Here is a 65,646-nt window from a genome sequence, read left to right as displayed (position 1 = left end):
AGTTGCCCACAGGGGTAGCTGGTCTGACAATACACTTTATCGGCCACCTTCCTTTCTTTGTCTCATTTTCCCACCTTTCCCTACTCCTGTTTGCTTCCACTTCCCCAGTAAACTTGCACTAAAAACTCTGTCTCAGGATTTACTCCTGTGGAAAGGTAAGGACTGAAATATGTCATCTCATCTTTCAGAGAGAAAGTTTCAGGCCCCCGGCACAAATGCCCACAAGGTGGGCACGGTGAACAAGAAACCACCATGAAGGCATGAGTGCTCCAGACTAGTGTGCCGTCCAGAGCACCAAGCAAAGTGCTTCGATAACAGAGCTCAGAAGGCACTGCCTACCTTGGGTTTCTTTCTCTGTGCTCGATGCTGACTAGCCCTCTTCTGCCCATACCTCTTCCTCAATGCTGAGATTAATTCAATTAATCAGGGTTCCATTTTCTAAGCCATCATCACGTTCGAGCCTTGCCTCCCTGTGATACTGGCAAGTCATCTTGAGATACTGGCAAGCATTCAGTCCACCTGGGCTCTTGAGTTGCGTGTTCACAGGCAGTCTCTTGGTTTTTTCTCCTGATATTTAGATATTTAGATTCCCAAGCATCTATTATCTCATCAATCTGGTACCCCTGTCCCTTCTCCTAGGATCAGTCACATAATCCCCTATTCCAACCACATGACTCCACGAGACCCACCAGGTCCATCAGCAGAATCGAAGGACATCTGTGTGTCACCTTCTGCTCCCAGACATAGCTATTTACCAACGGAATGTGAGGTGATGAATTGGAAATAAGAGTGAACCTCTTTGAACTTCTGATAAAATAATGGAGAAAGTTAGGCTAAAAGCTCTGGGAGGGGGCTAAGGTCCAAGGAGGATCTTTTGTGTTTCTTGTATTTGGCCAGGAACTTAGCAATCATCCTTGCTTCCTCTCTCGAGTCTCTGTCAACCCTGATCCCTACCTTGCTGCCACCAGGATCCAGGTCTCCAGTCTGCTCCTGAATCACTTGAACAGCCTTCCCTCTCTATTTTCCAGTTGCCAGAGGGTTCTTTCTAAAATGCAAATCTGATCTTATCAGTCTCTACTTGCAGCCATTCTGTGAATTCCTGTTGCTCTCTGGAAATCATTCAGATCTTTATGAGGATTTCAAAACTGATGGGACCCTTCTTGTCTGGCCCCCTGCCTACCTCTCTAGTCCTCTCTCTCCACTCAACTCTTCAGACAAAAAAGAAAAAAAAATGTTGCCTGCCATTTCAGCAAACAAAGACTGCTGCCTGCCATGAAGCCATCAGCCACTAAGGAGGATTCAGAATGAAGAAGAGGATGCTGTCCCTAGATAGTGAAGATGTGTGTCAAAGGAATGATTTCAATGAACCCAGACTCTTGCATCTTCCCATACATGGAAGAGCTCGAAACTCATTAACTTGAGATATCTGTTTTCTTGATTAGCAGTCATCTTTTGATATTTGACAACTTGCTTCAGTTCAATTCAGTTCAGTCGCTCAGTCGTGTCTGACTCTTTGCGACCCCATGAACCGCAGCATGCCAGGCCTCCCTGTCCATCACCAGCTCCCGGAGTTTACTCAAACTCATGCCTGTTGAGTCGGTGATGCCATCCAGCCATCTCATCCTCTGTCATCTCCTTCTCCTCCCGCCTTCAATCTCTCCCAGCATCAGGGTCTTTTCAAATGAGTCAGCTCTCTTCATCAGGTGGACAAAGTATTGGAGTTTCAGCTTCAACATCAGTCCTTACAATGAACACCCAGGACTGATCTCCTTTAGGATGGCCTGGTTGGATCTCCTTGCAGTCCAAGGGACTCTCAAGAGTCGTCTCCAACACCACAGTTCAAAAGCATCAATTCTTCGGTGCTCAGCTTTCTTCACCGTCCAACTCTCACATCCATACATGACCACTGGAAAAACCATAGCCTTGACTAGACGGACCTTTGTTGACAAAGTAATGTCTCTGCTTTTTAATATGCTGTCTAGGTTGGTCATAACTTTTCTTCCAAGGAATAAGTGTCTTTTAATTTCATGGCTGCAATCACCATCAGCAGTGATTTTTGAGCCCCAGAAAATAAAGCCTGATACTGTTTCCACTGTTTCCCCATCTATTGGCCATGAACTGATGGGACCGGATGCCATGATCTTAGTTTTCTGAATGCTGAGCTTTAAGCCAACTTTTTCACTCTCCTCTTTCACTTTCATCATGAGGCTTTTTAGTTCCTCTTCACTTTCTGCCATAAGGGTCGTGTCATCTGCATATCTGAGGTTATTGATTTTTCTCCCAGCAATCTTGATTCCAGCTTGTGCTTCCTCCAGCCCAGCATTTCTCATGATGTACTCTGTGTATAAGTTAAATAAGCAGGGTGACAATATACAGATTTGACGTACTCCTTTTCCTATTTGGAACCAGTCTGTTGTTCCATATCCAGTTCTAACTGTTGCTTCCTGACCTGCATACAGGTTTCTCAAGAGGCGGGTCAGGTGGTCTGGTATTCCCATCTCTTTCAGAATTTTCCACAGTTGATTGTGATCCACACAGTCAAAGGCTTTGGCATAGTCAATAAAGCAGAAATGGATGTTTTTCTGGAACTCTCTTGCTTTGTCGATGACCCAGCAGATGTTGGCAATTTGATCTCTGGTTCCTCTGCCTTTTCTAAAACCAGCTTCAACATCTGAAAGTTCACGGTTCATGTATTGCTGAAGCCTGGCTTGGATAATTTTAAGCATTACTTTACTAATGTGTGAGATGAGTGCAACTGTGCGGTAGTTTGAGCATTCTTTGGCATTGCCTTTCTTTGGGACCGGAATGAAAACTGGCCTTTTCCAGTCCTGTGGCCACAGCTGAGTTTTCCAAATTTGCTGGCGTATTGAGTGCAGCACTTTCACAACTTGCGTGTTTGTTTTTATTTAAACAAAAACTCCTATGTATCCTGGGCTTCCCAGGTGGCTCAGTGGTAAACAATCCACCTGCAATGCAGGAGATTCAGGATATGCAGTTTCAATCCCTAGGTTGGGAAGATCCCCTGGAGAAGGGAATGGCAACCCACTCCAATATTCTTGCCTGGAGAATCCCATGGACATTGAAGTCTGGAGGGCTGCAGTTCATGGGTCACAAAGAGTCGGATACGACTGAGCATGCACCACTACCACTACCTATATATCCTGACTCTTCCCTTACCTCTTTGGAACAGCTCCTCAGAGCTATCTGAGAGGCTGTATCCCAGGTTATAGTCTTCAATAAGGTCCTTGAATAAAATGTAAGTGGCATTTTCTATGTTGTACAATATTCTTTAGTACACATCTCTTTGCATAACACTCTAGCGCTTCCTGCTCCTGCATGTGAATAAGTCAGACTCAAACTCATCTCCGTGTCTCCACAGGTGCCATGCAAAGACTCCCTCCTTATGGAATTCTCCATCTTCTTCCCTCTGCCTCCTCTGTGACCTAATGTCTCTTGCTGGTCCCTTGGGACTGAGTTGAAGTGTCACTTTCTCTGAGAAGACTTCCCTGATTTCCTCTCATGTAGATCAGGGCACCTCGTACTTTACTCTGGTGACATTTATCAAACTATTTTCAAATTCCTTATTGACCTGTGTCCCCAGAGCTCAAGGGAGTACAGAAGCCCATCTCTAACATTCCTGGAAAATTTCCAAAGTGAGAGGTGGCTAGGCTTTCCCTCTGTGAGAAAAGAGGACTTGGGTGAGAGGGGTCTGTTCTCCAGGGGCTGGGTGAGACAACAGGATTTCTCCTGAAGGGAAAGGGCAGCTCAGAAGGGACCTGGGCTTGAGTCATTTGATGGAGACCTAAGGGCACTGCTCAGCAGGGCGCCATTACAAAAACGTCTGCTTGGGCTTTTCCAATAGAACAAGCAAGGGGGCAGTTACAAGTAGTCAACCAATTTCTGCATACAGGGCCCAGAACAATGTGGCAGGAGAGAGAGCCCTATGGGACTGAAAACTCCACAAACAGGAAAAGGAAAGCTTTCCACCAAGGCCAGAAAAGTGAGACAACTTGCTTAGGATTTCAGAGCTAGGACGTGACAAAGCTGGGATTTGACTCTGATTCAACAGGATTGGATGGAATGGATGGCAGGGCAGGAGTGACTGGGAGAGACTTGGGGTGGGTGTTTGTGTGTGTGTGTGTGTGTGTGTGTGTGTGTGTGTGTGTGTGTGTGTGTGTGAAAGACCAGGTGAGCAAAATACCAAGATTTCGTGGAGAAGTAGGTGGGAACAGAAAACAGCATGGATAACATCCCTTGCAGATACAGCTTTAGAAACGCCCATGGCAGCAAACTCAGTTACCCAAGAAGCGGGCACAGAGCTATTTACCTCCTTTGATTCTTGGATCACACCAGGAGAAATGCTTTGAAGTGTTTCCCTGAAAAACAAGCCCGCACCCCCCATTAAGTCTTAGTGAAGGGAAAGAAGCAAAGCCTGGCCAGCCTCCCAGGACGTCTAAAGTCTGGTCACTGAAGACGCTTGGAGAAAGTCTACATCGATTTCATTGTTCACGTTGTGCCGGAACCGCCAAGGCTCAGGGACCCACCTCAACCTGAAACCTGCCAAGACTGACCCTCAGACAAGATCGGAGCAGCCCCGGCGCGGAGCCAGGCGTCGCTTGGAGCGGGCTCCCTCAGTCGCTGCCGCGCGCCCTCCGCAACCCTAACTGCCCCTGCGCGCGTTCCGCCCGCTCCCTTTCGGACGACTAGGCTTAAGCAGAAGGCAGGCGGATACGAGTCTTCAGCGAAACAGCCCTGAAGCCCAACTGGGGTTTTATTTCTAGAGCGAGAGCGGGCTGGGGCCGGGGGTGGAGAGGAGCTCGCGGAGCCGGAGCGCGTCACCGTCGCCCGGAGAGACGCCGCGCTGCGCGATCTGCAGAGGCGCTCGCTCTCCCGCAGCCGGAGGGCGCAGCGGAGACACAAAAGGGGCGCGGGCGGCCCGGAGCGCGCCGATCGCGGGCGGGAGGCAGGCGGGGAGCGGCCGCCCGCCGGGCGCGGCGAGGCCCGGGGTCCCGGGCGCACGGCCCGCGCGCTCCTCTCCCCGCGCCCGAGCGCACGTGTGCGGCCCGCGGAACTGCCGGCCCGGCCGGCCCCAGGCGCGGGGCTCCCGCAAAGATGACCCCTGGCTGGGTGCTGCTCTGTCTGCTCCCGGTGGTGCGGGCCGCGGACGAGCGGAGCCCCGGGGCGGCCCTAGCGGGCCCCAATGCCTCGCACTTCTTCTGGAGCAACTACACCTTCTCCGACTGGCAGAACTTCGTGGGCCGGAGGCGCTACGGTGCCGAGTCCCAGAACCCCACGGTGAAAGCCCTGCTTATCGTGGCTTACTCTTTCATCATCGTCTTCTCGCTCTTTGGCAACGTTCTGGTCTGTCATGTCATCTTCAAGAACCAGCGGATGCACTCGGCCACCAGCCTCTTCATCGTCAACTTGGCCGTAGCTGACATCATGATCACGCTCCTCAACACCCCCTTCACTTTGGTGAGACCGCGGGCTGGGCTCTGTTGTCCCCTCTCTGTGCCTCCCTGGGTCCCCTCCCTCTCGCCGCCCGATTTCTCCCTTTTCCCCGGCTGTTCCCCTCTCAGCCTGTCTTCCTGCTTCATCTTTCTTAGTCTCTGGTCGACTCGTCTCTCATCGCTCTGCCCTGCGGTGTCGTCTCTTGGTGTGTCTGTTTCTGACGCTGTCATTCCGTGTTTGTCTTTCCGCCTGTCTGTCTCTCCAGCGTCTGTCTCTTTCCTCTGTCTCCGGTTCTCTGTGTCTTCATCTATTTGTTTCTTGTCTGTGACTCTCTCTACCTCTGTTTGTCTGTCTCTCTCTCTCTCCTCATGCTTATCCTTGATGCTTCTTGTCTGTCTCTCTGTAGTTTTGTCTTTCTGTGCTCTGTCTCTCTCTCATCGCCTTCTAAGCCAGACCTTCTGCAGCTCATGGCACTGGGGTCAATGACTCGAGCGTCGGCAGCCAGCTGTGAATCAATGACCATTTCCTGTGTAATGTCACTGAGTGAGAGTCTGCATGATGATGGAGCAGTAAATCAAAGCCCCTTGAAATGCCAGCGTAGATTGTTAGGTCACCCCACCCCCATTAAATATAGCCCATTAGATGCCGCCCCGCACCCCCCCCACCCCTCCCACCGTGGGATGCTGCTTGAAGCCAAGCTGAAATATGAAACAGTAGCTAATGGAACCTTGGGTGCATTTCCTAGACCACTTAGTTAAATTGCATTTCCCTTCTGTGGTTTGACAGTGAGGTTGTGTATGAAGTCTGTGCGGTGGAGGACATGCAGGTGAGGTGGGCTTGGACCCCAGGGCAGGGGCGGCCTGAGGGCAGTTGTACACGGGTAGGGGGAGAGCCCCCGGCCCTGCCTCTCTTCCCCATTACACCGAGCCCCGACTGCTGAGTGGCAGCGGTGTCACTTCTCTCCTTCCGTGTCTCGGGACTGTCGTGCTCGTGGATGATCGAAACTGGAAGAGCTATGACCAAGCAGTCATCATGACAGTAACACCTTCTATTTCTTCAGCATGAGTTATGCTTTTTTCCAATTTATGAACAACCTTATTGATACTTGAGTTATTACCAAACCCTATCTGTTCTTTCTCTCTCTTTCTTACACAGACCTCACACACTCAACCAGAAATAACAGACGAGCAAAGAGAAGGTGAATTCCCACAAGCCTATACACATGTGTGAACATCCTTTCAAACCTTACATTTAAAAACTGTCCTCTCTCTTGTCTTTGCTTATGAGAACATCACTTCCACTTGGCAGACGAGAAAACTGTGGCACAGAGCGGTTCAGTCCCTTGTCCAGGTCGCCCAGCTGGTAACTGGCAGAGGTAGCATGAGAATTTGGTCCTCTGGCTCAAGTACGGCCGGAGGTCTGTCCATGAAGCCACTTAACTAGGGGTAGGGGAGTGGGACCTCTTGGACCACTGCTCTCAACCACGGACTTTCCCTGCTCTCTTTTCTGCCTACATCTCAGGATGCCTCAGGATGCCGTGGGCAGTAGCCAGGGCAAAGAGACTTCCAGATACCTCCCCCCCACAACATACACACACACATCCACTCCCCACCGAGTGCCTTAAAGCACAAGAAGTGCATCTCTGGCTCCTCTTGGCACCCCCTTGGCCTCTGACTTGACCATCTGCAGTCCTGGGGGTTGGGCTAGGCCGCCCAGGATAGGAGCCCCAGGGCACAGCCCTCTGCTGCTGCCCAGAGCAGGGTGCGTGGCTGAATCTGCTCACAGGGCGGGTGGGGAGGGGAGAGGAGACCAGGCTGCAGCTCAGAGCTGAGAGCCCCTACCTGGAGGATCTCCTGCAAAAGAAGGGGTGTCAAGGCTCTGAGGACCCAGCCCCTGCTCCAGGTTGATCCAAAGTAGCTTGGCCTTCAACCTGGCCCGTGCAACCGCTCCAGTCCAATTTCCTGTCAGAGCTGCCAAGGAGCTGGCGACCAGGGTGAGTGAAAGGGTTGAGGGGACGGTCTTCTAAACCTCAGCCGGGCTCCTCGATGGGTAAGACGTTCTGTCCTTGGGCTAGTTGATGTCAATATCCCTCCTCCATGGTCTCCCTTCCTGTCCACTTTACATACTATGTCAGCATGAAATCCAGCGCTAGTCGATGAGAGAAAAACAAAAAATTACTCACAATTACTGTGGCAGAGGTGGGCACAGAGTGTGGTGGAGCCAGGAGGCAGTCCTTTATTTTGATCTGCCAGAGTCCCATGGGAGGGTCAAAGGAGACTTTTCAAAGAACACGACATTTCAAAGGGGCTAGGATGAGTAGGAATTTCTCAGGCTGAGATGAGAGTTCAGCACAGGCAGAGAGACTGGAGAGGACAAAGGCAGGGGTGTCCAGGTTCGTGGTGTGTTGAACGCTCACTGCAGCTGCAGCGTCGGGGCAGGAAGCACCGTGGAGGAGCCGTGGGGCGGGAAGAAGCAGAGGCAGCCGGGGGAGAAAGGCGGGCGAGGCTGTGAGCGGCCTGGATGCTCGGAGGGTATTTGGCTCCGTCTTGAAGGCCGTCAATGATTCTAAGCAAGAAGTGACAGTAATCTGACTTTTGGTTAAGAAAGCGCTGTCAGCAGTGTGAAGGCTGAATTACAGGGGGGCAGACTGGAGGACTAGAAAGCTGACTGGAGGCTGTGATGGTCCAGGTGAGAGAAGAGGGGGCTCCAAGCAGACCGTGGCTTTGGGACTGAAGAAGTGGGAGTGAATTGGGAAACCCTTCAGGCAGCACTGCTTGGCTTTGGTTGTGTATTGACTGTGGGAGGTGAGAAGCAGGGGTACCCAAGGGTTTCCTGCTGGGTAGTATTACTGGGCTGCCCACATCCCCGTGGAGCTCCTACCTGCCTATTCCAGAGAGAATAGTGTCCATGGTTTGTGTCCCAGGTTCATGATCGGGTCAGACTTGTCCCCCACGTCTCTCTGGCACGTGCTCTAGTCAAATCATTCTAACCCTTATTCCCCAAACAGCTCCTGACTTTCCTGAGTTTGTGCCAAGCTCTTTGTTCTTACCTGCACACGGGCAAATCCTACCTATTCTGTAGTTTTAGTCACTCAGTCATGTCCAGTCTCCACTCTTTGAGAACCCATGAACTATAGCCCTCCAGGCTCCTCTGTCCATGGGAGTTTCTAGGCAAGAATACTGGAGTGATTTGCCATTCCCTTCTCCAGGGGATCTTCCTGACCCAGGGATCGAACCTGGGTCTCCTGCACTGCAGGTAGATTCTTTACCATCTGAGCCACCAGGTAAGCCCATTCTGTAAAGTTCATCTCAAATATCTTGTATCTTATAATAATGGCAGCTAGTAGTTAAGTACTTGCTACGTACCAGGCACTGTTGTACCTGGTTTACTCATATTATCTGCTTTACATGTACTTGATTTTTATAACAATCATGTGAACAAGGGTTAGCCCAGGAAAGTGAGGCTCACTGGGCCTAAGTTCCTTGCTCAAGGTGACAGCTATCAGTAGCAAATACTCTGCTGTAAATCAATGCTCGACATTCTTCCTGTCGAGCTGACTTGCTCTGTTTCTTTGAGTCACCTCTCTCTCTCTCAGCCTCAGCCCACTCCCACCCATGCTAGTGGCCCTTTGTCTGGCCCTTCTATGGGACAAGAGTCCCAACCCCTGGGCCACGGACCAGTACCTAACAGGACCCGGGCCCCACAGCAGAAGATGAGCGGTGGGCAAGTGAGCGAAGCTCTGTCTGTGTTTACCTGTACCCTTCACTTGCGTTACTGCCTGAGCACCTCCTCCTGTCCATCAAGGCAGCATTAGATTCTCCTTGGAGCACGTGTCTTGCTGCACTTGAATCATCCCAAAACCCTCACCCCCCCGTGGATTATCTCCCATGAAACTGGCCCCTGGTGCCAAAACGGTTGGGGATCCCTGCTGTAGGGCATTGTATATTTTCTATCGTGCATCTGAGATACCTGAGACCTCCTCTTCCCAAGTTGGGAGCACCTTGGTCAGAATCAATGCCTGATCCCTTTTGGGTGTGGAGCATCACTCAAGAACTCAGGTGCTGAGTGAGCAAAGAGCTGTGGAAGATGTGGGTTGAGGCCTCTGCCTGCTCCCCTCAACACACCTTGAGAGCTGGTCTCCTCTCTCCGCCTAGACCTTGGCCCCTGCTCCCACCTCTGCAGATCCCTGGGTCTCCTTCCCAGATGACATGTCTCGAGGCCTGCTTAGCCAACATTCCGGGGCACAGCCCACATGCTATGTTGTGACTCTGCAGACGTGTCTCCTCTAAGAGTCTGAACTCATAGGAGCCAAAAATGAATCTGGTTATTATCATAAAAATAGCTCCTATTTATTTCTAATCATATCTTTCTAGCAATCTGCAAGATATTGTATTCCATGTGCTGTAGTCTTTCTCTAAAAATAAAAAAAAAAGCTAATGCTTACAATAACATACAGATAGACTCATTAGAAAAGACCCTGATGCTGGGAAAGATTGAGGGCAGGAGGAGAAGGGGACGACAGAGGATGAGATGGTTGGATGGCATCACTGACTCAATGGACATGAGTTTGAGCAAGCTCCAGGAGACAGTGAAGGACAGGGAAGCCTGGTGTGCTGCAGTTCGTGGGGTCACAAAGAGTCGGACATGACTGAGCAATAGAACAACAAAAGAGATTTTTAAGCCCCCCTTTTTTTTCTTTTTTGCAAATGAGGAGACTGAGGTTCAGACAGATTACCTACCTTGCCCAAGGTCACACAGCTAGAAAACATTAGAGGCGGGAAATCTGACTCCAGAACCCATGTCCTGTGTACCCCAATGTTCATCGCAGCACTGTTTACAATAGCCAGGACATGGAAGCAACCTAGATGTCCATCAGCAGACAAATGGATAAGGAAGCTGTGGTACATATACACGATGAATATTATTCAGCCATTAAAAAGAATACATTTGAATCAGTTCTATTGAGATGGATGAAACTGGAGCCCATTATACAGAGTGAAGTAAGCCAGAAAGAAAAACACCAATACAGTATACTAATGCATATATATGGAATTTGAAAGATGGTAACGATAACCCTATATGCGAGACAGAATAAGAGACACAGATGCATAGAACAGTCTTATGGACTCTGAGGGAGAAGGTGAGGGTGGGACGTTCTGAGAGAATAGCATTGAAACATGTATATTATCATATGTGAAACAGAACACCATTCCAGGTTCGATGCATGAGACAAATGCTCAGGGCTGGGGCAATGGGATGACCCAGAGGGATGGGATGGGGAGGGAGGTGGGAGGGGGGTTCAGGATGGGAAACACATGTAAACCCATGGCTGATTCATGTCAAAGTAATGGCAAAAACCACTACAATATTGTAAAGTAATTAGCCCCCAACTAAAATAAATAAATTAAAAAAAAACAACAAAACAAAAAACCCCGTGTCCTTCCCACTCTGTCCTGGCACCTAGCAGGGCCCGGCCCCAGTAGCAGGATCGGAGTCTGTTGAATTGGGTGATGGAGAATGAGTTGTGCTGGAGAAAAGCATGTGAGACCCACAGTCTGGCAGTGCAGAGTGGAGCGAGGCGGGGAGAGGCCTCCTGTGGGACGCTGCTCGGAGACCCAGGGAGAGGACGTCAGGGGCCAGAACCATCTGCCTCCTGACGCCTGCGGGTTCGTCTGCAGGTGCGCTTTGTGAACAGCACGTGGGTGTTCGGGAAAGGCATGTGCCACGTCAGCCGCTTCGCGCAGTACTGCTCCCTGCACGTCTCCGCCCTGACGCTGACGGCCATCGCCGTGGACCGCCACCAGGTGAGGGCACCCCCCGCGCCCTGCCCTGCCCTCCCTGGCTTTGCTTACCAGGGCGCTCAGGACAGTGCTCCAGCCCGTTTATTTTTAGACTGTTTCTGACGTGGACTGTCTTTAAAGTCTTTATTGAATCTGTTACAATATCGCTTCTGTTTTATGATTTGGCTTTTTGGCTGCGAGGCATGTGGGACCGTAGCTTTGTGACCAGGGATTGAACCCCCACCCCCTGCATTGGAAAGCAAAGTCTTAACCACTGGACCGCCAGTGAAGTCCCCTAGTCCATTTTTCAAAGACCCTATTTGTCTTCTTACTGACCAATATGAGCACTGCTGCTGGTGCTGCTAAGTCGCTTCAGTCGTGTCCGACTCTGTGCGACCCCATAAGCGGAAGCCCACTAGGTTACCCCGTCCCTGGGATTCTCCAGGCAAGAACACTGGAGTGGGTTGCCATTTCCTTCTCCAATGCATGAAGGTGAAAAGTGAAAGTGAAGTCGTTCAGTCATGTCTGACTCTTATCGACTCCATGGACTGCAGCCTATCAGGCTCCTCCGTCCATAAGATTTTTCGGCAAGAGTACTGCAGTGGGGTGCCATTGCCTTCTCCATATAAGCACTAAATTAGGCATATTAAGTCCTTTGTGCTGGGGCTGCAAAACATTATTCCCCATTTGTTATTCCAGTGAAGACTCCCTGCTGGCATTCTGTGCATCAGAAATGACTGAGCTTGTTTTCGGGGGTAGGAAGGCAAATCTGGAAAATGACAGATGAGAAGAGAGTGGCAGATAATTGCAGGTTAGAGGCAAGGCTGCTGGCTGGGAGATGAGGTGGATATTCCTGGGCCAGGTTGTACAGGAGGAACACCTGGGGGTGCAGACAGCGGGGGTTGCAGACAGGGAGGCGTGCAGGTGCAGGTGTCCAGCAGGGTGTTGAGGCCCTGCTTGCTGTCCTGCCCCTTCAGACACACATGGGTGGGTATGGTGAAGGGAGCCGAAAAGGACCTGGCAGTGCCTGTCACGGAGGAGGGTGGTTCCATGCATATGCCTGGCGTGTGCTGATTCAGTGAGCGTGGTCACACACTGGGGTCTGCGCACAGTCGCTGGTCGCTGATTCAGTGAACGCGGTCATACACTTGGGTCTGTGCAGAGTCACTGGTCGCTGATACAGTGAACGTGGTCATACACTGGGGTCTGTGCAGAGTCACTGGTTGCTGACTCAGTGAAAGTGGTTATACACTCGAGTCTGTGCAGAGTCGCTGGTCGCTGATTCAGTGAATGTGGTTATACACTTGGGTCTGTGCAGAGTCACTGGTCCAGTGAACGTGGTTATACACTCGGGTCTGTGCAGAGTCGGTGGTCACTGATTCAGTGAGCCGTGGTCACACACTCAGGTCTGTGCAGAGTCGCTGGTCGCTGATTCAGTTAGCGTGGTCATACACTGGGGTCTGTGCAGAGTCACTGGTCACTGATTCAGTGAGTGTGGTCATACACTGTGGTCTGCGCAGTCACTGGTTGCTGATACAGTGAACGTGGTCATACACTGGGGTCTGTGCAGAGTCACTGGTCGCTGATACCGTGAACGTGGTTATAGACTTGGGTCTGTGCAGAGTCACCGGTCGCTGATTCAGTTAGCGTGGTCACACATTCGGGTCTGTGCAGAGTCGCTGGTCGCTGATTCAGTGAGCCGTGGTCATACACTCAAGTCTGTGCAGAGTCACTGGTCACTGATTCGGTGAGCCGTGGTCACACAGTCAGGTCTGTGCAGAGTCGCTGGTCGCTGATTCAGTTAGTGTGGTCATACACTCGGGTCTGTGCAGAGTCACTGGTCACTGATAGAGTGAATGTGGTCATACACTCGGGTCTGTGCAGAGTCACTGGTCACTGATTCAGTTAGCATGGTCATATACTCGGGTCTGCGCAGAGTCACTGGTTGCTGATAAGAGTGAATGTGGTCATACACTCGGGTCTGTGCAGAGTCACTGGTCGCTGATTCAGTGAGCTGTGGTCACACACTCAGGTCTGTGCAGAGTCACTGGTCGCTGATTCAGTTAGCGTGGTCATACACTGGGGTCTGTGCAGAGTCGCTGGTCGCTGATACAGTGAATGTGGTCATACACTGGGGTCTGTGCAGAGTCATTTGTTGCAGGCTCAGGGAAGGGCATTACCACTAGCACAGCACTGTACGCCTGGCTACTGATGAAGGGAGGAACAGCTTTGAGGCATGAGGCTGGCTGCGGGCTCATGCTCAGATCTCTAGAAGATCATTAGTCTGCTCTGAGAAGACACAGGGGCACCTGCAGGCCAGTATCATAAGGACAATCAGGACAAAAAGAGAGAGAAATTTAATTCTAAGGAGCTCCAAGAGTTACAACAGCCAAGGGATAAGAAGCTTCTAAGGTACAGACTCATCAGAAAGAATCCTCAATGGCTCAGCATGTAAAGAATCTGTGTGCAATACAGGATACCTAGGAGACTTGGGTTCCATCCCTGGTTTGGGAAGATCCCCTGGAGGAAGGCATGGCAACTCACTCCAGTATTCTTGCCTAAAATCCCATGGACAGAGGAGCCTGGCGGGCTGCAGTCCATAGAGTCACAAAGACTTGGACATGACTAAAGTGACTTAGCACACATGTACACTGTCCCTTTGGCATTTATGTTAAGATGTTCTGGTGCAAAGTATCAAAATGTTGCATACAAATATTTCCTGCCTTTTCTTAACCTTCTCCCCTAATTCAGCAAGAAGGACTCTGGATCACCTCCCCTTTACTTGGGCTATACCTACTTCACTTAACACAGCTGAGGGTCCACCCTTGGACCAAAGGTGTGTCTGAGGAACGGGGGGAGGTCTTGCACACACTAGACACACTACTGTGACATATACCCACACATGGGAACCTGTCCCAGAGCCTACAGATTCTTGGAACGTCCAGGGCCTCTGACCCAGGCTTCCACTCCCTTTATTGACCTGAGGCATGAAGGAGTGTGAGAGGCAAGGATGGCAGAGTCCAGAATGGATGTGCTGGGCAGCTTCTGAAGCCTATTCCTCCGATAAACCTTAAGAGCCTGGGAGAAGACTGTGGAAGAGCATGGTAGAAGGCCCCGTGTGTCCTGGGCTGGCATCCTGAGGTGGTGGCAGCTCTTTATGACCTCTCCTCCTGACCCTACTCACCCCAGACATCTTTTTCAGGAAATAATGATTCTAACCTAGCCAGCTGGGTGTCCATCAACAGACGGTTGGATAAAGAAGATGTGGTGTATATATATACTGGAATACTACTTAGCCATAAAAAGAATGAGATTTTGCCATTTGCAAAAACATGGATGGATTTGGAGGGTATTATGCTAAGTGAAATAAGCCAGATGGAGAAAGACAAATACTGTATGATATTACTTATATTGGAATCTAAAGTAATACAGCAAACTAGTGAATATTACAAAAAAAGAAGCAGACCTCCAGACATAGAGAACAAACTAGTGGTTATCAGTGGGAAGAGGGAAGGAGAAAGAGGCAATGTCTGGGTAGAGGATTAAGAGGTACGCACTACAGGTATCAAATAAGCTACAAGGATATATTGTACAACACAGGGAATATGGCACATATTTTACAATAACTATCAGCGGAGTATAACCTTTAAAATTGTGAATCACTATATTGCATACTTACAATTTTATATAATATTTACATCAAGTATATTTTGATTTAATAAAAAGAAATAATGATTCTAACCTTAAAATGAGGCTGCTGTGAAATTCCCAAGTCTTTATTTAAACCTTTTAGGAGAGTTGATTGTCATATAGTAGCAATCGGTTCTAAGATGCTTTTCAGCCCAAAGCTTCTAGTGCTGGTTTTATTTGGGGCTTGGGAAAGCTGAGCCCCACTGCCGTTTTATTGGATCGGCCAAATAGTTCGTTCAGTTAGTGAGTACGTTGTTCAACACAGTTCTTGGTGAAAATGAAAAATGTGTCTTTTATTAGTACTTAATGCTGAATGATTTTTTTGGCCAGCCCAGTAGAAATGACTTTCAGAAACAGTGGTGACCCCCAAATAAAGGTCAATGCAGCTTCCCACAGTAAGTGCTGAGGGTCTCTCCCCATATGTGTCACCTTCTGACACCTCAGAGCCCTTTGTAACCTAAAGAATCTGGGCAGATGGGATGAGGTCCTGAGATGGAGGCTGATCGTGGCTGCCCCTCTGCCCACCCCGCTGTGGGTGTCGTGGGGACAGATCTCCCCCTTCACTCCTTCCTGACCTTCTCACTGCACTGCGCTTCAGCCAGGCATGACCTACCTGCAAGACCCATTTGAACTGCCTGGAGTCTCTGAGTCCAGATGGCACCCTCTTTCTACCCCCAGAGCTGGGCGGTGGGGTGGTGTAACCCAAGGGCTCTACAATGAATTAAGGAGTACTTGATTTTGTAAGTAGGACCTACCTGCCCCTTTGTGACAAGTGAGCCGCATCATCTGGATTTCTCATTTGCTTTAAGCTGTCTTCTGCCGGTAAGGCCCAGTTTTGCGTGTTTTCCAGGTCATCATGCATCCGTTTAAACCCCGGATCTCAATCACAAAAGGTGTCATCTACATCGCAGTCATCTGGACAATGGCAACGTTCTTTTCACTCCCACACGCTATCTGCCAGAAATTATTTACCTTCAAGTACAGGTGAGATGGACTAGTAGGGAGCAGCCTGGGGGCCTGGAGGACCTTGACAGATGGAAACTTGAGCCTCCACTGTATCTCAGAGTTACCAGTACCTGCTGTGCCAAGCTGGTCTCTCTGCTTCCTTCCCATCCTGTTGCTTCCAGGCCTGTGCCTATCCTCTGCATTTTTTTTTCTGCTTTTTTTCCTCATCCTTTCTTCTAAACACTTTACAGCTCTTCCTTGTTATTCTTTGTCCCTTTGTTTGCAAGGTCAAGGCAATAGCAATCAGCTTCTGCCACTGGGGACACATACTCACCCAGACTGAAATTCAGAATCACCTGCTGCTGCTGCTAAGTCGTTTCAGTTGTGTCCGACTCTGTGCGACCCCAGAGACGGCCGCCCACCAGGCTCCCCCTTCCCTGGGATTCTCCAGGCAAGAGTACTGGAGTGGGTTGCCATTTCCTTCTCCAGTGCATGAAAGTGAAAAGTGAAAGTGAAATCGCTCAGTCAGTCGTGTCTGACTCCTAGCGACCCCATGGAGTGCAGCCTACCAGGCTCCTCCATCCATGGGATTTTCCAGGCAAGAGGACTGGAGTGGGTTGCCATTGCCTTCTCCGTCAGAATCACCTAGTCCCTGTTTAAAATGATGTGGTTTAAGTTCTCTTGCACCACCTGCAAACAAACCTGTATACGTCTAAGTGTCTCAGGCAGGATGCTGTCCCCACACCCACCTCTCATTTATCATATGCTTTGTCTTGTGCTCTGATAGAAAGGAAAGCACTCAGTGTCTTGAAATTTAAATACTCATGCGTGCTGCTGGCTCGTTAAAGCATCCTCCCCTGTTAGACTGTGAGGTTGGGGGGTGCTGGCTCCATTTCTGATTTTGTCATCTTGCTGTCCCTAGCATCTAAATGACTGTCTCCACATCACAAGCTCTCAGTACATATTTGCTGAATGAATGAATGAACGTAGAGTGATCTTTATCAGTTCATAGTTGTTTTAGCTGAAGTTCTATAGAAACAGATCCTGAGATAAAGGAAGATGCGTGTGCCCATGATTTTTAAGAAAGTGCTCCCAGGGGACTTCCCTGGTGGTCCAGTGGTTAAAGAATTCTCCTTCCAATGCAGGGGACGTGGATTCGATCCCTGGTTGGGGAACTAAGATCCCATGTGCCGAGGCGTAACTAAGCTCATACTGCAACTACTGAGCCTGCACTCCACTACCAGACAGCCTGCATGCTGCAGCTAAGACCTGACACAGCTGAATAAATAAACGAAGTGCTGGACTTCCCTGGTGGTACAGTGGATAAAAATCCACCCACCAGTGCAGGGGTCATGAGTTCGATCCCAGGTCTGGGAAGATTCCACATGCTGTAGAGCAACTAAGCCCGTGTGCCACAACTGCTAAAGCCTGCGTGCCCAGAGCCCAGGCTCTGCAGCAAGAGAGGCCCCCACCATGAGAAACCTGCAGATCGGAGCAAGAGTGGTCCCTGCTCCCTGCATCTAGAGAGAGCCCGTGTGCAGCAACAAAGACCCAGGGCAGCAACAACAGAATAACTAACTTAAAAAATACCAATAGATTTCTATGTGCTTAAAATTAAAAAAAAAAAAAAATCACCCTTAAAAAAATAAATAAGTGAAGTGCTTCCAGGGGTGGTAGATACTCCTGGAGTGGAGAAGCAGGACGGCAAATGGGGAGAGACCGAGGGAGGGCGTGGCCTGCAGGGGGCGCTCCGGGGCAGCTGTAACGGCGTCTACCAGCTTGGAGGCGAGGGAGCTGCGCTCTCATATCCTAGGAAACTCCTGGCCACTTCTGGCTCTTAGTGAATCTGGGGAAAGTGTCTTCAGTGGCCTTTGGGTGGTCCTGGGCTCCTAGAAGTCTTGGGTACCAGCTGTGTCTTGTGAGGTGGGCAGGAGCTGGGGCCCAGTGCCTCAGACCAGCGAGGGGTGCCCTGCGGGTGGGTCTTCCCATGTGCTGCCTCACCTGAAACATACCTTACACACTCTCCTGGGATGTAGGCAGGCTCCAGAGAACACGCTCTGAAGGGCAACTTGAACTAATTTATGAAGAATCCGTGCCTGAATTATAGGTTACCGAATGAATCATGTACCCACCCCTCCTGAGCACTCAGCTTACCCATCTGCCTCAGATGTGGAGGGCTGTTTCTTTTTTCTGATAACAAAAGCAAAGAGAGTTTCTTTGTTTCACTAGTGACAGCCACCGGTATGTACTGATATTACAAGATCAACAAGCTACATGGTATGATGAGAAAGTAGCAATTTCGAGTCGCTGCTTAGAGATTTTACAGGATGAAAACCCTGCTGGCATCAAAAGTCTGGACATTTAAATAAAGACCCGAGCTTAGGTTTCCTGCCACAAGCTCCTGCCTTTCTTTCTCCAGAGCATCTTTTAAAATGTTCATTCAGAGTTGAGCTTGTGAAAAATTGGTGGCCTCCACCCAACCAGCTCGTGAGTGACAGGTGTGTGCTGCCTGCTCTCTCTCCTGCCCGTCGGGGACCTGGGAGTAAGGACGGTGCTTTTCCCTGCTCACAGCGCCCCCAACTGGGGTGTCAGTGATAGTCTTGTGACTTCCTTTGTGTGAGTGGATTAAAACTGTGCCTTCAATCAAAATAGCCCTGGGATTTTCACTTCTCCAAAATTGGAAGGAAGTCCTCAGGGAGCTCCCTGCTGCCTCGTTCAGCAGATCATAATCTGTGTGTTCTTCATCCACCAGCTCCAGGTCAACACACACAGGTTGTCCTTAAAGAATCTGAAGAGGGCCGGGTACATTCCATAGAAAATAAGCACTTTTTGTCTGAGTGGCTGAAGGGGTAAGAGTTCCAGCATTGCCACTCACATTCTCAAGACTATCATTTTTTTGCCCCATTCCTTGGATCCCCTCTGGAATAGGCGATATGAGAGTAGGTTGTGCAACAGAAATTCCAAGATTTCCTGAATCCATTGTGCTCCCAGGATGAGTTAATTCTAAGACTAGGACACCAGTGCATTTATTCATTGAACAAATATTTATTTGGCCTTTATTCTGGGCTAGGAACAATACAAAGTAAACACACAGAGTGATCTAGGTGTATTTCTCTTTCTTAAAAATTGAAGTATAGTTGATTTGCAGTGTTATTTTCAAGTGTATAGCAGATTTTTTTTCCCTTATAGGTTATTACAGAATGTTGAGTATAGTTCTGTATGCTATACAGTAGGTCCTTGTTATCCATTTTATATATTATAGTGTTTATATGTTAATCTCATCAGTCAAATATTAACAATTTATATGTTAATATTCATCAGTCCTGAATATTCATTGGAAGGACTAATGCTGTAGCTGAAACTCCAATACTTTGGCCACCTGATGTGAACTGACTTATTTGAAAAGACCCTGATGCTGGGAAAGATTGAAGGCAGGAGGAGAAGGGGATGACAGAGGGTGAGATGGTTGGAGGGTATCACTGACTCGACGGACATGAGTTTGAGTAAACTCCGGGAGTTGGTGATGGACAGGGAGGCCTGGTGTGCTGCGGTTCATGGGGTCACGAGGAGTCGGACACGACTGAGCGACTGAACTGAACTGAATGTTAATTTCCAAATTTGTACCTCCCCCTGACCTTTCCCTTTTGGTAACCACGTTTGTCTTCTGTGTCTATGGGTCTATTTCTATTTTGTATATAAGTTCATTCATATAATTTTTAACACTAAAAAAATTTTTTGTATCATTTTTTAGATTCCACATATAAGCAACATCATATGATATTTGTTTTTTTCTGTCTGGCTTACTTCATTTTGCATGATAACCTCTAGGTCCATTCATGCTTCAAATGACATTATTTCATTTTTTATGGCTGAGTAGTATTCCCTTGTATATATGTACCATATCTTCTTTACCCATTCACTTGTCGTTGGACAGTTAGGTGTATTCTTACCTTTATAGAACTCCCAGCCTAGTGGGAAAGCTGGAAATGTAGTCAGATAATTAGTCTGCTCATCATCCATGCTTTAACAGATGGATATACCAGGAACCCAGGGGAGAGAGAGGCCAGTGTTCCTGGGATGGGGCTTTTCCACAGTAACTGCACATTCTCCTTCTCTCTCCCCTGTCCCCAGGGAGGACATCGTCCGCTCCCTGTGCCTGCCAGACTTCCCTGAGCCGGCTGACCTCTTCTGGAAGTACCTGGACTTGGCCACTTTCATCCTGCTTTACATTCTGCCCCTCCTCATCATATCCGTGGCCTACGCCCGTGTGGCCAAGAAGCTGTGGCTGTGCAACACCATCGGTGACGTGACCACGAAGCAGTACCTGGCCCTGCGGCGCAAGAAGAAGAAGACCATCAAGATGCTGATGCTGGTGGTGGTCCTCTTTGCCCTCTGCTGGTTCCCCCTCAACTGCTACGTCCTCCTGCTGTCCAGCAAGGTCATCCGCACCAACAACGCCCTCTACTTTGCCTTCCACTGGTTCGCCATGAGCAGTACCTGCTACAACCCCTTCATCTACTGCTGGCTCAACGAGAACTTCAGGGTCGAGCTGAAGGCACTGCTGCGCATGTGCCAGAGGTCGCCCAAGCCTCAGGAGGGGCAGCCGCCCTCTCCTGCACCCTCCCTCAGGGTGGCCTGGGCGGAGAAGAGCAGCGGCCGCAGGGCTCCTCCAGCCAACAGCCTCCTGCCGTCCTCCCAGCTGCAGTCTGGGAAGACAGACCTGGCGTCCGTGGAGCCCATTGTGACCATGACTTAAAGGAGGAGGCTGGGAAGGGGTGGGGGTGAGGGGCTCTGTCTGCCGAAGAGGCTGGCAGAGCGCCTGAGGACAGAGCCTGGAAAAGAGTCTGTCCTCACACATGATGAGCTTCACATGCCAGAAACAAGTTTCTGCAGAAGCCCGAGGTCGCTGGAGTTCCCACACAACTCTGTCCAGCCTCTTGGCTCCATTAGAGAAAACAAAAAGGCAACTTTCAGCTCAACACATACCGGTGAATTTCTGTGTGAGACATGCTGGTTCCCTGAGCCAGAGGACCCGGGACAGCTTCTGCTCGCGTGGGGGTTGAGTTAGGCGACTGCTCCCAGCCTTGCAACACTCCCCACCCCTGGGCACTCGTGATGGAGCCCGGAGTCAGACTTGGTTGTGCACAACCCAGGGCCACAGCACTGCTTGAGAAAGGACCGTCGGCCATGAGAGCTTCACCAGCCAGAGCCGGTGTGGAGCTTTGAATGCCTTGCTTTCTGAAGTCTCTGGAGCAAGATGAATCCCAGTTCTCTGGTGGCCCCACACACGACAAGAAAGGACTGACTGGGCTCTTTACTTTAGTAAACAGGAATTACTGAGTTTCCTTAAAACAAAGGAAAACTCTCATTGAAACGCTGAAACATTCAAAAAAGCACAAAGAGGAAAATAAAAACTACCCCCTTCTCCCACTAACTTGTGATAAGTTCTGTCAAAATGCTATGGATTTCTTGGCAACTTTTTTTCTGTATGTGTGTGTCTGTGATTTTCATTTCAGGTTGAATTACAGTTTTCCATTTAGAAATAAGAGATACGAGCAGAGCCAACTCCTGAGCCCCTCTCCCAGGAGTAATATCTACTGAAGAGTTAGATGAGGTGGGAGAAGAGCCCAAGGAGAAAACTGTCCCAGAGCAGACAGACTGCTTCGTGCTGCAACCAGTGGTGGGAAGGGCCTGGTTAAAGGACCTCTCTGGGGATGGTGGCCATTGCGATAAACCAGGAACAAAACTCATCCAGGAGATACAATTCCCCCTCTCCTGCAATCTCACCGAACAAGATGTGATGAAATACTGCTCTGCTTCTGCAGGAGATGAGAGAGCAGGCTTTCCAACATGCTCCCAAGCTGTCTAGACAGGCGGTTTCTCCTCTGTGTTGTCTGAATAGGAAGGCTTTTTCACACCAATTTCCACAAGACAGCTCACATTCAACCTTACTCTGGTGGCTCACGTGTTACTTATCAAAACCTATGGCATCATGATGGTCCTTAATAACTCAACTTGCCAGAGAAACCTCATTCCAGAGACGACGAGTGTTTTCATCATTTTCCGTCTGGTCCTGAGTGAGTCACAGTGTCACCCAGGAGAGAGATGCCCCAGGCAGAGGAGAGCTTCATTCACCAGCCCTAAGCAAGTGCTGCCCTCATGCCGGCTTGAGGTTTCTTTCTAGCAACCAGAGAGATTCTGAGAGCAAAAAAATAGCCGTGGAGCTGAGTGAAAAACTGAGGCTCTGGGAGAAGGGGTTTGTCCGAGGTTCACTTAGATCTCTTGGCTGTTAACTGAACTTGGTTGTATCATGTGCTTCCCTAAAATGAACCATGGGGGTTCATCATACTATTCTCTCTGTTTTGGGGATGTTTGAAAATTTCAAGCTGTAAAGTTTAAAAAACCATCTTCTGAACAGTGGGTAAAAAAGTGACTTTCATGGGACGTGCATGCTACATTGCTTCAGTTGTGCCCGATTCTTTGTGACCCTGTGGACTGTAGCCCGCCAGGCTCCTCTGTCCATGGAATTTTCCAGGCAAGAATACTGGAGTGGGGTGCCATTCCCTTCTCCAAGGAGTCTTTCCGACCCGGGGATCAAACCCAGGTCTCCTACACTGCAGATAGGTTTTTTACCGTCTGAGCCACCAGGGAAGCCTATAGGTTCCACCTTTATGGGAGAGAGGGAGGCTTTTAGGCCCATAGGGATACCAGGAGGGTTTTTTTTTTCAGCTCAAATGGCTCCCAGGCCTGAGCCTATTGTCTATTAATACTGTCATGGAATTCATTGAACCAGAAAGAGAGCAAGTGACAGAGCTACAGAAAGTTTGTCCTGCTCTGAAATCAGAGGAAGAGTTTCCCTTCGCTTCCTCCTCTCTGAGGGCCTGTGGAAATGCTGCCAAGTCACAGGGAAGGTCTTTCTCTGGTGGAAGTCCCGCCCCACTAAGGTCTGGGTCTGCTGTCAGCTCTCCGTCTCCCGTCTCCCTCTACTTCATCGACCTTCCCTGTGTGTCTCAGAGCAAAGCGTGCTTTGTGTTTATGAATGTGACATGTGTCACCCTGGAACCTCTGCACTGTGCTGTCATGAAGACTTGACTGTAACTTGTTCCAGTCTCAATAAAATACATAGTGGCTGTGTGGCCTGTGCTTCCCGGACTGGTGATTCCAGTTGGTGACTTTCAAATAGGGATTCATGTGGATTAGATGAAGAGCGTGTGGAGAGCGTCAGCCCTCACCTCTGCATCTTACAGCTGAGCAAACACAAACAGACTGAGTGGGTCAAGAACCAGTTGAAAGCCTCTGGGTAGCACTTCTTCCATTGCACTGGCTGCAAGTCCCCTCTTTTGTGATTGTGAGTCTGTGTTGAGTGAGTTAACCTGGGGCTCCATGTGCTCCTTGGTGATCCAGAGATGAAGCTGCCACTCCCACATGCAGGGTGCAGTGGGTACTGCGTTCCTACTCAGGATTTCTGCCCACCCTGGCCTGAGGGTCCCCTTGTCTGACCAAGTAAGCAGGGTAGGAGCCTCTGTCAGCAGCTCTTAGCCGGAAACCCCTCTCAGGAGGCGGCCCCCTTTTCTTGTCACTTTCACATAAAGCTTTATTTTAACTAACTTTTGGACCAGGTGCCCCCAAGCTGTACTCTCCTCTGGCCCAAGCACAACTTTCAAAATTTTAATCGCACGATACCTTGCCTAACTTGTCGGTTCTTTCTGTAAATCAAAGGAGCAGAAATGAAGAAGTAATTTACAGATAAGCAGATCTCTTCCCTGGCTTCCCCTCCAGTAATCTTGCGAACAAACTGTGTGACCAAAGCGTGTGAACAAGACTAACACCTAGAGGAGGATCGGGAGGAGATGAGGAGCCTGCACAGAGCGGGGCAAGGGGACCACCCTGACCCCCATCTCAGGGATTAGCTGAGATGGCTTCCCTCTTTCCCTTCAAAACTCCCCTGGCCGAGCAGTATCTTCAGAGCTGGTTTTTGGGCGACTCTGAGTCCACCAGCTCCTCAGACTCCTGGCACTCTAATCAAAGGCACCTTTCCTTTCTACCAGCATTTGCCTCTCCCTCTCTCTCTCTTTCTCTCTCTCTCTCTCTCGTGTTGATTTTTGAGCAGTGAGCAGACAGACCTTATTTGGTAACACTTCCACTGCATACATAATTACCCTGGTGCCATCCAGAGCCCAGGAAATCAATGTTAAGTAATCACCCAGAAGGGAATTTATTGTACCTGGGGAACATTTGAAAGAAAATGAAAGGCGACGGAGAAGAGAGGAGAACTAGGACCCGCTGACAGCTCCTGCGTGAGACACCTTGCTGAATGTTTCTAAGCCCGTAGACTCATTCTCCCTCAGTATTTCTCCAAGGTGGGCATCATTATTTCTACACTGCAGGTGAGGCAACTAAAGCTCAGTAAAGATCCTACAGCCTAATCTTGAGATTAGGTTCTGAGAAGCCATGCAGGAAGAGAACCTTACTTTGTTTTTAATTTAATGTTCTATGAATTTTCTTGATTATAGGGCACTTTGGGGAGTAAAACGTGTTTATCCCAAAGCCAGTGCTTGAGTTACACGCTTTAGGAAATGGGTGACTACCATTTGGTGGGTCCCAGGGCCCCTTGTAGCCCCGTGGTCAGTGAACGCATGCTCGCAGAGCAGGGAGAGCAGCACACTGCCTTGTGGGCTCCCCCTGGTTAGAAGCATCTTCCCAACCCGCTGTGAGCCATGGCTGAGTGGCCCGGCCCTGCCTGACCGCCTGTGGCGGGTGGACGGGGGTAGCAGCCGTCTCACATCCGGCCTGAGTCTCAGGGTCCGCAGGCAGCAAAGGCAGAGCCCGGCTGGACCCTCGCTGCTCCAGGAGGGCTGGGACAGTCCCCCAGGTCCCTGGGGTAATGAGAACCATGCCAGAGGGTCTGGGCCGGGGCCATCTGGGAAGAGTGGGGCTCCTGCGACATCCACTGGGTAAAGATGCTTGTCCTAGAGCATTGCCCACAGGTGGTAGAAGATGCTCCTAGTGCTGCGGGGTCAGGATGTCAGCACCTTGCTTTGGCCTCTGTGTACCCTCCCCACCCCCTCACCCTGTCGCCTCACCCCTGCCCTCCTCTCTCATGTCAAGGTGTATACAGTTAGCAAAGGAACAAATACAGCACATGCAATGCTGGAGGATTTGGGGGAGAAAGAATAACCAGTGGTATTTAGTGTGAGAATGCCCTGGGGTTCAGGTTTTACAGCTCCTCTTGCCGAGACTAAGCTCTTTGCTGCTTCACGCGGACAAAGTACTTGATGTTCACAGCTCCTCCTCGTCTCCTGTTTTCAGCCTAGCAGGGACTCTGTACTCAGACTGGTCATGAATTTAAGTTGCTCAGCTTCTATATGAGGCAAAGGAATCATGAACACAGGGTTCAGGATATGGTTATCTCAGGTGGAGGAGGGGTAGGCGTTGGCAGGTTGGGTGAAGGGAACGACATGGCTGTAAACAATTGTCAAGTTTCTAACTTCAGTCTGGGGCAGTGGGTTCGTGGGTGCTTATTACTTGATTAAAAATCACTAATGAAATAACTAACCAAGTAGCTAAAAGCAGGTCACAGCTGGACTAGCATTAAGAGCGTGCCATAAACCCAGGGTTATGATTCACCCAATTCTGTGCCTCTGCAGTCTATACACAAACAGTAAGCCAGTAGAAATGGAACCTGGGGGTCCGAGCCTTCACCTTTCTTCCCTGCATCCTTCTAATCAAATTGCGTCTGTATTTGTAGCATTAGAACATGCAAATAGAGTCCACTGCTGAGACAAGTAGGACAGGACAACTACATTTATTTTTTTAAAAGCAATCTTGTATTTTCAGATTTAAAACGTGCCTCCTCATTTCTTTGCTTTTCTTTTCTAATCCGTCACTCTCTCTTGCTAATTCTGTCCCAATTGTTCAAAACAGTTAAAGCGCCACTGTGAGGTGGCCACTCAGTGCCCCTCGCCTGCATCTGCTGTACTGCTTCTCCTGGGCTAGCTGATTTTATGTTTACTTAACTCTAGTCAACAGAGCAGGGCTTCCCTGGTGGCTCAGTAGTAAAGAATCCTCCTGCCAATGCAGGAGACAAGGGTTTGATCCCTGAGTAGAGAAGATCCCCTGGAGAAGAGAATGGCAACCCACTCCAGTATTCTTACCTGAAGAATCCCATGGACAGAGGAGCCTGATGGGCTACAGTCCATGGGGCTGCAAAAGAGTTGGACACAACTTAGTGACTAAACAACAACAATTCAAGCCAGCAGAGAACCTGCTTTCCCAGGACTCACCTTCTCCTCTCCTTAGTGGGTAGATATTCCAACTTCCTAGATCTGTTTCTTCCTCATTTTACACTTACTCCTTTACTTTGGAAGCTACATCTTCCAGCTGCTGTCCAAGAAAAGAAAAATCTCTTTTGAGACCTCATATGTCCTGTGAGTCTGTGCTCAGTTGCTTCAGTCCTGTCCAAATCTTTGTGACCACATGGACTGTAGCCAGGCAGGCTCCTCTGTCCATGGGATTCACCAGGTGAGAATACTGGAGCGGGTCACCAGTTCTTCCTCTAGGGGATCTTCCCAACCCCGGGACTGAACCCGTGTCTCCTCCATTTGCAAGTGGATTCTTTACTGACTGAGCCACCAGGGAAGCCCTGTATGTCCTGAGATGTTTAATTCACATATAATTCAAATTGTGTCTGACTGAATATAGAGTCATAGCCACTAGGAGTGAGTTACTATGTGGCTTCTGCCACCCCAGAATCCAATCCCATGAACCTCATGGAATCAGGAAACCCATTTCTAGGTAGCATCCTCACATTCATTTTTGATACTCGGAAGAAATCCACTTTGGTGGTTTTACATATCCCTGCGTTTCCATCACTGATGTGTTTCTCTATGTCAAGGAGAGGTCTGGGCTCTCTCAGAGGACGTATTTAGGGTTGAATGCATGGGTCACACCTCCTAAATTCACTTCAATATTACCATCTCTCAAAGTCTTTGCATTACTCTTTCTAACTTTTACTATATAATATCTCAAGTTCTTTTTGGCATAGACCACCATTGAGACCACGGGCTTCCCTGGTGGCTCAGTGGTGAAGAATCCACATGCCAAGCAGGAGATGCAGGTTCCATCTCTGGGGCAGGAAGATCCTTTGGAAAAGGAAAGGCAACCCATTCCAACATTTTTGCCAGGGAAATCCCATGGGTAGTGGAGCCTGGTGGGCTACCGTCTGTAGGGTTGCAAAAGAGTCAGACATGACTTAGCAACTAAACCACCACCACTACCGAGCCCAGAGACAACAGAAACTCAGCAAACAATCAAAACCATTCTCAGGACTACAAACAGCTAAAAATTATCTTAAAATGTAAGAACAAGTTTGGAGCTCTCATACTTCCTGATTTTAAAACTTATTACAAAGTTATAGAAATTTAAAAAAAAAACTGTGATACTGGCATAAAGATAGTCATACGGATCAATGGAAAAGAATAAACCCTCACATATATGGTCAAGAAATTTTCAACCAGGCTGCCAAGACCAAAGAGGGAAAGGAGTCTTTTCAGCAAATGGTGTTAAGAAAACTGGATATCCGTATGCAGAAGAAAGAATTTGAACCCATGAAAGATGGATCAATTACCTAAAGAGCTAAAGCTATAAAACTCTTAGAAGAAAACATAGGGGGAAAAAAAGCCATCACAACTTTGGATTTGGCAATGATTTCTTGGACTTGGCACCAAAAGCACAGGTGACAAAAGTTAAGAAGTTAAAAATTAAAAGTTTTAATCAAAATTAAAAGTTTCTATCCATCAGAGGAAACAGCAGAATAAAAAGACAACCTTTAGAATGGAAATATACTTGCAAATCATATATTTGAGAAGACATTAATATCCAGATATACAAAGAACTTCTACAACTCAACAACAATAACAACAAAATCCAATTTTAAAACAGTCAAAGGACTTGAATAGACATTATTCCAAAGAAGATACACAAATGGCCAAAAAACATGTGAAAGAAATTTCAAGACCACTTATTATGGAAATGCAAATCAAAATCACAGTGAGATACCATTGTACACTCATTTAGGATGGCTACTATTAAAAAAAAAACAACAACAACAACAGAAAAAAGAACACCGGCGTTGGTGAGAATGTGTGGAAACAGTAGCCATTGGACACAGCTGGTAGGAATGTAACATGGAACAGCTGCTGTGGGAAACAGTACGGCAATCCCTCAAAAAATTAAAAATAGAATGCCATATGATCCAGAAATTTCACTTCTGGTTATATACCCAGAGGAACTGAAAGCAGAGTTATAAAGAGACATTTGTACATCCATGTTCATAACAGCATTTTTCACAAGAGCCAAAAGGTAGAAGCAACCCAAGTTGATAAATGGTAAAAAAAAAAAATGTGGTATGTACACACAAAGAAACATTATTCAGCCTTTAAAGAAGAAGTCTACATGCTACAGTGTGGATGAAACTTAAGGGCTTTATGCTCTATGAATAAGCCAGTAACAAAAAGACAAATCATGTATGACTTCATTTCCATAGGGGTACACAGATCAGTCAAATTCAGAAGAGGAGAATTGTTTAATGGGTATAGAGTTTCAGTTTTGCCAGATGAAAAATGGTTCTGGAGGTTGGTTGTACAATATAAATATATAAACAAGACTGAACTATACACTTGAACATAGTTAAAATGGTAAATACTGTTACATGTATTTTAACCACAAGTGTAAAAAAAGTATATAAGTTGAACGTCAAAAACAAAAAGTCATTCTCAGTAACCCAAACTTGATCCACTGACTCCAGAATCTCTGGTGTATATTCCCATGTTGATAAACTCAATCTAATCTACATTTTTATTTCTCTCTCCCTCTTCCAACACTCTGATAATCTATGCTCAGATATGTTACCTATGTATTTGTAGATTTCAATTATTTAAATCATGAGATTTGTTTGGTATGAAATATCTCCTTTGGGTTTGGTGATGTCAGTGGTCCCTGCAGCCCCTGGGATCTAGAGGCAAATAGAAGGTAGTAGGGGTGGGACTTGAAGAGGCTTGATATTTCATTTCAAGGAGTCCTCTGATGAGGTTAGTACGTAAGCAGAGTGGACCAACCTCATCAAGTGGAGAGGAGAAATTGCTTCTTTATGCAGGAGAGGCTCAATGAAGTTTGGAATTATTGGAGTGGTCTGAATTGCCCACAAATACACCTGTTTCAGTTTCAGGGTGCTGCCTTTCCCCTGTAAATGCCTTTACTTTTACATTAGAGACCAAATGAGGCTGTCCATTCAATCGATGTCGTATTTCAGCAGGCCACTGTGTTTGATTAACCATTGTATTAGCTACATGAACTCTGCACTTTTGAGAAACAAAAAATTCTTTTAGGGCAATCATGGAATATCCCTCATCCTCTGATGTAAAGTTTTCAGTCTGTCATTCCCTTTTTATTTTTTTATTTTATTTATTTATTTATTTTTATAAATTTATTTACTTTAGTTGGGGGCTAATTACTTTACAATATTGTAATAGTTTTTGCCATACATTGACATGAATCAGCCATGGGTTTACATGTGTTCCCCTTCCTGGACCCCCCACCCACCTCCCTCCCCATCCCATCCCTCTGGGTCATCCCATTGCCCCGGCCCTGAGCCCTTGTCTCGTGCATCGAACATGGAATGGTGTTCTGTTTCACATATGATAATATACATGTTTCAATGCTATTCTCCCAGAACGTCCCACCCTCACCTTCTCCCTCAGAGTCCATAAAATTGTTCTATACATCTGTGTCTCTTATTCTGTCTCGCATATAGGGTTATCGTTACCATCTTTCAAATTCCATATATATGCATTAGTATACTGTATTGGTGTTTTTCTTTCTGGCTTACTTCACTCTGTATAATGGGCTCCAGTTTCATCCATCTCAGTAGAACCGATTCAAATGTATTTTTTTTAATGGCTGAGTAATATTCCATTGTGTATATGTACCACAGCTTCCTTATCCATTCGTCTGCTGATGGACATCTAGGTTGCTTCCATGTCCTGGCTATTGTAAACAGTGCTGCGATGAACATTGGGGTACACGCGTCTCTTTCAATTCTGGTTTCCTCGGTGTGTATGCCCAGCAGTGGGATTGCTGGGTCATATGGCAGTTCTATTCCCAGTTTTTTAAGGAATCTCCACACTGTTCTCCAGAGTGGCTGTACTAGTTTGCATTCCCACCAACAGTGTAAGAGGGTTCCCTTTTCTCCACACCCTCTCCAGCATTTATTGCTTGTAGACTTTTGGATAGCAGCCATTCTGACTGGTGTGAAATGATACCTCATTGTGGTTTTGATTTGCATTTCTCTAATGATGAGTGATGTTGAGCATCTTTTCATGTGTTTGTTAGCCATCTGTATGTCTTCTTTGGAGAAATGTCTGTTTAGTTCTTTGGCCCTTTTTTTTTTTTTTTTTTTTTTAATAAATTTATTTATTTTAGTTGGGGGCTAATTACTTTACAATATTGTAATAGTTTTTGCCATACATTGACAAGAATCAGCCATGGGTTTACATGTGTTCCCCTTCCCGAACCCCCCACCCACCTCCCTCCCCCTCTCATCCTTCTGGATCATCCCATTGCCCCGGCCCTGAGCCCTTGTCACATGCATCGAACATGGAATGGTGCTCTGTTTCACATATGACAATACACATGTCTCAATGCCATTCTCCCAGAACGTCCCACCCTCACCTTCTCCCTCAGAGTCCATAAAATTGTTCCATGCATCTGTGTCTCTTATTCTGTCTCGCATATAGGGTTATCGTTACCATCTTTCAGATTCCATATATATGCATTAGTATACTGTATTGTTGTTTTTCTTTCTGGCTTACTTCACTCTGTATAATGGGCTCCAGTTTCATCCATCTCAGTAGAACCGGTTCAAATGTATTTTTTTTAATGGCTGAGTAATATTCCATTGTGTATATGTACCACAGCTTCCTTATCCATTCATCTGCTGATGGACATCTAGGTTGCTTCCATGTCCTGGCTATTGTAAACAGTGCTGCGATGAACATTGGGGTACACGCGTCTCTTTCAATTCTGGTTTCCTCGGTGTATATGCCCAGCAGTGGGATTGCTGGGTCATATGGCAGTTCTATTCCCAGTTTTTTAAGGAATCTCCACACTGTTCTCCATAGTGGCTGTACTAGTTTGCATTCCCACCAACAGTGTAAGAGGGTTCCCTTTTCTCCACACCCTCTCCAGCATTTATTGCTTGTAGACTTTTGGATAGCAGCCATTCTGACTGGTGTGAAATGATACCTCATTGTGGTTTTGATGTTTCTCTCATGATTAAACTGGGGTTTGGGAAAGGAGGAAGGTGATATTTTTATCATTATCATATCAAAGATGCATATTATGAACATGGAAGTCACCAGGTACAGACCTTGAAGATAAAGTAGCTGCATAAATTATTTGGAGTTCTGTTTTGTAGGAGATCTGTCTCTCCTCTCCCATTTATTCACTTATTCAACCATTTTTTAACATCGTGGACTCATGGATATTAATGGTACACTTTGGATTATCATCTATTTATTTATATTGTTTCCCAAATTGTTCCAGTTTTGGCCATTGGAAACCCTTCCAATTGCCTCCTGTATCTATTTGGTATACCCTCATCAATGTGGGATTTTGTAAAGTACTTCCTTACTTTCTGTTACTATGAGATATGCTAGGATCAACTTGTTTAATTCCTGCCCCAGGCTTAGAATCTGCTTTTCTTCAAAATATTTTGGTTTCTTTCCTTTGGGCTCCAAAATCACTGCAGTGACTACAGTCATGAACTTAAAAGACACTTGCTCCTTGGAAGAAAAGTTATGACCAACCTAGACAGCATATTAAAAAGCAGAGACATTACTTTGCTGACAAAGGTCCATCTAGTCAAAGCTATGGCTTTTCCAGTACTCACGTATGGATGTGAGAGTTGGACTATAAAGAAGGCTGAGCACTGAAGAATTGAAGCTTTTTGAACTGTAGTGTTGGATGTTTTTGAACTGTAGTAGTCTGGTTCCTTTTTTTGGAGAATGGTATTAAAAACCAAGTATTGGGTGCTAGAGGTACCCATTGTTACTGGAGTGTCTTTAGAACCTTCCAGAAGACTGAAGAAATATATACATGTATAGTAAACTTGTGCATGCACACATATCTGTAAATATTTCTGTATCTAACTATCTATTCCCTTATTAAGGTAGCCATGAGTCCATACTGATAGCTCCAACTTTAATCCATTGTCAAATGGATCATTTTAATCCCTTCTCCTTGCATATATCCCTTGCATTGTAAATTTCCAGTCCAACTGTGAGAAACCTAGCTGAAACCATCTGCTATCCTTTGCCTTAACTGTTCAATCCCAGTGTATATGTAGAGTAGTAGGAGAGATAAGAGTCCTACTGGATGGGGTGACTTCGTTCTCTCTGTTATGGGCAGGTGGTTAAAGCCAACTTTTTCTTCTAGGTGCTCTCCAGGGATCTGCAGGGGCTTTCCAAGGCCCCAACCATCAGTCACAATCCTCAAAACAAAACAGATGCGTTTGATTCTCTGAAACCCTCTGCCCTCAATCTTTAGTTTACATCCTGTACTTCGAGCTCTTCCTCATAGCTCCAGCCACACTCTCTTTCTCTCACGTGATCCCTGCTTTGTTCACAGAAAATGGTGGAGCATCTTTTTCTATGTGCTGTGCTGTGCTTAGTCACTCAGTCGTGCCCAACTCTTTGAGATCCCATGGACTGTAGCCTGTCAGGCTCCTCTCTCCATGGGGATTCCCCAGGCATGGGTTGTCACTGGAGTGGGTTGTCAAGCCCTCCTCCAGGGGATCTTCCCAACCCAGGGACTGAACCCAGGTCTCTGGCATTGCAGGCAGATTCTTTACTGTCTCAGCCACCACAGAATCCCAAGGATACTGGAGTGGGTAGCTTATCCCTTCTCCAGGGAGTGTTCCTGACCCAGGAATCGAACTGGGTCGAACTGGGTTCTGCATTGCAGGCGGATTCTTTACCAGCTGAGCTGCCAGGGAAGCCCATCTTTTTCTGTACATTAGAGCCATGCAGGCTATTGTAGCCTGGTAGCCTTCTGTTGGCTACAATACCAAAGCAATGTCAGCCCTTATCCTTCCTTCCGTGATTGCCTGGACACAAATCAGATGCCTGTCCACAGTGTCCCCAGGCTCCAGAGGACTTATATCAGGCTCTCAAGGAAGCTCCTTCATTAAGCTTTAGATAAGAGAATAAAACCTTACTTCCTATCTGAAGTGGCAGTCGGGGGTGGAGGGGAACTAATAGATAACTGCTCTCTTCAAATAAATGTTTTCGATAAATCTCTCTCCCTCTTCAAATCCAAGTCCTCCCTATATGCTTGATTTAGGAAGAGAAAGTACAGTTTGAGCTTGTCTCACATTCACTTTAGCGTCCATCTGCTAGCCATGGAATTGGTTGCTCAGTGAAACTAAAACCAGAAGAGTCCAACTTTATATGTAACATAAGAATCAGAGTTTCTGGAAATCAGAGGCTTCTAGCCTTGACTGGGCACCAGCACTCGATCCAGACATAATCACTTCAAAGAAAGTACTATCTCTGAGCCAAAAAATGCTACATGTGTGTTTAGATCTTAAATATTCAAAGTAATCTTACCAATCAGAGATTCGGTTTTCTTTCTGGGGGAGCTAAATCTCTTCTCTCCTTTATTTTACAAAGTTTTGCAGATGCACTTTTTCTCACCTAAATTTTTGTTTTCTTAAAGTTTATTTTTTACCTCTGTCAGACCCTAAGTATTTGTTAGGTCTTTGGAACTTGTTCCTTATTATAGATCTAAGCTACAGAAAACAGAAAATAAATCTTTTTAAATTGCGCTCTCATCTTACAACCATTCTAATCACGAGTTCATTATATATATGTATATATGTAATAGATTGCATTATATATAAAATATATGAAAGATACCAGAGCTTTTTATGCCACCAGTATAGAAATACCATTCTTTTCTTATTTGATTATTTTTTGTAATTTCTATTCATTTGCTGAGATTATCAATCTGTTCATTCATTCTGCATATGTTTTCTTATACAATATTTGAATTGTTATAATAATGGTGGTCTTAAAGTTCCTTGTCTGCTAATTGCAGCATCTAGGTCATTTCAGAACTGGTTCCTATTGTATGATTTTTCTCTAGCATGTGAGTTACATTCTTCTGTTTCTTTTCATTCCTACTGAGTTTAGATTCATTACACACTGGATACATAATGCTGTGTTGAAGAGACTCTGCATTTTATGTTTCTCTGAAGGATTTTATCTTTCTTATTTTGATCTAGCAGGCAGTTAACCTTGATATCCCATGCGGTGGGCAGCAGCTGAAATCTTTTCTCTGTCCCTCCAGTTTCCACCCACTGCCTATCACCTGGGCTTTCTGGGGCCTCCCTAAAACATCTATAGTTTAGTGGGCTGCCAACAAGTGTGGCTCAGTTTATATTGTGGTGTTTTGGTTCACCTCTTCTGTAACTTCTTCTCCACAATTTCTGCCCCTAACTTTCCAGATATTCCACAAACCCTGCCCTTCTTTTGTGCTATCTTACAGAGTAAGGCACTGGCTTTCTACTACCCCAAGTTTCCTGCACATTGGGGAATGTCAGTAGACAAAAACCCTCACAAATCACACCATTTGTAATCGCTGAATTTTAAGAGTGTACTCTTGTCTAGTTTCTATGTACTTTTTGTCACTTTCCAATGCTTTCTTACAGATGTTTTAAAACAGTTTCCCAGATTTTTAGTTGTTACTAAGATAGATGAATCTAACTGAGATATAATGCCATTATGATTCTTAATGAGTTTTTAATGTTGTTTCTCAGTCTGGGCTTTCTATACCCCAAGAGCAGTATGAATTTGGCCCCACATCCAAGTGTAGAGCTGGCTTGGATCTCTGATTTCTTGTGAGTAACTCTATTTCCCACCAATGGTCCAGGGTAAATGGAAAGCTTCTACACCACTTCCCCTGACCAATCAGTATTCTAGTTCCATTTCTGCCATTCAACCTGATAGCAGCCACTTTTAGGCTTGCAACTTTAGGTAGAAAGTTCCAGCCCTGACCCACCCTCTCCCTCTGCTCCACGAATGTGGCCTCCATATATACAAAGGCAATACAGCTCCAACATCTAAAATGTATATTCAATCTTGATGTCCCCATGAGCAGTTCTAATATCAAGACTTGATATTAGAAGTTCAGCTGTTCATTTACTCCTTGTTTGTGGAATTTGGATTGTGTTCATTTCTTAGTTTTAAACAACATTGCTTTGTGTTTGTAAAAGGCATGAAGTGTTCTGCATCAGCTTGGTCACACATTTTCAACAAAAGCCCAATAATTCATTTTGCATAAGGATTTCTTGAAGTATTTTTTTTTATTTTTTTAAATAAATTTATTTATTTTAGTTGGGGGCTAATTACTTTACAATATTGTAGTGGTTTTTGCCATACACTGACATGAATCAGCCATGGGTTTACATGTGTTCCCCATCCTGAACCCCCCTCCCACCTCCCTCCCCATCCCATCCCTCTGGGTCATCCCATTGCCCCAGCCCTGAGCATTTGTCTCATGCATCGAACCTGGAATGGTGTTCTGTTTCACATATGATAATATACATGTTTCAATGCTATTCTCTCAGAACGTCCCACCCTCACCTTCTCCCTCAGAGTCCATAAGACTGTTCTATGCATCTGTGTCTCTTATTCTGTCTCGCATATAGGGTTATCGTTACCATCTTTCAAATTCCATATATATGCATTAGTATACTGTATTGGTGTTTTTCTTTCTGGCTTACTTCACTCTGTATAATGGGCTCCAGTTTCATCCATCTCAATAGAACTGATTCAAATGTATTCTTTTTAATGGCTGAGGAATATTCCATTGTGTATATGTACCGGAGGTTCCTTATCCATTCGTCTGCTGATGGACATCTAGGTTGCTTCCATGTCCTGGCTATTGTAAACAGTGCTGCGATGAACATTATGTGTTAACTACTTGAGAGGTGGTGTGTAACTTCAAGTTAAAAGCCTACATAAGAGTCACCAAAAACTGAAAATCATGTGCACATTGCAAATGAGAATTCTGAGGGAAATTGCAATTTTATAGACAAATGAAATCATTCAGAAATTATTCAACAAGTATTGATCTAGGCATTTTAAGTGCTAGAAATGTAGTGAATTCTCACTGCTAACACTGTATGGTGAAGTGTTACTGTCCTCTTTTATAAGTGAGAAAATTGAGACTCAGAAAAGTGAGTCTTGTCCAAGTTCACACAACTGGTGAGAAGTTTAACAGGATGTTAGACCCAAGTCTTTCTAACTCCAGTGGTTATGCTCTTGACCACTACTCTGTGCAGCTGTGGGTCTTGCCAAGAATGATCTAGCGGCCATCTTTAAAACCTGGAGTAGATAGCCCAGTGAGGAGGCTGATTTTAAACAATGGCTTAAACACCTTGGGGATGCTAAAGGAATGTGGAGCTACCGAAGTAGCCCCACATCAAGTAGATTCTTGGCAGTCAATGACTTAAATTTGTGGCTTCAACAGTTCACTAAGGACCTTGGTGGTCCATGATATGTAGTAACCTACAAATATGAGGCATGAATTTTTTTCATCCTTTAAAGGTTTTCAATATTATGTTTACAGTTTTTAAAATTATATAAAAATAAAAACAAAAGTCTCTGGACTAACTACCTTTATCCATTGCCTCACACCTTAGAAGCAGATATGTGTAACCATTTTAGTAACAAGAATGTCTTGGTTTATGTACATGCTCAGTCACGTCCGACTCTTTGTGACCCTATGGACTGTAGCCCTCCAGGCTTTTCTGTCCATGGGATTATCTTGGCAAGAACACTGGAGTGGGGTTGCCATTTTATCCTCCAGGGGATCTTCCCGACCCAGGGATTAAACCCAGGTCTCCTGTGTTGCAGGCAGATTCTTTACCACTGAGCCACCTGGGAAGCCCAACAAACAGGTAGGTAGGTTGAAACAGAATACACATTCTAATCCCCTTCTTCCTTGCACCTGAGAATGACCATGTTAAACAATTAGGGCTAAAAATAAAAGCTAGTCTGCTGGTGCTATCCCTCTCCCCTACTTTTTATTCTTGCCTAGATTGAGGACTTAATGGCTGGAACTACAGCATCCAATTTGTGACCATGAAGAAAAGGCTGAGAGATCTGCAGTGATGTTGGCCCTGATAGTGGGTACTTCTGAGCTAATGCCAGTAGATGTTCACCCCTGCACTTCTTTTTATGGGTGATGGATCAGAGGAGGGAAATAACTCTGTTTCTTCTAACTACAACAGTCAGATTGTCTATTAATTGAAGCTAAAGCATTCCTAAATGGTGCACAATTTTAACTTTGAATAATGTATTTTAATTTTTCCTTTCTTAAATTAGCAATTTTCTCCAATATCTGTTGATTCCCTAATATAAAACATGAGTAATTAGTTCATGTGCAATCTACTACTTCTTCATTTCCTTGGACTCTTTCCCAGGTCCTCACCAATTCCAACTTTGGTTGGTTAAATAATCATTTTAAGTCTATCTAGTGGTATTGAATTAGTCTGCTAGGGCTTCCACAAAAAGTAAATCCCTAAAATACCAAAGACTGGGTGGCTTAAACATCAGCAGTCTATTTTCTGACAGTTGTGGAGGGTACCAAGTCCAAGATCAAGGTGCCATCAGGGTTGGTTTCTGGTGAAGCCTCTTTTCCTGGCTTGCAGTCACCTTCCCACTGTGTCTTCACACGGCCCTCCTGTACAGACTTGGTGGGTGGAGGTCAGAGAGCCAGAGAGACTTTTGGCTTCTCATCCTCTTCTTATAGAAAACAATGTTAATCACTCAGTCATGTTGGACTCTTTGTGACTCCATGGACTGTGGCCAGCTAGGCTCCTCTGCCCTTTCAATTCTCTAGGCACAAATACCGGAGTGGGTTGCCATTCCCTTCTCCAGGGGATCTTCCCAACCCAGAGATCGAACCCAGGTCTCCTGCATTGCAGGCAGATTCTTTACTGCCTGAGCCACCAGGGAAGCCCCCTCTCCCAACTTTCTTCCTATAAGGACCAGGCCTATTGCATTAGGGCTCTGCCCTCATGACTGCATTTAACCTTAATTAAGGGCTTCCCTTGTGTCTCAGCTGGTAAAGAATCCACCTCTGTTGTCCATGGGGTTGCAAAGAGTCAGACACAACTGGGCAACTTTCACTTCACTTCACATCCCTGAAGGCCCTATCTTCAACTATAGTCATACTGGGGTCTAGGGCTTAAACATATGAATTTAGGGGGACACAATGCAGTCACTAGCAAATATCATTATAAATAATTTGCTGAAACTTCCTTGTTCTCTTACCTTTATACCTTTAAAATGACTGAAGTGGCTTCCTACCCTTACATCTAAGAAGAAATAACTGTAATAGTCCAGAGTTTAGATTTCAGGTTACTTTAAAGAGGGACATTTTAGGAAGGACTCAAGTCTTTTTTTTTAAATTGGAGTTGATTTATAATGTTGTGTTAGTTTCAGGTGTACAGCTGAGTGAATCAGTTATATATATATACATACACATGCACATCCACTCTTTTTAAGATTCTTTTCCCATATAGGTTATTACTGAGTACGAGCAGAATTCCCTGAGCTATATAGTAAGTCCTTATTATTTTCTATTTTATATACAGTAGGCTGTCTGTGTCAATCCTAAATTCCTAATTTGTCAGTCCTCCTTTAGTACTCATCTTTTTTTTTTTTGGCTGCATGTGCAGCTTGTGGGATTTTAGTTCCCTGACCAGAGATCGAACTCAGGCCCCCTGTAGTGGAAGAGTGGACCACTGGACTGCCATGGAATTCCCAGGACTCACATCTTTAATGTGAATAAGACAAATCCATACAGGTAAAAAAGAGAAAAGGAGACTTTATGGCACTTTCAGCGAGTGTCTGATCAATCCTAATTTGTTTAAGTAGAAGTTAAAACTTGAGTGCCAAATGAAAAGTTAACTAACTTAGACTGTGAGGTTGCATCCAGGAAACAAATGACTAAACTGTAATTTGGAGAGCAGTTAGGTGCCCATATAACATTTTCACAAAAATCATTCTGAGGATTTTGTCAAAGTCTTGGGAATAACCCTTAAAACCATCAAGGATCTACTGTCTTATGTCAGTGAGACCTAAACAGCTTGTTTTTTCTTATTTTGAAGGAAAATGATCAAATTTCAGCATATGTTGTCTTGTGAAAATTGGTCATTGGAACCATATATTGCTAGAAATAGACATATCTGTGGATGTGTAAGATGCACATCAAACTTGCCCTCAAGCTTCAGTATGAGAAAAAAAAACGCACAGCAGTTAGAAAAATAAAATATACAAAGAGAGGAAACCAATAGCTTGGAGAGCACGCTGGATTTTTCTCTCCCGCCACCACCATCCCTGAATTCTATTCAAGGAAAGATTGTTTTAAGCCTCAATCTCTTAGCAATGAATAATTATTTTGCTACCCTCTCCCAAGTTTTATTTGTATGAGCTGGAGCATGATCTTGAAAATAACTAATGAATCATTTCTGCTAAGGAGTCCAAAGAAAGGCAGAGCTGTCTTTGGTGGAGGATGGTGATGATCAGGCAGATCCCCCGGTGTGGGAAACGGCAACCCGCTCCAGTCTTCTTGCCCGGGAAGCCCCAGGGATGGAGGATCCTGGTGGGCTACAGTCCACGGGGCCACACAAAGTTGGACACGACTGAGGGACTGAGCACAGACACACCCACGATGATGTATTTTGAAATGACACTTTAACTTCATTTTCTTTTAAATCTTTCTGAAGAAACTAAATAAGAAGCCATGAATTGAAATTACAGTAAGTAGCAATTAGGTTTTGACAGGAGGAAGTTCCTGGGGGCAGTCCCAGTGTGAGGCTTTTGGACTTGGAATTGTTTCCTGAAGAAGGCTGAGACAGCTCTCTCCTCAGAGGTGTTTGTCTGGGAAGTAGGGCTCAGTGAAGAGTTCTCGGCTGGGGGTCTGTGTCACCCTGTGGCTCTGAAGCCAGGAAGGGCATGAGGGTGTGCTGGTTAGTGTCATGACTCTGCTGGGCTGTGTGTGCTCTTGGGCAACTAAATTTACTTCTCTGAGCCTCAACTGTATGATCTACAAAATGGGCCAGATGAAAGGATGAAATAATGCAGGTAAAGTGCTTTCCGCGTTTTAATAGTTTAATAAATCGTAGCTCTTATTAGTATCTGTAAGATGCCCTACAGAGCTCAGAAAGGAAAAAAAGTGTTGGTCACTTAGTCATGTCTGACTCTTTGCGACCCCATGGACTGTAGCCCACCAGGCTCCTCCGTCCATGAAATTTCCAGGCAAGAACACTGGAATGAGTACCATTCCCTCTCCAGGGGTTCTTCCTGACCCAGGGATGGAACCTGCGTCTCCTTGCATTGCAGACAGATCCTTTACCATCCGAGCCACCAAGGAAGCCCAGAAAGGAAGGGTGGAATGAGTTGACATCGACAGAGCAAAGACTATGACTGGTACCATACACTACCAGGACCTCCTACTCACTCTCTCTCACTTAATTTTACAACTGCCTTGTGAGGCTTTAGTCTTCCTATTCCTCATTCCAGTGTGTTCCCAGCCTTGAAGATATGGTTTTGGCTTGTGATTGGTTTGTTTAGGGGACATCAGACTAAATGAGTGTGAAGGCCATCACCCTGGATCACCCTGTGGGCACCCATCTCTGGAAAATTCTAAAAGAGATGGGAATACCAGACTACCTGACCTGCCTCTTGAGAAATCTGTATGCAGGTTAGGAAACAACAGTTAGAACAGGACATGGAACAACAGACTGGTTCCAAATAGGAGAAGGAGTATGTCAAGGCTATATATTGTCACCCTGCTTATTTAACTTATATGTAGAATACCTCATGAGAAACACTGGGCTGGAGGAAGCACAAGCTGGAATCAAGATTGCTGGGAGAAATATCAATAACCTCAGATATGCAGATGAGACCACCCTTACGGGAGAAAATGAAGAAGAACTAAAAAGCCTCTTTATGAAAGTGAAAGAGGAGAGTGAAAAAGTTGGCTTAAAGCTCAACATTCAGAAAACTAAGATCATGGCATCTGGTCCCATCACTTCATGGCAAATAGATGTAGAAACAGTGGCAGACTTTACTTTTTGGGCTCCAGAATCACTGCAGATGGTGATTGCAGCTATGAAATTAAAGACACTTGTTTCTTGGAAGAAAAGTTATGGCCAACCTAGACAACATATTAAAAAGCAGAGACATTACTTTGCCAAAAACGGTCCATCTAGTCAAGGCTATACTTTTTCCAGTAGTCATGTATGGGTGTAAGAGTTGGACTATAAAGAAAGCTGAGCGCCGAAGATTTGATGCTTTTGAACTGTGGTGTTGGAGAAGACTCTTGAGAGTCCATTGGACTGCAAGGAGATTCAACCAGTCCATCCTAAAGGAAATCAGTCCTGAATATTCATTGGAAGGACTGATGTTGAAGCTGAAACTCCAATAGTTTGACCACCTGATGTGAAGAGCTGACTCATTTGAAAAGACCCTGATGCTGGGAAAGATTGAAGGCGAGAGGAGAAGGGGACGACAGAGGATGAGATGATTGGATGGCATCACCGACTCAATGGATATGGGTTTGAGTAAACTCTGGGAGTTGGTGATGGACAGGGAGGCCTGGCGTGCTGCAGTCCATGGGGTCACAAAGAGTCGGACACGACTGAGTGACTGAATTGTATTGCCTACAAAAGCCTACCTACCCGTGAAGCCTCATGTCTCCTCTTTTCCCACCTCAGCTCCTGCTAAGCTGAGCTACTGACTTGTTGTTTCTTAATATTCTAGACCTTTGCACAGGCATATCCTCCTGCCAGGGGTGGGAGGGGGTGGTCCCTCAACCCCTAAACCAAAAGATTCTTCTTTAACTCCTGTCTGTCTCTCCAGTGTCAGCTCAGGACCACATCCCCACATCCTAACTTCCTAGTCTAGTTTAGCAGCCCCTCTTCTGTGAAAACACAAAGCCCCAGTCTTCCTCCAGCCCTCTGTAGCAAAATGGCTTCGTGCTTATCTGCCTCTCCGATCAACTTGGTTGCTGCCTGTGGAAGGGAGCTAGACTTCTCTTCAGTGCCTAGCACAGGATTATTGAGAATAAATGTTGATCAGATGCTTGTAATATTTTATGCATACTTTTGTGTTTATCCTGGGCTTCCCTAGTAGCTCAGATGGTAAAGCTTCTGCCTGCAATGCAGGAGACCTGGGTTTGATCCCTGGGTTGGGAAGATCCTCTGGAGAAGGAAATGGCAACCCATTCCATTATTCTTGCCTGGAGAATCCCATGGACAGAGGAGCCTGGCGGGCTACAGTCCATGGAGTCACAAAGAGTTGGACATGACTGAGCAACTAACACTGTGTTAGTACATGCCATGCAATATTTTTCTATTTTTCTTTGTTTATCCTCTTAGAGGTCTTTTCCCCCACACCCAACAACCCTGAAGACATTGAGATTAGCCTATGAGACATAGAGCCTCAGAGAAAAGGGTTGTAAATGTCACCTAGAGGAAGCTCACTAAGTAAGGAGGAAGTGAAATGTGACATAAAAGGGAGCTCCTTCCACACAGGAAAAGGAAGGAGAAAGCCTCTGTGGTGGGTGCTGGGAAGAGGGAAGGAAGAGACAGTGAGAGAAGAGGAAGAAGGAGAAGAAGATGGATGAGGAGGAGGAGAAATTGTCCTCTCAACCCATCCTCCTCTCCTCAAACCGTGGAAGGGTTGAAAGCAGAAACATCCAGACAAGGCTTGGAAGGGCTTGAGGAATAACTAGGCTGGTGTCCTGCCTTCTCAGACATGGAGGAGGGGATTTCAGGCTTCACAGAGGCGCGTGTGCCTTGACAAACATGCCGAGGGGCAGCAGAGGAGAAAGGAGCAGGTGAGGAGTTCTCTGTGTGAAGAAATACATATGTAATTACTTCTTATTATGCCACACGTGTTTCAGTGGTGGCATTTGCTTCTTATGGTATCTGATCTCATTATAAACAGTGCTTTTCCCTTTTTCTGTGGGGAAAATAACAACAGGAAAAAACTGAGCAGGGAACAGTACCTGAGAGATACTTACAACCTGTGAACTTATCAGCTATTGATCTCTCATGTCCTACCAGTCATTTCTCATTAGGAGACTGAGCTGAGAGACAAAGATTAAACTTCTGGGCAGCAGGCAGCCTGTGTTCTTCAGCAGAAAACAAAGATAAGCTACAATAGACTGGAGCTCATGTGGAGCAATTATCTTGGTCTGTGCAAGGAAGAGTGAAGCAGAAAGAAGGCGTCAGGCAGAAACCAAGGGCCGAGAGTTCGGGGCACTGAACAGCAGGACCACACACACACTCATTTATTCTTGAGCTCATTAAGTATGGACTGAGCACCTATATTTGTCAAGCACTGTGGAAACACAAGCAAAATTGGTAAGGTTGAATCTTTTTCTTCTAGGAGCTAATAATCCAGTTAGAGGAGATTAAGAAGTACATAAATACATCACTGTGGAGTATATTCTGAGATAGCACAGAAGTGGGAGGATTTATTCTCTCCAGAGAGGGAAAGACATCTAAGAAGGGATAAGTCTGAGTTGATATTACATTTCTGCTCCTACTTGTCTTCCTTCATAGCTCACTTGGTGAAGAATCTGCCTGCAATGCAGGAGACCCAGGTTCGAATCCTAGGTCGGGAAGATCCCCTGGAAAAAGAAATGGCAACCCACTTAAGTATTCTTGCCTGGAGAATCCCATGGATAGAGGAGCCTGGTGGGCAACAGTCCATGAGATTGCAAGAGTTGGACATGACAGCGACTAAACCACTACCTACTTGTCTAATACCACCTGGTGGACTGCAATTCAGTTCTGGCACTACTGCGCAGACATAACCCAGACCCCACGGTTCAGGACAGACTCTTCCACAATGTTATTCTCACTTCAGATGTTAACTGCCAGTTCCAGAGTCCCCCGGCTCACCTGTACCTCTGACTGGCTGGCTACGAATTCATGGGTTTCCTCAACTCCCTCTGGTGGAATTATTTACTCAGAAGACTCAGAATTTAGGAAGGCACTTTACCTAAGATTACAGTTTTATTATAATGGGTACACATAGGGGGAGGTATGAGAGAGATGTAGGGTTTCTGTGCCCAGTCCCCATGAGGTCCATCCTATTGCCATGTGGATGTGTTCACCAACAATAAAGTTCCACTGGGCTTCAGTGTTCAGAGTTTTTATTGAGGTTTCATTCCATTATATAGGCAGGACTGATTACATCATTGTCCATATGACTGAATGTAATCTCCAGCCCCCCTCCCATCCTTGGAGGTCAGGCTGGCTTAAAGCTCCAACCCTCTAATTATGGGGCTGGACTCTTGTGATTAGCCCATCCTGAAGCTATCTAGGATCCACTGGTGAATCGCCTTATTAACATAACAAAGGCATTCCTATCATTCAGGAAATCCCAGGACTCTAGGAGTTCCATGCCAGGTATTCCTGAACAAAGACAAATTCTTCATCAGAGCCCGGTTGGGTTTAGAAGGTTCACCAGACATTCAGCAGATGGACATCCCAAGTGAGTCACCAACTTTTTATGTAACCTGAAGTGGCACTGCTCACCCTGGCCTCAAAACCACCTCTCCTCCTCTGCATAATGCAGGACTGTAGTCTCTACAGTTACGACCGCTACTTGGGAGTAAGCCATTGAAAGCTCAGTCTATCAACCTGGAGAGAAGGCGGATGATCAAAGACCAACTCAAAATCCATTATCAGATTAGTTTTGGAAGAGAGCAGGGCCCCAGGAGGATCAAGTCTTTGCAGCAGAGAAGACCATGGTGTAGGGAGTTTGGGTTTAAACCTTGGCATGGTGACTTAGCTGTGAAATCTTGAATAGGTTACTTAACCTCTCTGGGCTTCAACATCTCTTATGTAAAAAATGAAGCCTGTGGCCAACACTCCATGTAGGCTAACCCCACATATGTTCAAAAAGGCTGAGAGAACCTCAGGTATGCTGGCCTGAACTGCTGAATCTAAGCCAGTCACTTACCTTCTTGAGAGCAAAATATTGTTGTGAGCAAAACAAGCCCCTATTTATCTAATCTCAAAAACAAGCCCCTATTATTTATTTATTCAAATTAGTTGAATTTTCTGTTCTATGCATTTAAACACATTCCTAGCTAATACTGGGTTCTTATAGGTCTGGAATTGTAAATACTTACTGAAGGCTGATAAAGTGTAAAGCACTGTGTGAGGTGCATAAAATAATCATTATTTAGAGTCCTGCTTTTGAAGAATGCACAGCCTTAGGGGAAGAAGGGCTCCGGAGTACATATGCACTTTGCATCCTCTTTGAGTTCAGTTTGGTTTGAATTTATGCTTTACCACTTCTGGGCTCTGCAAATTTGATAGAGCTCCCAGGCTTGTAACATCATTCACAATATGGGGACAACAATGTTTTTATTATTGTGTACTACTGTCTGGAGGCTGAGAGTTTGTCTTTACAGAAGCCTATTTCCCAACACAAAAGGTTTTTACTACCCTAAAAAAATAATAGAATATGCTTACTCTCTACTGGTGCTCTGTTTTCTAAGGAGTGATTTTGCAAATCTGGTGAGTCACATTTTCCCCAAGGCCAAACAGTTCTTAACTACATTGTTTATGTAATTACCTTACCTTTTTATACTCCATATTTCCTCTTAATTTGCAGTGTTTTATAGGAAATTGTTTCTTTTGTTGAATAAGTTGAATTTTAAACACAGATACCACCTGCTTTTCAAAAGTCCACTAAGCGCTGTTTCGCTTAAGACCTTCACTATAACCTGTTTTCACTAACCGAAAGAATCCAACAGAGACGTGGATGGAAAATATTGCCTGCCGGATGCATAAACAGAAGATGTTGTAGCCATCAAGCCAGCAGCCACCGTACCAGCCTTCACCTGTGCACCATGAGAGGATTCAGGATGGAGAAAAGCTGGAGATAGTTAAGGTGCACATTAAAGGACTGATTTCAATGAACCCAGACTCTCTCATCTTTGCATACATAGAAAGGCACTAAATTCCTTAACTTGAGATATTTGTTTTCGTCAATTAAAAGCAATCTTCTGATGTTCCGACTGCCTGGTTTTGTTGCAGAAATTTCTATACATCCTGGCTCCTCCTTTATCTCTTTGGAACAGTCTCTCAGAATGATCTGAGAGGCAGTCTTTCAGGCTCAAGTAGTTGCAGAAAGGAGGACCCCTTCCAGGGCCCGAAACTGGGCTCTTGTCTAACACTTGGAAATGAATTGTCAGAGGAGACCTATGTGCTGACAAAGCAAGAGACTTTATTGGGAAAGAGGGCCAGGGCGGAGAGCAGCCGGTAAGGGAACCCAGGAGAACTGCCACGTGGCTCCCACTGCCATGTAGCTAGCAATCTCGGGTTTTATGGTGATGGATTAGTTTCCGGGTTGTCTTTAGCCAATCATTCTGAGTCTTTCCTGGTGGTGCACACCTTGTTCAGCCAAGATGGATGCCAGAGAGAAGGATTCTTGGAGGTGGTTGGACATGTGGTGTCTCCTTTTGACCTTTCCCAAACTCTTCCAGTTGGTGGTGGCTTATTAGTTTCGTGTGCCTTACCAGGACCTCCTGCCGTAAAACAGCTCATGCAGATGGTTACTATGGTGCCTGGCCAGGGTGGGCGGTTTCAGTCAGTGTGCTTCCCCTAACAACTCCCCCCTGAGAGACTTCATACTCAAGATACTTCTTGGGAATTGGGGCAGAGGTCTCTTTCTTTCATAACTTCTTCCTGCTGTGCATGGTCGTAGGCCTGCCTACCAGAGCAGAAGTCTCTCTCTACCTGATCTAAGTCAAGGTATTTTTTTTCCTTAAACCAGCATTCACCCTTGTAATAACAGCAATTTAGTTTGAAACTGTTGGCTCCTCTCAGAGATGAAATAGACAGGGGCCAAACAGGAGACCTAACAAGATGGTCATCACTGGTCCCCAGAAACAGGAGGCAACATTTGGGGTGAGGGCTGCAGGATTTGTGACCTTTTTTTGATTGGTTCGTGGTGAGGCAACAGAGCTGAGCTCCAGGAATCTTGTGTTTAGTCTGAAGTTACCATCCTCCACCTGGATGGGGGCTCCAGTTCTGTAGAAGAACTCAAAGATATTGTTATGCTTTTTTTTTCTTTGAGTAGGAACCAGGACCCTGTCTCAAGTCTGTATCATCATTTGATTGTTTCTCCTCCGTTTCTGTGTCCCCTCCCTTTCTGATTAGCAATTGTTTGAATCTACCCTTTGGAACTCAGGGAAGATCAAGGAGGCTGAATGAAGCCTATATCCTACAGACAAGAAATGGAGAACACAGAACAGATCTGTGCTCCAGAGCCCCACAGAGTCCTGCTCAGTTTTAATTTATAGAACTAGGCAATTATGACTGTGATAACTTCCTGTCAAAATGGGGCATAGGACTGCCTCAGCTTGGAGAATAGACACTGCATTGGGAGTATTCCTGAGTTCCAAGTCTTAGATCTGAGTCTTGTATGATTAAAATCTCAGTCCCTTGGTCTGCCATTTTGGTGTAACAGACCCAATTAGAAGTAGTTGGAGGAGTGATAACTGGAATTTTAATAGACAAAATAAATCTCTATTTCTTTTTGGAAGATTAGGCCTGAAACCTAGTCTGGACCTGGCACTTCGGGGAGACTTGCAGCCAGGTAGCCAGTTGCCTAGTTTTATAAAAAGTAAGGTTGCAGTTACTAGCTTCCAGCAGACATTATTTTGAGAATGGTGGCATCCAAGCCTGACACGACTCAGAAAACTCAAGTGTTTAGCAATACAAAGTCTAATCTGAAATTATACCCATAGTATTACCTAGTTATTTCCCAGGATGTCTGAACCATAGCTACTCTATTCTGACTTTCAGTTGTAAAATTTTCTTTAATAGCCAAAGCAGATGTCATCATTAATGATGTCAGTGTTTCTCTAGGTATGAGAAGTTGCAAGAACTGGGACTCATAAAATCTTCTCCTGAAAAGATCTAACTATCTGAATGCCTTTTCTGCCAGTTTTTCCCAGAACACAGAGTGCCTCATTCCTGATTTTCACCCTGAACTCCTTTCAGGGGGGTTGAAGGTCAGTAGTTGCAGTGGCCATGATTTAATCTTTGTAGACGTAGATGGCAAGTGTCAATATTCAGTTGGCAGAGCCCCTTTTTGCTCATAAACTTGACCATGATTTTGAGGGGGGCATTTCATGATCATCTTATCCCATGGTGCTGAGAATGTCCATTCTCAAGTTTGGAAAAGATTTTTTTGACAGGCCACTTAATGTGCTGTTACTGGACTAGGCCATGAAACAGTATCCAAAATTCTCTGGACCACCTGTCTTAGTAGCCTCTTGGACCAGGAAAAACATTCCCTCTTTTTGCTTCTTCCCATATCTAGAGTTAAACTCTAGATGTCTAGATCTCATATGGAACTATATATTATCTTATCAGAGGCCTCAGTCACACCTTTGGCAGTGTAAGAAACAGGAATTTTGTAAAACAGGTGAAATACAAATAACACAGCCAGCAGAATTAGTAAAATCACAAGTAAGACTTAAGACCTTCTGTTAGATGTAGCCCGCTATATCTCAGGTCATCTGACTTAGTCTATTCTGTATGAATCTTTATCTTCCAAGGAAATTATATATTGGTACTGTCTACAAGGCACATAGCCTGATTTTCTAGTGTTACTAGACTGACTATCCTTAGTATGATTTAATTATTTCCAATATAGAGGAGACTTTAAACCTAAATTACCATAGCCTGGTGTTATCTATGTAACTCCATCCCATAGTTGTGGGAGATTTTTTCCTTTGCTGAAACTTTGCTTGAGTAATAGAAGAAAACTCAAATTTATGGCCAGAGTCGGAGCAGGCATTGTTAATTGGCCCAGAGAGGGAACCCCATCTAGTAATATCAATAGTGATCTGAATATGACTATAATTTATTTTTTAAGTAGATTTTCTCAGGGCCAGCCAGTTAGAACCTTGTAGTAGAGAAATTTACCAAGGTAACCCAGAACTAGACACAGGTAATTGGTCACAAACCCAACAATTGGATTGATTTCTAAAACTAGCATAGGATCAGGCCTAGGATAGAAAAGCATTAGATTTATATGCAAAGGTCTAAAAAGTCAAGAAAACATTATAAATGATCATATGAATCAGGTCCAGCATCTTGGGGAAGCTGTCTATCTCTGATGTCATTGTCTTCTCTCCTGGTGTTGTTTGAGGATCATTTTAAGGTGAGATCAGGTCAGCTGTTTTCTCTATAGACCAGTCCAGTGTAGGGGCCTTTGGAAGTGGGAATTAATCTAAGAGTCAATTTCCCTTCAGTTTCATTGTGCATGAGCTAGTTAAGAGTACCTGATAAAAAAAGTCCTTCCATCCAGGTTGGAGACAGTCCCTTAAATCATGTCTTTTTCCAGTCCTGGTTGCAGGTCATGAGGCATCTGATGTCCAGTCAAAGAGAGATTACTGAGATAAGCTTCAGAAACAAACTTAGGGTGTTCTTTATGAATTCAATTAAATCTTACCTTAATATCGCATAACAGCAAAGAACTATCCAAGAAATGAATCTTACTAGATGTAGACCTCCATTAACAAACTGGGATTTAACATTTATTGAAACATCTTTTTCTCCCTAATATTACCCTCATTTTTATCAAATATAACCAAATTAAGGCTGGTTTGTTTGCAAAATAGGTCCGCTGTCACTAATTTTGGCCTGATGATTTGTATAAACATAATTGATCATAGACTTTTTTGCTGAAACATTTGTAGAGTCTCAGATTGAACTTTTAAAATAAAACAGGGCTGGGAAACTCACACTAAAGGCTTATCACAGATTTTGCCTAACAAATCTAGGTGACTTCTTCCCTTTTCAAGGTCTCAAAAATTCCTTGAGGTTTTTGTACCTGTTAGTAAGATAACCTTCTTAACTCATTTGATAAACTTACTGGAAACATGAGTTTCCAATTTCTGGAGGAGTCAGATAGAGAGAAAATATAATTGTTTTGTTTATAATGTATAATTTTACCAAATTATTATCATAATTAGTTTGAGAGGAAGGTTTTCACTACTCTTGGAAAACATAAGATTCCAACCCATAATTTTTCAGATAGAAACAATAAAAGTTATAAACATATCGCTGGTTCATTCAGTCATTTTGTTAACTTTTATGACGTCATCAGGTTTTCCATTAGAACACCAGGACATATCAAAATACTAAGAATTCCATATGATTTCTAGGATATCTATATTAGTAATATTTACCATACATTATAACATGAGAGGATTTATTACTCATTTGATAATATTTTTCATGTAATTTAACCAACCAAATAAACACAATTTAATATCTCTCTTTGGGATGTTTCAGGGGCCCTCTGAAGCACCCCAAAGTTAGCTAGAGGTCAAAGGAACTTCAAAATAATTCTATTTAAGAAGTTTTGTCAAAGAGATCAATTAAAAGGGTTTAGAACATTTAGTCAGATTTAGTCAATATTGATGAGTGTATCATTTAGCTTGTTGATATGTCACAATGAGGGTATATACTGAGGCTCAAGGTCTAGTGAAAGTCGACTCTGCCATCTTGGACCTAGTTGGCTCTAACCAGTTTTCCTATGGCTGTGTCATTCCTAACAAAGTCCATTTATCTAACTAATTGTAATCCAATTTTAGAAAATCCTGATCATGCATAACTCTTTTTAGTACCCTTTTTTTCTGAAAACACGGTTCCTACTTTCCTTTAGCAACCAAGATCTAACTTTTATGTTAGCATTTTATAGATTGATGAGCATGAATACCGGTGATAATTTCTAAAACCCTTGCTTTCTTAGAACATTTTAGGATGGCACCAAACGTTATCCATTTGTAGTCCCAAATCTCTATAATTTTTCTATAAAAGGAAATTAGTGTTTAGTAGTAAATGTTTTAAAGTCTTATTTTATTTGGAAATGACCTAATTATTCAATAGACTTCCAACACTTAGTTTAGCACAATGCTTAGAAATTCAGGTTACCCCAATCTGGAGAGAATATTTTAGACAGACATTTCTAAAGCATAATTATTCTTAATAGAGTTTATCTAAAATCTCATATCTCATTTACATATTTTAAGAAGTTTCTTCACTCAAGGTAATTTCCTTGTTGACAAACTTGTAACAGATATGATAATATTTAACATATTAAACCTAGGTACAATGAAAATATTCTACTTAATGTTAATTACTTTAAGACATGTCTATATTAGATAGGTCAACAAACAAACATTAATATCAGGTATTTAATACTGAATATTTCCCAGTTCACATGAACCTGGAATTTATTGTTTAATTTAGAATTATTTGATTTGTAAGCGCTTACTTTTCTTTAAGCCAATTAAATATAGCTCATGTACAAATTAACCCCAAAAATATTACCCAGAGACAAAGACATACCAAGACATATTTAGACAGACACAACGCAAGATCTAGCTTTATTTTCTAAGCGTAGTCATGAATCAGATATTACAATATAAAATTTACTAGTTTATAAAAAACGGAATAAATAAAAATTTTAAAGGCTTTTCTCCGTTTTTCCTCAGTCTCAGGAGTCAATGAGGTCTAGATAAGTGTTCCTGAGAACAGAACCAGAGCCCTGGTCTCAAGGCACAGGGAAAGAAAATCAAGTTCTAACAAAACGGTAGCAGGTCTAAACCAAATGGTGGCCAGACAAAGCAAAATGGCCATCAAAAATCACAACACAGAACACAGAGTCAAAACTCACACAGACCTCGAAGACCTCATCAGACAGTCCCTTAAATATAAGAATACAGTCTCTCAGAAAACCTCCTATAGAGACACAGAACTTCAGATTCAAGTACTAGCAGAGTAAATGAAAATAACTCTGGTCTTCAAAGATTTGAAAGGGAGAAAAGGAAGCCAGGTTGCAAGTAGAAGGGGGAGGAGGCGGGAGAGGGGGGTGAAAGGGGTGGCCTTACAGATGTCTCCTGCCACCTGCAGATACCCAGGTGTTATGGGACTTTACCCTGGGCCTCCAGAGAAGGGAGGACTGGAACTCAGCCCTACCAGAAATCAGACCAGAACAGAACCAGAATTAAAGTTCTCTGCCAAGAGGAGGTGATCAGTCTCCAATCCTCAGCTCAGGCTGAGGCCCTTTGACCAGATTCCTGCATCCAGGACCGGGGGACTAGAAAAAAGGGGAAGGATAGGAAGGGTTAAGGAGAGGAAAGAGAGAGGGAAGGGGAGAGAGGTCAATAAAATCTCTTGCTCCTTACCGGTCGGGGCACTCTGGCCAGTTGTCCACGTCAGGAGGAGACCAGGGACAAAAGGGTCCCAGTTGCGGCCGCTGGGTCTGGTCCATTGGTGGGCAAGCTGGTCCCTGAGTACCCCAAGTGGTCAGGATGTCAGTTGCAGTGAAGAAAAGTCCCCGCCAGAGTCGCCATTTGTTGCAGGAAGGGGGACCCCTTCCAGGGCCCGAAACTGGGTTCTTGTCTAACACTCGGAAATGAATTGCCTGAGGAAACACATGTGCTGACAAAGCAAGGGATTTTATTGGGAAGGGGAGCCCAGGCGGAGAGCAGCAGGGTAAGGGAAACCAGGGGAACAGCTGTGTCACATGGCTCTCAGTCTTGGGTTTTATGGTGATGGGATTAGTTTCCGGGTTATCTTTAGCCAATCATTCTGACTCAGAGTCCTTCCTGGTGGTGCACGGCTTGTTCAGCCAAGATGGATGCCAGAGAGAAGGATTCTGGGAGGTGGTCGGACATGTGGTGTCTCTTTTTGACCTTTCCTGAACTCTTCCGGTTGGTGGTGGCTTATTAGTTCTGTGTTCCTTACCAGGACCCCCTGTTGTAAAACAATTCATGCAAATGGTTACTATGGTGCCTGGCCAGGGCGGGAGGTTTCAGTCAGTGTGCTTCCCCTAACAAAGTCCTCAGAAAATCTTCCAAATAAAAGATAATTCTCAACTTTTGAGTCCCTCTTTTTTTGCTTTTACCAAAAAAATAAGGCAAAAATTAAAAATAGTATTCAATTTTGTTTGCAGGGAGCATTAATAACAGGGCTTCCCAGGTGGCTCATAGCTCATACAGTAAAGAATCTGCCTGCAGTGCAGAAGACCTGGGTTCAGCCCCTGGGTTGAGAAGATCCCCTGGAAAAGGAAATGGCTGCCCACTCTAGTATTCTTGCCTGGAGAATTCCATGGGCAGAGGAGCCTGGCAGGCCACAGTCCATGGGGTCGCACAGAGTCAGACACGACTGAGTGGCTAACGCTTTAATAGAGGCAGCACACATGTCAGGAGTAAAAACAGCGCCATCAAGTTCCTTTCCCAGGAACCACATTCAGCATCTCAGCATCAAGCCACTGTAACTTTTAACTATGTCTGTGAACATCTGTGCTTTATCTCCATTTATTCTGTGCATCTGATAGCAAGATGTATCCCAAGGTAATTATTTCTTTGTTCTACACCGTTTCAACTTACAAAAGTTTTCATCGGAACGCTCTACTTTCAGATGGCAGAGAAAACCTGTACCATCGTGAGTGCCAGAAAGCTGGGAATGGTTTGAGAAGCAAATACGTTGTTTGAATATGGAGTTTCTAGAAAGCTGTAGAAAGGAGCTAAGAAACTCCTCAAGCAGCCACATATCAGAAATCTTCCTGCTGGTCTCTTGGGTTTGTTATGGGATGGGAGGAAGTTGTATTTGATAGGAGATGAATAGTCTTGATAGAAAGTTGCTGAAGCTTCTATCATCACAAAGGACTGATAAGTATAATTTTTGTGAAATTGCCCTTCTCTGAGATGGACTTGAGATTTTGTGTTAGTCCAAGTTTGGGTACCCAATGCACAGTGAACCAAACAAACTGACACATAAGACCTTGGAGCAGAGAAAGGTTTTTTGCAGGACCATGCAAGGAGATAGGTGGCTCATGCTGTAAGAGCCCAAACTCTTGAAGGGTTTCAGCAAAGCACTTCTAAAAGCCAGATGAGGGAGGGGTGTCACAGGTGTGTGATCAGTTTGTGCACAATTCCCTGCTTGGCTAATGGTGAGGTTAACAGGGTGATGTCACAGAGGTTTACACTATCAGTCCTTAGGTTTCAGGGGGCCTGGGGCTATGTGCTCATGGTCATCAAATAATTAACACCTTCCATTTGGTGGGGAGGTTTCACTTGTGCAAAACAACTCATGAACTGTGTATCAAACACTATTACTTAGGTACTTCAGAGAGGAGCTAAAGCAGAGGATGCAGTGGAAGGCCTCTCCCAGGAAGGCCCCACAGGACTCTGCTCATTTTCAGAGTCTGTTCCTGACCACTTGGGAACACTTTATGGTTTATGGCCACTTGAGAAAAAGAAAATCGGAGATTCTGTAAACCCAATCCAATGTTCACTTCTCCAGTCTCAGTTTTTACAAATAAAAAATGAAAGACACAGGAAATGGCAAAAAATGTGTAGGTCACTCAGCCTGCAGTCTAGAAATTATTTATAAATAATAGTAACACAGGGAATCAAGTGAACAAGTAGATCCCAAGTCAGGAGGGGCAGCTTGAGTTCATGACCCAGAGGTGGAGGTGGGGTGGGGGATGGGGTGGTTCAGGGCCAGAGCAGACTAGAGAGGATAACTGGAGATAACATGTGTGATAACATGGAGAAAGCGCTTAGGATGCTCCTGACAACTGCAAGTGCTCAATAAACATTTTCTCTTCTCATTCTTCTTTTCTTTTCTCCTCCTCCTCCCCATCTTGATTGAGTGGAGAACTGGGTTTGGAGGCAAAACAAATGGGACTGGCCTCCCGGCAGCAGCTCCATGTTGGAAACAGGAAGGATGGGAGTGGGCATGGTGATGTTGAATTTGACCTGAGCCCTGCGATCCTGGGAAGCAGAAAAGGTTAAGAAATCTCACCATTCGCATTGTTCTGGGAAAAGGTTAACCTCTAAGACCCAGCCTTCCCTATATGACTTAGATAAGGTTAATGGGAATACTCTTTGTTATCCTATGACAAGGCAAGAACCATCAATTCAGTTCACTAAGTTATGTCCGACTTTTTGCGACCCCATGGACTGCAGCACGCCAGGCCTCCCTGTCCATCACCAACTCCCAGAGCTTGCTCAAACTCATGTCCATCGAGTCAGTGATGCCATCCAACCATCTCATCCTCTGTCATCCCCTTCTCCTGCTTTCAATCTTTCCAGCATCGATCTTTTCCAATGAGTCAGTTCTTCGCATCAGGTGGCCAAGGTATTGGAGTTTCAGTTTCAGCATCAGTCCTTCCAATGAATATTCAGGAATGATTTCCTTTAGGATTCACTGGTTTGATCTCCTTGAATTTCAAGGGAATCTCGAGAGTCTTCTCTAACACCACAATTCAAAAGCATCAATTCTTCGGTGCTCAGCTTTCTTTATAGTCCAACTCTCACATCCATCCATGACTACTGGAAAAACCATAGCTTTGACTACATGGACCTTTGTCAGCAAAGTATTGTCTCTGCTTATTAATATGCTTTCAAGGTTGGTCATAGCTTTTCTTCCAAAGACCGCATGTCTTTTAATTTCATGGCTGCAGTTACCATCTACAGTGATTTTGGAGCACAACAAAATAAAATCTCTCACTGTTTCCACTGTTTTCCCCTCTATTTGCCATGGAGTGATGGGACCGGATGCCATGATCTTCGTTTCTTGAATGTTGAGTTTTAAGTCCGCTTTTTCACTCTCCTCTTTCACTTTCATCAGGAGGCTCTTTAGTTCTTCTTCACTTTGCACCATAAGGGTGGTCGCATCTGCGTATCTAATGTTATTGATATTTCTCCTGGCAATCTTTATTCTATCTTGTGCTTCATCCAGCCTGGCATTTCTCATGATGTACTCTGCATATAAGTTAAATAAACAGGGTGACAATATACAGTCTTGATGTACTCCTTTCCTGATATGGAACCAGTTTGTTGTTCCATGTACAGTTCTAACTGTTGCTTTTTGACCTGAATACAGGTTTCTCAGGAAGCAGGTAAGGTGGTCTGGTATTCTCATCTCTTGAAGATTTTCCACACTTTGTTGTGATCCACACAGTCAAAGTCTTTGGGGTAATCAATAAAGCAGAAGTAGATGTTTTTCGGAATTCTCTTGCTTTTCCTATGATCCAAAGGATGTTGGAAATTTGATCTCTGGTTTGTATGCCTTTTCTCAATCCAGCTTGAACATCTGGGAATTCTCAGTTCACATGCTGTTGAAGCCTTGCTTTGAGAATTTTAAGCATTACTTTGCTAGCGTGTGAGATGAGTGCAATTGTGCAGTAGTTTGAACATTCTGAATGCAGCACCCTAACGGGATTATCTTTTAGAATTTGAAATAACTCAACTGGAATTCCATCACCTCCACTGGCTTTGTTTGTAGTGATGCTTCCTAAGGCCCATTTGATTTCTCATTCCAGGATGTCTAGCTCTAGGTGAGTGATCACACCATCGTGGTTATCTGGGTCATGAAGATCTTCTTTTGTATAGTTCTTCTGTGTATCCTTGCCACATTTTCTTAATATCGTCTGCTTTCGTTAGGTCCATATTATTTCTGTTCTTTATTGTGCTCATCTTGCATGAAATGTTTGCTTGGTATCTCTAATTTTCTTGAAGAGATCTCTAGTCTTTTCCATTCTATTCTTTTCCTCTATTTCTTTGCACTGATCACTGAGGAAGGCTTTCTTATCTCTCCTTGCTCTTCTTTGAAACTCCGCATTTGGATGGATATAGCTTTCCTTTTCTCCTTTGCTTTTAGCTTCTCTTCTTTTCTCAGCTATTTGTAAGGCCTTCTCAGTCAACCATTTTGCCTTTTTGCATTGCTTTTTCTTGGGGATGGTCTTGATCATTGCCTCCTGTACAATGTCATGAACCTCTGTCCATAGATCTTCAGGCACTCTATCTATCAGATCTAATCCCTTGAATCTATTTGTCACTTACACTGTGTAATCATAAGGGATTTGATTTAGGTCATACCTGAATGGTCTAGTGGTTTCCCCTACTTTCTTCAGGTTAAGTCTGAATTTTGCAATAAGGAGTTCATGATGTGAGCCACAGTCAACTCCCTGTCTTGTTTTTGCTGACTCTATAGCTCTTCTCCATCTTTGGCTGCAAAGAATATAATCAATGTGATTTCAGTATTGACCATCTGGTGATGTCCACATGTAGAGTTGTGTAGAGTCTCTTGTGTTGTTGGAAGAGGGTGTTTGCTATGACAAGTGCATTCTCTTTGCAAATCTCTATTAGCCTTTGCCCTGCTTCATTTTGTACTCTAAGGCCAAATTTGCCTGTTCCTCCAGGTATCTCTTATGTTCCTACTTTTACATTCCTGTCCCCTAGGATGACAAGGCTAGATATAGACACTCCAAATTCCCATTGTTGGCCTAAAAAGTCACTAAATGAATTGTTTTGGTCCCACAGATCAATAAGGACAAAATGCTGTTAAGCAAATTTTGGTTAAAATTCTCTCATTTGTTCAGGCCTGTGAACGTTGCCCACCTCCTCAATCTGAGGCAGCATATAGCCCCTCATTATGGTTTCTTTAGTAAAAGAGACTTAGACTCAGGGTAAAACATTCTCTGAACTACTAAATGAGATGCTTTCATCCCACTTCACCACATGGATCTTTCCTAGCCTTGTTTACTCTGCTCTACAAAAGAAAAATCTTTATCCAACTCTCTTGAGATGCTTGCTGGCCTTTTGGACAGTTTTCTCCTTATTGCAATAGTCCCTCTCCCCACCTTGCAGTAATCCCTTCTTATAAAATCTTACCACTTTTATTTGACAGAATATTGTGGAAGACATCTTCCCATGATGGCCCCTATGATCTCCATTCCTGCTATTCAATTCCTTGTTTAATGCTCTCCATTTGCTTGTGGACTGGATCTAGTCAGTCAGTCAGTTCAGTCCCTCAGTTGTGTCAGCCTCTTTGCAACCCCATGGACTACAGCACGCCAGGCTTCCCTGTCCATCACCAACTCTCAGAGCATGCTCAAACTCATGTTCATCGAGTCAGTGATGCCATCTAAACATCTCATCCTCTGTCATCTTCTCCTCCTGCCTTCAATCTTTTCCAGATTCAGGGTCTTTTCCAAAGAGTTAGTTCTTCGCATCAGGCAGCCAAGATATTGGAGTTTCAGCTTCAGCATCGGTCCTTCCAATGACTGTTCAGGACTGATTTCTTTTAGGATTGACTGGTTTGATCTCCTTGCAGTCCAAAGGACTTCTTCTTTGCAGTCCAAAGAGTCTTCTCCAACACCACAGTTCAAAAGCATCAATTCTTCAGTGCTCAGCTTTCTTTATGGTCCAACTCTCATATCCATCCATGACTACTGAAAAAACCATAGCTTTGACTAGATGGGCCTTTGTTTGCAAAGTAATGTCTCTGCTTTTTAATATGCTTTTCTTCCAAGAAGCAAGCATCTTTTAATTTCATGGCTGCAGTCACCATCTACAGTGATTTTGGAGCACAACAAAATAAAGTCTCTCACTGTTTCCACTGTTTCCCCCTCTATTTGCCATGGAATGATGGGACTGGATGCCATGATCTTCATTTTCTGAATGTTGAGTTTTAAGTCAGCTTTTTCACTCTCTTCTTTCGCTTTCATCAAGAGGCTCTTTAGTTCCTCTTTGCTTTTTTCCATAAGGGTGGTGTCATCTGCATATCTGAGGTTATTGTTATTTCTCCCGGCTGTTGATTCCAGCTTGTAATTCATACAGCCCGGTATTTCACATGATGTACTCTGCAAATAAGTTAAATAAGCAGGGTGGCAATATACAGCCTTGATGTACACCTTTTCCAATATGGAACCAGTCTGTTGTTCCATGTCCGTTCTAACTGTTGCTTCTTGACCTGCATACAGATTTCTCAGAAGGCAGGGAAAGTGGTCTGGTATTCCCATCTCTTGAAGAATTTTCCACAGTTTGTTGTGATCCACACAAAGGCTTTGGTGTAATCAATAAAGCAGAAGTAGATGTTTTTCTGGAAAATGAAGTCACTCAATCATGTCTGACTCTTTGTGACCCCATGGACTGTAGTCTGCCAGGCTCCTCCATCCATGGGATTTTCCAGGCAAGAATACGGGAGTGAGTTGTCATTTCCTTCTCCAGGGGTTTTTCTGGAATTCCCTTGCTTTTTCTATGATCCAATGGATGTTGGCAATTTGATCTCTGGTTCCTCTGCCTTTCCAAATCCAGCTTGAACATCTGGAGTTCTTGGTTCTGCTGAAGCTCGCTTGGAACCTCACTTGGGTCCAAGATGTTGAAGCTTCGTTTGGAAAATTTTGAACATTGCTTTGTTAGCGTGAGATAAGTGCAATTGTGCAGTAGTTTGAATGTTCTTTGGCATTGTCTTTCTTTGGGATTGGAGGGAAAATGACTTTTTCCAGTTCTATGACCACTGTTGAGTTTTCCAAATTTGCTGGCATACTGAGTGCAGCACTTTCCCAGCATCATCTTTTAGGGTTTTAAATGGCTCAACTGGAATCCTATCACCTCCACTAGCTTTGTTCATAGTGATGCTTCCTAAGGCCACTTGACTTCTCATTCCAGGATGTCTGGCTCTAGGTGAGTGATCATACCATCATGGTTATCTGGGTCATTAAGATCTCTAGTGAATAGGATACATGGCAAAAGTGATTGTATGTCCCTTCTGAGATAAGATTGCAAAAGATTCCGACTTCTGTCTAGTTTGCACTCTTTTTCTCTAGCTCTTCTTGGTTTGCAGGTTCTGATGAAACAAGCTGCCTTGTTGGGAGATTTGGAGACCTGTGGAAGGACAGAAAGAGCAAGAGACTATAAGTGGCCTCTGGCTAAAAGCCAGGGAGGTACTAAGGCCCTCAGTGCAATAGGCCTCAAAACACTGAAACCTTCCAACAAGCTGGTGAGGATAGCTATGAGTAAACTTGGAAGTTGATACTTCTCCAGTTGAGCCTTAAGATGCTTACAGAACTGGGTTGCTATGGCCTGAATATTTGTATCCCCCCTGAAATTCTTATGTTGAAATCCATCTACCACAAGGTGATGGTGTTAGGAAGTAGGGACTTTGAGAGATAATTAGGTCATGAGGATGGAGCCCCCATGAATGAGATTAGTACCCTTATAAAAGAAACTCCGAAGAGATTCTTCACTTCCTCTGTGTGATGCACAACTTGAGAGTTGCACAACTTGAGAGTTGTGAGTTGAGTTTTATTTGGGGCAAAATGAGGACTGCAGCCCGGGAGACAGCACCTCAGATAGCTCTGAAAGACTTCTCTGAAGAAGCAGTGGGGAAGGTCAATATATAAGATTTTGGTCAAGGGGGAGTTCAGTGCAATCAATCGCTTAGTTTACAAACGGTTTTCTGCCAGTCAGGAGGAGCTGATGTCACCATGAAGGGATTTAGTGATTTTCTAGATATGAAGAGATTCAAGGATGGGGATTATGAAATCAGTTTCTGAAAATATCTAACTATCTAAAGACTTGTCCCACAGCCTTGTTTACCACAATGAAACCATGAGCCATGCTGTGTAGGTCCACCTAAAATGGACAGGTCATGGTGGAGAATTCTGACAAAACATGCTCCACTGGAGAAGGGATGGCAAACCACTTCAGTATTCTTGTTTTGAGAATCCCATGAAAAGTATGAAAAGGCAAAAAGATATGACACTGAAAGAGGAACTCCCCAAGTTGGTTGGTACCCAGTATGCTACTGGAGAAGAGTGTATAAATAACTCCAGAAAGAATAAAGAGACGGAGCCAAAGCAAAAACAATGCCCAGTTGTGGATGTGACTGGTGATGGAAGTAAAGTCCAATGCTGTAAAGAGCAATATTGCATAGGAACTTGGAATGTTAGGGTCATAAATCAAGGTTAATTAGAAGTGGTCAAAGAGGAGATGGTAAGAGTGAACTAAAATGGGCTGGAATGGGCAAATTTAATTCAGATGGCCATTATTTCTACTACTGTGGGTGAGAATCCCTTAGAAGAAATGGAGTAGCCCTCATAGTCATCAAAATAGTCCATAATGCAGTACTTAAGTGTAATCTCAAAAATGACAGAATGATCTCTGTCCATTTCCAAGGCAAATCATTCAATATCACGGTAATCCAAGACTATGCCCCAACCAGTAACACTGAAGAAGCTGAACTTGAACAGTTCTACGAAGACCTACAAGACTTTCTAGAACTAACACCCCAAAAAGATGTTCTTTTCATCATAGGGGACTTGAATGCAAAATTAGGAAGTCAAGAGATACCTGGAGTTAACAGGCAAATTTGGCCTTGGAGTACAAAATGAGGCACGGCAAAGGCTAACAGAGTTTTGCCAAGTGAACTCATTGGTCATAGCAAACACCCTCTTCCAACAACACAAGAGACAACTCTACACATGAACATCACCAGATGGTCAATACTGAAATCAGATTGATTATCTTCTTTACAGCGAAAGAAGGAGAAGAGCTATAGAGTCAGCAAAAACAAGACAGGGAGTTGACTGTGGCTCACATCATGAATTATTTATTGCAAAATTCAGACTTAAATTGAAGAAAGTAGGGAAAACCACCAGACCACTCAGGTATGACCTACATCAAATCCCTTATGATTATACAGTGTAAGTGACAAATAAATTCAAGGGATTAGATCTGATAGATAGAGTGCCTGAAGATCTATGGACAGAGGTTCATGACATTGTACAGGAGGCAGTGATCAAGACCATCCCCAAGAAAAAGCAATGCAAAAAGGCAAAATGGTTGACTGAGGAGGCCTTACAAATAGCTGAGAAAAGAAGAGAAGCTAAAGGCAAAGGAGAAAAGGAAAGCTATATCCATCTGAATGCAGAGTTCCAAAGAAGAGCAAGGAGAGATGAGAAAGCATTCCTCAGTGATCAGTGCAAAGAAATAGAGGAAAAGAATAGAATGGAAAAGACTAGAGATCTCTTCAAGAAAATTAGAGATACCAAGGGAATATTTCATGCAAAGATGGGCTCAATAAAGGACGGAAACTGTATGGACTTAACAGAAGCAGACGATGTGGCAAGAATACACAGAAGCAATATATAAAAAAGATATTCATGACCCAGATAATCACGATGATGTGATCACTCACCTAGAGCCAGACATCCTGAAATGTGAAGTCAAGTGGGCCTTAGGAAACAACACTAAAAACAATGCTAGTAGAAGTGATGGAATTCCAGTTGAATTATTTCAAATCCTAAAAGATGATGCTGTTAAAGTGCTACACTCAATATGCCAGCAAATTTGGAAAACTCAGCAGTGGCCACAGGGCTGGAAAAGGTCTGTTTTCATTCCAATTCCAAAGAAAGGCAATGCCAAAGAAAGCTCAAACACTGCAAATTGCATTCATCTCACATGCTAGCAAAGTAATGCTTAAAATTTTCCAGCCAGGCTTCAATAGTACATGAACCAAGAACTTCCAGATCTTCAAGTTGGATTTAGTGAAGGCAGAGAACCAGAGATCAAATTTCCAACATCCGTTGGATCATAGGAAAAGCAAGAAAATTCCGAAAAAATCTACTTCTGCTTTATTGATTACATCAAAGGCTTTGACTATGTTCAGTTCAGTTCAGTCGCTCAATCATGTCCAACTCTTTGCGACCCCATGAACTGCAGCATGCCAGGCCTTCCTGTCCATCATCAACTCCCGGAGTTTACCCAAACCCATGTCCATCGAGTTGGTGATGCCATCCAAACATCTCATCCTCTGTCGTCCCCTTCTCCTTCGGCCCCCAATCCTACCTAGCATTAGGGTCTTTTCCAATGAGTCAACTCTTCACAAGAGGTGGCCAAAGTATTGGAGTTTCAGCTTCAACATCAGTCCTTCCAATGAACACCCAGGATTGATCTCCTTTAGGATGGATTGATTGGATCTCCTTGCAGTCCAAGGGACTCGCAAGAGTCTTCTCAACACCACAGTTCAAAAGCATCAATTGTGCGGCACTCAGCTTTCTTCACCGTCCAAATCTCACATCCATACATGACGACTGGAAAAATCATAGCCTTGACTAAATGGACGTTTGTTGGCAAAGTAACGTCTCTGCTTTTAAATATGCTATCTAGGTTGGCCATAACCTTCCTTCCAAGGAGTAAGCGTCTTTTAATTTCAGGGCTGCAATCACCATCAGCAGTGATTTTGGAGCCCCCCAAAATAAAGTCTGACACTGTTTCCACTGTTTCCCCATCTATTTTCCATGCAGTGATGGGACCAGATGCCATGATCTTAGTCTTTCTGAACGTTGAGCTTTAAGCCAACTTTTTCACTCTCCTCTTTCACTTTCATCAAGAGGCTCTTCAGTTCCTTTTCACTTTCTGCCATAAGGGTGGTGTCATCTGCATATCTGAGGTTATTGATATTTCTCCCGGCAATCTTGATTCCAGCTTGTGTTTCTTCCAGCCCAGCATTTCTCATGATGTACTTTGCATATAAGTTAAATAAGCAGGGTGACAATATACAGCCTTGACGTACTCCTTTTCCTATTTGGAACCAGTCTGTTTTCCTATGTCCAGTTCTAACTGTTGCTTTCTGACCTGCATACAGGTTTCTCAAGAGACAGGTCAGATGGTCTGGTATTCCCATCTCTTTCAGAATCACAACAAAGTGTGGAAAATCTTCAAGAGATGGGAATACCAGACCACCTTATCTACCTCCTGAGAAATCTGTATGCATGTCAAGAAGTAACAGTTAGAACTGGATATGGAACAACAAACTGATTCCATATCAAGAAAGGAGTACATCAAGACTGTATATTGTCACACTGCTTATTTAACTTATATGCAGAGTACATCATGAGAAATGCCAGGCTGGATGAAGCACAAGATGGAATCAAGGTTGCCAGGAGAAATATCAATAACCTTAGATACACAAATGAGACCACCCTTAGGGTACAAAGTGAAGAAGAACTAAAGAGCTTCTTGATGAAAGTGAGAGGAGAGTGAAAAAGCGGACTTAAAACTCAACATTCAAGAAACGAAGATCATGGCATCCGGTCCCATCACTCCATGGCAAATAGAGGGGGAAACGGTGGAAACAGTGAGAGATTTTATTTTGTTGGGCTCCAAAATCACTGTAGATGGTGACTGCAGCCATGAAATTAAAAGACATGCGGTCTTTGGAAGAAAAGCTATGACCAACCTTGAAAGCATATTAATAAGCAGAGACAATACTTTGCTGACAAAGGTCCATGTAGTCAAAGCTATCATTTTTCCAATAGTCGTGTATGGATGTGAGAGTTGGACCATAAAGAAGGCTGAGCACTGAAGAATTGATGCTTTTGAACTGTGGTGTTAGAGAAGACTCTCGAGAGTCCCTTGGACTGAAAGATCAAGCCAGTCAATCCTGAAGGAAATCATTCCTGAATATTCATTGGAAGGACTGATGCTGAAGCTGAAACTCCAATACTTTGGGCCACCTAATGCGAAGAACTGACTCATTAGAAGAGACTCTGATGCTGGGAAAGATTGAAGGCAGGAGGAGAAGGGGATGACAGAGGATGAGATGGTTGGATGGCATCACTGACTCAATGGACATGAGTTCGAGCAAGCTCCGGCAGTTGGTGATGGACAGGGAGACCTGGTGGCTGCAGGCTATGGGGTCGCAAAGAGTTGGACATGACTGAGTGACTAAACTGAATGAAACGAAAGACCTGTCCCACCAGATTCCCTGGAGCAGAGCGCCTCACTGCATGCTGAACTCCGTCAGACGGTGTTGAAGGTCAAGAGCTACAGCAGCACAGGGTTCAGTCTCCAGAGAGGCAGATGGCAAAAGCTCTTGTTGTTGTTCAGTCGCTGGTAAATGCTCTTGGCAAGTACCAATTTGTCATTGACATCTGTGTATGAAGTTACAGCAAAAAGAATCAGTCTATGAACCAAGAATGCCATGCTTTTCCAGTAGTCATGTATGGATGTGAGAGTTGGACCATAAAGAAGGCTGAGCTCCAACGAATTGATGCTTTTGAACTGTGGTGTTAGAGAAGACTTTTGAGAGTTCTTTGGACTTCAAGGAGATCAAACCAGTGAATCGTAAAGGAGATCAATCCTGAGTGTTCATTGGAAGGACTGATGCTGAAGCTGAAACTCCAATACTTTGGGCCACCTGATGAGAAGAACTGACTCATTAGAAGAGACTCTGATGTTGGGAAAGATTGAAGGCAGAAGGAGAAGGGGACGACAGAGGATGAGGTGGTTGGATGGCATCACTGACTTGATGGACACGGGTTTGAGCAAGCTCCAGGAGTCTGTGATGGACAGGGAAGCCTGTTGTTCTGCAGTCCTTGGGGTGGCAAGGAGTCGGACATGACTGAGTGACTTAACAACAACAAATGAACCAGGAAGTGGGTTCTTATCTGACATCAAATGTGCTGGCACCTTGATCTTGGAGTTTCCAGCCTCTGGAATTGAAAAATAAATTTCTGTTATTTATAAGCTACCCAGCCTGCAGTATATTGTTATAGCTGCCTGAATGTTGTAAGATGTGAGTGGTACCTTTGTCAGGGAGCAAAACTGGCTTCCCCTAAAATGTCTCCTTGGCATGCAGATTACTTAGAGCTGAAACCAGTCAAGCTTCAAAAGACTTTGACCTTCTCTCTAACTGCCTAAAAAAGTTTATATAGAGGGCCTGTTACTGAATAGAGCTATCACCAGACAGATTTGCAAGGGGTATTGGCCAGCTGTGGTGGGGGTAGCTCTTCAAGGCCTG

The 65,646-nt window shown here is 44.7% G+C and overlaps 1 protein-coding gene across 2 annotated transcripts; it reads left to right on the top strand.

The window, feature by feature from the left end:
* Positions 1–4,956: 4,956 nt before the first annotated feature.
* GPR83 (G protein-coupled receptor 83) lies at positions 4,957–23,548 on the top strand. Of its 2 annotated transcripts, XM_081543853.1 has the most exons (4): positions 4,957–5,475; positions 11,130–11,255; positions 15,772–15,905; positions 19,998–23,548. In XM_081543853.1, the coding sequence occupies exons 1-4, from the start codon at positions 5,113–5,115 to the stop codon at positions 20,620–20,622; spliced, it is 1,248 nt and encodes a 415-aa protein (XP_081399979.1). In that variant the 5' UTR covers positions 4,957–5,112; the 3' UTR covers positions 20,623–23,548. The 2 variants fall into 2 exon arrangements, with proteins under 2 accessions (XP_081399979.1, XP_081399980.1); XM_081543854.1 differs by lacking the exon at positions 11,130–11,255 and having other exon boundaries at positions 5,113–5,475.
* The last annotated feature ends 42,098 nt before the right edge of the window (positions 23,549–65,646 follow it).

The sequence above is a fragment of the Giraffa tippelskirchi genome, chromosome 11, assembly GCF_054371585.1.
Source record: "Giraffa tippelskirchi isolate mGirTip1 chromosome 11, T2T-mGirTip1v1.2.pri, whole genome shotgun sequence".
NCBI classification, from domain to species: domain Eukaryota; kingdom Metazoa; phylum Chordata; class Mammalia; order Artiodactyla; family Giraffidae; genus Giraffa; species Giraffa tippelskirchi.
The sequence above is the reverse complement of the archived record's forward strand: the minus strand, read 5'-3'. Positions and strand labels throughout refer to the sequence as shown.

What these genes read in the sequence shown, in the direction of transcription:
- GPR83 (XM_081543853.1), top strand. Translation starts at nt 5,113, where the DNA reads ATGACCCCTGGCTGGGTGCTGCTCTGTCTGCTCCCGGTGGTGCGGGCC. An exon ending in TCAACACCCCCTTCACTTTG is followed by an intron (nt 5,476 to 11,129) that starts GTGAGACCGCGG and finishes GTTCGTCTGCAG; the next exon opens with GTGCGCTTTGTGAACAGCAC. An exon ending in TCGCCGTGGACCGCCACCAG is followed by an intron (nt 11,256 to 15,771) that starts GTGAGGGCACCC and finishes CGTGTTTTCCAG; the next exon opens with GTCATCATGCATCCGTTTAA.